Genomic DNA, 72,089 nt, shown 5'->3' with positions numbered 1-72,089 from the left:
ACTCTCTCTCTTTCTCTCTCTGTGTCTTTTAACCTCTTTTGCTCTTACTTCCTTTTTTCCTTTTCTCTCTTTTCTCTTTCTCTCTTTATACCCTTCGCGCTTTGTTTTCTCTATTCTCTCCTTCTGTCTTTCTATTTCTCTTTGAATTTCTTTCTCTCTCTCTCTCTCTCCCACACCTTTTCTCCCACTCTGTCTCTGTCTCTTTCACTCTCTGCGTCTCTCTTTTTCTCATCCTTTGTTGCCCTCTGTCTCCTCTCTGTGTCTTTTAACCTATTTTGCTCTTACTTCCTTTTTTCCTTTTCTCTCTTTCTCTCTTAATACCCTTCGCGCTTTGTTTTCTCTTTTCTCTCCTTCTGTCTTTCTATTTCTCTTTGGATTTCTTTCTTCCGCTCCCTTTCTTTCCCCCTCTCTCACAACTTTTTATCTTTTGTTTCTCACGCTCTTTCCCTCTTGTCTTTTTCTTTCTTTGTCCCGCCCTCTCTCTCCTTCTCCCTCCCTCTTTCTCTTATTTCTTTATCTCTCTTTTTCTTTCTCTTTAATCTACTTGTCCGGCCCCCGACAGAATGTTTGTTCTATCGTGTGGCCCCCGAGTTCAAATGAGTTTGACACCCCTGTGCTATAGAATAGAAGTGTGTTTTTAGCCTAGATTTAAGCAGTTCCACTGAGGTTGCAGATCGAATCTCAGGGGAAGAAAAGCTAAAAACATACTATGAAAGATGATGGTGAAGCTCTATTTTGTTATATAATTTGCCTACATGTCTACAAAACTAAGCTTACTGTTGGCATTCAAAAGTTTGTCAAAATGGCAACAATTTTCAGGCCCTCCCAATTTGTGAAAAACGTCTGTTACCGAATCAGTAAAACATATACAATAAAAAAATTACAAACTGTTGGATGAAAAGCTCTCATATAAATGACAGATCCCTAAAAATTGGGTGAAGACAAAATAAATACTATTGTTGCATTTTGGTTATTTTAAGAACCCCTTTCATCATTGGTTGAAATGTAACAAGCATGTTGGTACAATTAGCATGTTAATTACAAGAAAGGACTCGAAGACCACTCTATATGTTTCTCAAATGCAGAACAGTTACTGTATGAGGTGTTACCATGCACTTCCTAGTTTATCCACCGTATATTTCGGCATATAAGGCGCACTGGGTTATTCGGCACACAGCTCTTTGAGACTCCTTGTTATTAAGGGCTATACAAAACGTGACTTGACACCAGTGTTCCCTCTAAGCTGCGCGCGTGCGCAATTGCGCACTGCTCGCACATTCTCAGTGCACAAGAAAATCTAGCCAGCGCACAAAAATGAGGGCTCAAAATTACTAATTAAGAAGCGACTTAAGTCAAAGTTACAGTGCATGAAGGTAAAAAGACACGGGCTCCCCTGACGTTGTGTCCTAAATGCTGTATTCTGAAGTCGAGTCGAAGTAGAACGAAGTTGAGTAAAGTTAGTAGAGTTTGTCGAGAACCGGCTCCTTCGGCTCGGCTCACTAAAAGGAACCGGCTCTTTCAGGTCCTAAACGGCTCTTTAGGTTGTTTTTGCTTCTTTAATCCCTATATGACCAAATATTTTGTAAAATTATTCACAAAATGACTTAAAATAAGGGGAATAGAACAAAAAAGAAAAAAAATACCAAAATGAAAAAGTAGTGAAACGCTGAGAAAAAAAGAAAAAGGAAGAGAAAAAAAGGAACATTTCAGAAAATAAAAACAGAAACAAAGAAAAGAAAGAAACAAAGGAAAAAAGTAAATAGAGAACAAAAAGAAAAAAGTAACAGCTAGTAAAACATAATCACCATGAGATTTTTTTAAATGAATTAAGAAAAATAGAAACAAACAGGGAAAAAGAAGAAAAAGTTTGTGTTGCATTCACATAATTTCCAATGATATCAAGTGAATCTTGTTGCCAACATTGTACTTCCTCTAAAAAAATGTGATTAAGTACAGTTCTGTATCTTACAACCGACTAACTAAGCCCCCAAAAATGTTAATATTATGCGACAAAAGATACCAGGGATAAAAAAGAAATGGATATCTTGTGAAAGAATTGTAAGAACAAACGACGTTTGTATGCCGTGCAACCTTTGCAATAGTACATGAGTCAAATTATTCAAACGTGAAAATAATTTTGCATTGTTTTTAAGTGTGCCTTATAGTTCAGAAAATGCGGTATTTAGTGTTCCTTTGGTATTCACAGGAGTTCTACCCAGTAAAACTGAGGTACTGAATGACCCAGAAATGGACCAGGAATTGGACAAACTGTAAGTCATGCAAAATATTTATACTGCAATCTATCACTGTTTATGAATTCCTCCAATATTTATTCTCCCCGCTGTTGTTTTTGTTGCTCTCCGATTCGCCCCGCAGTATTGCCCAAATTTCAATCAGCCCTAGCAGCAACAGCAGTGGCGGTGCAGTGGGGATGCTGAAGGAGGTACAGAGGAAAGCCTCACCCAGACGGAACATCCACCACAGGAGGAAGATGGAGGTGGAGAGTGACGGCTCCACAGAGGAGACTGACTCTTCTGAAAACTGAAGCTTTTACCCCTGATTTAGTTCTCACGGTGCATTATACATTTTATCGTGTAGTAGTGGCATGACAATATTTGAATCTCTAAATTATGTATAAAAAGAAGATAACACCGTCTCATACTCTAATAGGCCCATGCTAATCTTCTCCGTCTTGTTCCAATGTAAGTGTATGCCAAGCCAAAGCAACGAAGTAATGCTATGTTCGATTTAGATTGTGAAGGGCAGTCTCAACCAATGTTCCCTCTAATTTTCCACGGGTGTGAGCGTTCACACAAAGTCGGTGAGCAACGCTTGAAACAACAGTGAGCAGCCATAATCCCAAGTGTGGCAACTAAGTCATTGGCCCAATCCCATTTCTCTCACTCGGCCCTGAGGACCCTCCAGTGAGGTCCCTCGAAGAGGAGTGCCCTCCGCGAGTGAAGTGCAAAGCGGAGATGGCTTGGACAAGACTTGCAAGGTTCCACCCCTGTCCAGGAGATGGCGGTAATATTAATTGGCTGTAGACCTCAGTGACGTATTGGTCTACGTCACATGTAAACAACTCGAGTCTCAACTTGTAGTGTGTCAGTTGGAGAGTTCGTGCAATGTTAAAAATGCCCGCTACTGCTGTGTTATTACCGATTGCCTGAAAGCTCATCATCTTTTCCGTGTCTCCAATAAACGGAGGAGAAATGTGCTATACTGAAGACAGCTTCGGCGCTATGTAGTGCTGATTCATCTTTACAAGGTACGTACACTCATTAAAAAAATGACCCGTTCGGTCAAATACAGTAAAAGTTAACATACAATGCACGTTCACATAATACCTTATGTTTGTGTAGACATAAATGGCAATCTACTTATTAGTATCTTAATGCCATTTTATGACATATAGTAGGGGTCTTTAGTGTGTGACATGATGAAAAGTAAACAAACACAAGAACAGTCCACCTGACCCTTAAGCTGACATAATATCGTCACCAAACTTCCCTGTACGACCCAAAAACCTTGGTTCATAAGGAATTTAATTCAAAAGAGTTGTCATTGGATATAAAAAAGCTCATTTCAACATGTTTTCATGATGCTTACATCATCTATGCCCACATTTATGTCTAAATTGTCTGTTATCTATTGTGTTCCAGAGTGGCTGTCCCATAAGCGTGGACAGGTTGGACAGGAATGTTCCCATCCTGTGCTTATGGTTCGATGTGAAGTCAAAACTCATTCAGGACTTAAGGTTGAGCAAGAAGGTCATGTGGGCCCTGCAGGAGCTGCTAAAGAGGGAACAGGGCCATGGCTGGAGGGCCTATACTGGCTGGCCCACGGTCTGTCCTACCGTGTGGTGTCACGGGTCTTCAGGGTTCCCAGGTCCACGATACACAGAATTGTCCACAGTTAATATGGAATAAATTGCCCAAAAGCCATGTTTTAGGCTTTGGAAGTCAGACCCACATTTGCATTCCGTGCTTTTCTGCATTACTATTCAATAAACATCTTTATTTTGAGTAACACCTTGGTGGTTTATTTCATAATGATGTGAGATACTGTGTGTGAACTATGTGACTGTTGGACAGAAAACAACTACAAATCACTCCAGTTTAAATAATAGTTTACTTTCAGAAAAACAAAATCACATTGGGCCGAAATACATAATAGTAAATAAATAATATGTCACAAATTGTAACAAAAATATACCAATACTTCCATAAAGCTGGAAAACACAAACTGGAACATCATTGAGTTCTTAATAAAATAAAATATTTTCCTTTTATAAAACAAAGGGAAACATTGCAGGGATGTCACTGTTCTGGAAATTTGTCCACGAGCTTCCCAAAAAGGACGGGAACCGCTCAGTTTTGGCCACAGTTTCCTCGAGCCTTTTCCTCACTCCGGCAGACTCCGCTTTCAAAAAGTCAAGGAGTGTATCGTGCTTCCTTTTTTTTCTGGGTGATTTGGGGTTTGGCGCCGGATTAGAAGATGCCAACGACGTGCCCGTCGGTGTGGATGGCGTGGTAGCTGTGATGGTGGCCAGCTCTTCCACGGGACGTTCTACATTGGCCTTTAGGTTGGGTGGAAAAAACAAGAATTACTTAATGCTTGTGTATTGCACAAAAACAACTGTGTATAGGATGCTCAACAAGTTGATGTGAGAAATTATAGGATGTGTTCTGGATAATTATTTGATAGTGAATAGATACACAAAATTGACATGTTATTCTTATGGCTGTAAGAGCCTTCTATTGGCCAGCATCACATATGCTTTAGAATTGTCTCCACATTTGGACAACATTTTGAAAAGGTAATTAGTTTACTTAATATGTGTTTACAGAGAAGGCAGTGGACTGTGTGATAGTAATTTGTTTCAACTGTATTTCCACGTGAAATTCGGAGACATTACTCATAATGCATGATGAAAACTAATGCATTCTGATCTCACATGAAATAATCATATTGTAAATGTAACGGGTGTGATAATAACTTTTATTTTATTGAAATTCCTGCTAAAATATGTGTATAGTTTTTGGTAAATGTCCTGCAATGCTGAGTCCAACAGTGCCATCTGCTGGTATGGGGTGGGGTTTGGTTTTGGCTTCTAACATGTGACCAGGAGGTGGGGTTTGTTGTCAGTTTTACCAGAGTACTACAAAGGTAAGACATATCTTTTGGTGCTCCACAAAATAAGTTAATTTTAAACTTTATAACCCCAGCTGACAAATCTCTCAACATGCATAGTAATGTGATTGATATTGTCAAGCTGTTTAGGTTTATTTTCGTTTTGTTTCTGTTTTACTAAATATTAATTCCCCTTGTAGAGATCAAAGAGATCTGACCCAGCAGAAAAAGCTAATGTTGTGACTCATCCATTTGCAGGTAAATTGTACCCATTTTTATACTCATTATTGTTTTTATTCCTATTTTTCATATACATTAAAAAAAGGATGATGTTGGTTAAAATTCAGAGTAAAGAAAAACATGTTGAATTCATTGTAAACGTTAAAAATCCACTATACGATCTCTTGTTAAAAGTATCTTGTTAAAATGCAAAGATTTATACATGTATTGTGATATTCTAAAATGTATTTTCTGTAAAGTGAAAAGAAAGCTCTTTGATATGCTTTGTTGTCAGTTTTACCAGAGTACTACAAAGAGATCAAAGAGATCTGACCCAGCAGAAAAAGCTAATGTTGTGACTCATCCATTTGCAGAAACTGTAATAATAAAAACCTCATCATCCAGTCCAGCGTGAATGTGGATCTTTGGTGGGACACGTACACCGCGGTTACATTGGTGCCGTGACCCGGATTGTTCGATGATATGAAGGAGCTTGTCTTTACACTGCAGCGAAACCTCACATGACTTCAGGTCAATGTCTTGCAGTCCCAGAGCTTCCAATGTACGCATCATGTCCTCTTCTGACCTGGGTCGGACCTCTTTGCTCTGTACACTCTGCACGTTGCACTTGACCTCCTCTGCATTGGGCAGGTCTTCCGCTGCGATACAAGGAGACACATCTGCAATTTTCCTGTTTCTCCTCAGCACAACAACTCTGTCCGTGGGATTAAAGACTTTAACAGGCACCCATCCATCTCCCCAGAGTGGAGTAACAACTCGTCCGACAAGGACTTGTCTGGGCCCGGCCTTTGATTGGGTTGGCTCAACGACCACTGTGCTGCCCGCAGACGTCCCGGCCAACTCAGGTAACTTGCCCCAAATGACGTACTCGGTCCGTGGATTCAGCGTCACGCAACTCTTGATTTTTACTGTCCCTACCTTGTCAGGAATGCAATCACCTCTCCATCTCTCTGTGTTGGAAAGCATTGACAGGAATTGACTGTGGTGATCGGACAGACCGTTGTCAGGAGTGGAAACTAATCTCCAATAGCCATCTGTACTTTTCAATTGAGTCAAAATATATTTGATGGCATTGCTGCCAAGGATCATCTGTTCTGTCTGGCCTGGCACCACCATTACTGGTATTATCATTTGGCACCCGTAAACTGTGACGTGAATGTCGTACATGTCTCTGGGAGATACTTGGTGTCCACCGCAGCCTACAATGACATAAGGAGTTGACGCTGGCGTCTGGGCGGGCCTCACACCTTTTTAAGATGCGGCAGCAGCGCTCCGACAAGTACACATTCGAGAATGTCCCCAGCGTATCCAAGCCACATCCTGACAACTCGACATTCTCGCCAGCGGATAAAGCCATTTTGGAGTGCGGCACTGTTGAGAAAGACTCTGTCATGGGCCGAGCGCGCCGGGCAGGAACCGCCGTGACTCCAGATCCGCACAGCATCGCACCTGGATACGGTGGCCCTTTGAAAGACGTCCCCCCGGAGAAGTTTAACAGCACGGCGATCCCCAAATCTTACCACTCGCCGTGGGACCGAACGCTTTTCAGGGAACAGCCTCAGGCCGTTGCCAACCTCCGACCGGAGCTGCCGGCGGAGATGCCAGACTACAAAAGCTTCAACAGGGTGGCCATCCCATTCGGTGGCTTCGGCGAGGCCACTGCGACCACGAAGGCAGAATCGGCCGTGCCGGACTTCCCCCAGCTGAAAGGCCGGCCCTCCTTCAACAGGGCCGCCAGGGGGTGGGGCTCCGATGAGGTCGTGATCCTGGATATGGCACTTGTGCCTGAGTCGGGTGACCTCTGAACCCAGTTCACAACCATAAGTCTCCATTCAGATTTAAACCAATAGGTTTGGAACGCTATCTCATATTCATCAACGGACATTAACGCAAATACTTTTTGACAATAACATTAAATTATGAGTATTATATTGAGGAGAATTTATTTTGTTGTGATTTTTGTCTATTTTGAAAATTATTTTGGTACAAGGAAAATGGCCCGATGTCGTTGGGCTGATAGAAGATTGTAGTTGGAGTGGTGAGTGATCGGGAGCTGAATAACCAATTAAGCCGCCAGAGGGGGTTAGAGAACCCACCAAAGCAGACCAGTGAATGTTTATCAATGCTGTTGGCATTTATTAAGGGTGCTGGACACAAAATATAACTAAATCCACTCGTGGACGTCTAAAGTACATCTGTGGAAATTTTCCGGAAAATCGGTTCAGGCGTATCGAAGCCTATAAGTCACATACAAACACACGCATAGGCATCTTTGTGTTACAATACCATAACTTCAGACGGTGCTCATGCAATAAATCCTGCTTTAGCCGACATACCCTTTAAAGATACAGACATGGCTGAGGGTGATGTTTTCAGTAGGTTCGAGGATCAAGATGTGAACGCTGAAGAGAGCCAAGATTTGGACTCTGTTACCTGTGACCAGCCATGCAATAACTCCTTTTTTCCAAAGTCTCCTCAAGGCCCTGTGCAGGAAATGTGTGCTGGAGCAGCGGCAGAAAACAGGGCACCCACGGTGTGCTCAAATGCTCAACAAGAAGCAGCACAGGGAAATGGACAAGAGGGTTGTGAAGATGACTACCAGGTTTACTACATGAGCCCCACTTCGGAAGAGGGAGCGGATCGACAACGGGTTTACAACCACGATGAAGAGTCAGACATCTTTGCAGGGATCAAACCATTAGAGCAAGAGGGACGTATGGAGGTGCTTTTTGCATGTGCCGAGGCTCTTTATGCTCATGGATACCATAATGAAGCATGTCGACTGGCTGTTGATCTAGCAAATGAACTAATGGCGAACCCTCCAGACCTAAAAGTGGAACAACCACAGACCAAGGGCAAGAAGAATAAAGTGTCAACAGGCCGTCAGACACAAATCGCCACAAATACGTTGTCAAAAGCTGCCTTCCTCATCACTGTCCTCAGCGATAGACCGGAGCTCCATAACTTGGCTTTCAACACTGGGATGTTCTCCCTGGAACTTCAGAGGCCACCTGCTTCTACAAAAGCTTTAGAGGTGAAACTGGCTTACCAAGAGTCAGATATCGTGGCTCTGTTGAAGAAACTTCCTATCGGTCATGCGGAAATGTCACTCATCAGAGAGAGGGCTGAGCAGCTCAGAGATGGAACCTACTGTGGTTACAGACCTGTCCTTCCTCTCATGTTAGCTAGCTTCATATTTGATGTCCTCTGTGCACCAGTTGTTTCTTCAACTGGTTCCAGCCCACCTACCCGCAAGCACAACAGTGAGAAGACTGGCGATGAAGACCTTGGCTTTGGTGCAGCTGTTTCAGCATTAGGAATGAAGACAACAGTAAGTGAAGCAGAGCATCCCTTGCATTCCGTGCTGATGAGGATGGAACCACTTGTGTAGATATCAACGAATGTGAAAACAGGACGATGTGTCCATCTGGCATTTGCACCAACATCCCCGGTGGTTACAACTGCGGCACGTGTTCCTCCGGGTTCTCGGCACGGGGAGGCCAGTGTGTAGATATCGACGAATGCCAGGATCAACGTGTCTGTACGAGAGGCCACTGCATGAACACTGACGGTTCTTTCGTTTGCAGTGAGTCGATAAAAAAAACTAGCGTGGCACTTTGAGAGAGAAGGAAGAACAATAACAGGTGGATAATATAAGAACAGGCAGCAACCCAACATTTTAGGCCTGACCCGGTCAGGCTCGGGCTTAAAGGGAAAGTGTACAAAAAAACTACTAGGCAACAATAAATGAACCATCATACATATGTTAAATCTTATTTAAGAAAATAGTTTGAGAAATTTGTATTTCTTTCACATAGTGGAATCCCCACTTAAGTCACCGCCATGTTTGTCTGGCATCCCGCTGCCACGCTGTGCTCCGCGACACAGGTTCTCAGTTCCATTAGACAATACATTTCCATCTTGTGGTCAAATATTACACACTGGGATTCGCAAACGAAAACCATTGCCACAGAGCACAGCGTAGCAGCAAGTTGCCAGACAAACATGGCGGCGACCTCCAGGCAGGGATTCCACCATGTAAGAGATACCATTTTTGGATGTATGATTTTAGATAAATTAACATTGGTATGGTGTTAGTGCAGCGAAAGGTCCTCGGTTCAAGACCGGTGGAAACATATGTTGGCCTGGAGAGGAATGGGTGCCACTCGACTGTCCTTGCCCAAGACACACCTCAGGAAATGGTACCCCTACAAACCTTGGGTTTTTCCTCCCACACGATCAAGTGTACTCGCACAGATGTCCGCATCCTGCGGGGCAATGCGGACTGCTCTGGAGCCACTTGATGACGTGCTCCAAGTGGCCGCCATGACTGCAACCCTGACACCACACGAACAGTCCTTTAACCACGTGGTGGCACACTGCGCACACGCTGGCGCACTGGTGACACCTGTCACAAATCCAGCCCTTGGTGTTCATGGGGCGTTTGCAGTTGCTGCAGTTGATGCGAAGCGTGGTGGATGTTTGGTTGAGGCAAGTGATGGCGCTGCACGTACTCAACTTGATCACCTCGTTGGACACGTTCCACAACTCGAAACGCTGCAGCAGGTCGATGTACGACGTGTACCAGTGCTCCTGGGTCAGATCATCAATCTCTTTCCGGATGCGCTCCCCCAAGACGATGAGGACGGACACGGCCATCTGCACGTCGCCCTTCTCGGCGTAGTAGCTGAGCATCTGCCACACGATGGGGCAGAAGAAGCTGGCGGGCAGGTCGGGCGTGAAGAGCGGCTGCGAGATGGAGATGAGCGAGAAGGATTCCATGGGCGTCAGGCAGGTGACCTCCGCCTCGTTGCCGCTGACGTGAGGTGAGTCCGCCTTGTCCTGCTGCAGGTGCTCGGGGGCCGACGGGTGGTCCAAGATGTCGTGGCGCAGCTGGAAGGCTTCTTGGGGGAGGGTGCACTCCTGCTCTTCGGTTGTTTGGTTGTCATGTGTTAGGACTGTATAATTATATTTATCCTACAGTTGACATTTAATATGTTATATGTGTTCTCAGCTATGTTTGAAGAGTTCTCAGCCTGCAAGGCCATGAGTTGTGTTTCGATGTACAGACTGTGTTTTGTTCTCACATACCAACGGATGTATGTTGACCTATGACCTCTTCATGCCATAACTCAAGATTGTTTTTAACCAAAAAGCGTGAGAAGAAGGAAAAGGAGGCTCTCCCAAAACAACAGGAAACCGTCCATCTTCAGCCAGATGACAAGCTTTCCAAAGAAGACTAATCAACTCTACGTAGCAAAGGCAAAAACTGAATATTAGAAGGGAGGTTTTTCGAGGAGATCCTCAGAGCCAGAGCCGAGCCGAGCCAGAGCGCAGCAAGCAGGGCAGAGCGAGCGAAAAGATGTCTAACAACGGAATGTCGGCGGCTTTCAATATGATGATTAATAAAGTAACTAATTATAAAGAACCGATTCTCTTTGTCCTATATTGCAGAGCGTTTTATTAAAAATGTTGGGGACATGAACCTAACATTTAATTGGTCCTTCGAAACCGGATTCCAAGATACCAGATGATTCCAGGACGCGAGAGGAAAATCCAGGAAAGACTGTGGCCACAGCATAAAGACCCTTTTTCCGGGACTGGACCTTCCCTCGCGGGCTGGGATCTGACGGTTGACGGAAAGCCAAGGACTTAGAGAATCGTGAGTAAAATTTATTCGTAACATTGTGTGCATGTAGATAACCGGTAAAAGAAATTGACTCGCGAGCGCGGGGGGTAGATTCTTAAGGTTTAAGAATCCTCCGTCGAAAAGATTAAGAATTCTCTGTAGAAAAGGAAAATCTTAACAGAGACAAAGTTTAAGAATCCTCCGTTAAAAAAAAAAAAAAAAGAAATTACGGGGGGCAGATTCTTAACAGAAAAACCCTGACAATTCTAGACTCTATCAGGTAAATAGTTTTCAGACAGTTAAAATTCCGCGGGAGGTGTGGACTCCCCTAACCCAGCGCTTTAAAGTTAGTTAAATTTCACAAGGATGTGCGGAGTCCTCTGTCAACTGAAAATAAGTGGAAAAAGAACAAGCGATGTAAGAACGTGATCACGATAAAAAACAAGACGTCTGTGTGATTGAGAAAGAGCGAATGAAATATAAAGTTGCCCCTGGGCAATTGTATTTATATAAAAAATAATAATAATAATAATAATAAATACTCGATGAACTCATAGGTGAAGAGTCATTTATAAGGAAGACCCGACCGCAATCGAGCCTCTGTGTTACTGGATAAAAGTGAGAAATTTGGGAAAAATATAAATGAGCTATTTAGATGCGTTAAATCAAAATAATGCCAGAATAATACCGAAAAAGATAAAATATTCCTGTTTTCAGTTCAAAAAATTGGTAAAAAAGGACTGGGAAGAATAGGAAAAATCTAATTGAGTGAATTGAAATACACTAATTTGAGATAAGGGCATTTTTATACCAAAAAATATTGAAAAAATTGTTTATAAATACTTTTTTTTTCTCTTTCAATTAAAATGGAAAAAATGGATTGAGTGAAATTCAAATGAGTAAGATAACTCATAAATAAATACATGCCATTTTCACATTAAATAGGTGAAGCTAAAATAGTAGATTGAATTGGTTTAAAGAAAAAAAAAAAAAAAAAGGGAGAGAGAAACATAAAGGGGAAAGTTAATTAAATATTAAGAGAGATAATTTGGTGAAAATTAAGTGAGACTAACCTTAATACAATAGATTGGAAAAAAAACCTTACTTTTTCAACATTGAACTGTTTTAAATCTAGAGTAAGTAAATGGGTAGAGTGGAGCACATTATAGAGTGCTTTTGAAGATCTTCATTGACTTGAAATGCGTTGTTTAGATGCAAACCATTTGCGATTTATGGCATTACCTTTGTGGAAATACCGTAATGTATCCTAAAAAGGAGGATAACGAATATACAGGGCCATATAGTGAACCGCGTCGATTAAAGGGAGGAAGAGCAGGCACACAGTAATACGCCTCGCTCCACGCCGCCCCCACAATATGCCAAATCATTCACATGCGCTAACACCCCCCAGGCCATTTACCCACTTCAGAGGAGAAGCCGTGAAGAGGGTAGGGTTTTACCGCCCGATTCTCAATGGCTAAAAGGCCAAGTGGACCCCCTTATTGACAGAGTAAAACATAGATATAGATAACGAGAAACTGACTAATCCTGAGTAGGTCAGATCATGGGTCATAGCACGGCCTTGGCAGTGATTAATTAAAAAGGGAGTTATTTTTCTGGGTTGAATAATGGTTTTAAATCTAGAAGGGGGTTTCACACGTGACACCGAGCAAGCTGTGAATAATTAAAAAAAAAAAAAAAAAAAAGAGGTGAATATGAGGACGCAGGAATTAAGTGGACACTAAATTGAGGAGAAGATAAAGTTATAGTGAAACAATATTTACACAGAAATATTTGCATGTAAGATGTTACATACAGTTGAGATTTGTGTAATATGCATTTGGTGAAAAATAGTCAAAACATGTGACAGTAATTTTATAGATAAGCTATAAAAATAAAAGAAAATTATATAAAGGATGAAAATCTATTTGAAGGCAAATGAACATAGACATAACATATTGTTTTGCTTTAGAACAAGAAATGAGAGAATTGCAAAGTATTACAATAATAAATTCGACTACAAAAATACTGTAGTGATACAAAAACTACACTATTTTGTTGCCATAATGAGAAATATTATAGACTAAAAAAAAAAATATATATATATATATATTAGTGAACTATCGTGAAAACACTGCAAAGGAAGGAAACGTTTGATTTTACAGCAAAAGTGTTGCTCTAACGATGTTTTTGAGTTTCAGAATTTTGGTTCTTGTCTCATTTGGACTCAAAAATCCGCTGAGGGGAAAATGGAGGAACGGTGAGGAAAAAAAAGTAGCATTACTAACGATGATGAAGATATTTGAATGGGATGAACGATGGTAAGTGAAAAACCAATTTTTATGATATTAAAGGAATATGTCAACAATAAAGGCGTTACAGGTGAGAACCAGAAAAGTTTTGTGTTCATATTCGGCCGGTATGAACCATAACTATGATAAGTAGATCTCATCTTGTTGGAATCCATCACAGCGATCATCGAGCAGCGATTGGAGGACACCCTGAACTGGTTGCAAGCCAATTGCAGGGCACACAAAGATAGACAATTCACTAACTCATTCACACATAGGGACAATTTGGACCAGTCAGTCCACTTGAAATGCATGTTTTTTGAAAGAGGAAAGTAAACCGTGACAATCAGAGCATGCAGGCTGGCTTGGAACACACACACCTGTTCCCAGGTCCTTAGTAATGCCGCACACGTGTTGGCCACTGCGCCACCGTGCTGCACACACATATATAATATATATCTCATCTCATCTCAGCAGCTGCACCGCTTATCCTCAGTAGGGTCGCGGGGGTGCTGGAGCCCATCCCAGCAATCATCAGGCAGTGGGCAGGGGACACCCTGATATATATGATTTTTTTTTTAAACTGAACTATCAATAATGATAATATGATAGGAATTTTGAATTCCGTGTACTAGCTTGCTAAAAGATTTATAGATCTTGGCAGAACCCCTGAAATTTAGTGATACAAAGATCGAACTTATAAATCGGTGACAAATATAGTAGATATCTGCGTATTCATTCAGTTTTGATCATCGAATTATTAATTTATTTTCTGCATTTGTTGATGGTGATTGCGAATAACGGGCTTGTCTTTTTCCATTTTTCTACTTTCTGTACTTCTTTCTTTAACATCTTAGTACAACATAATTCGTGATGTCAATCATCAAAGCAAATGAGCCGTAAAAGTAAGCTCTCTTTGATGAATTGAACAAGGAAAAAAGCCGTTTGTCTAATAAAAAGACTGACCTTCGCTCGACAAGAATTACCAACAACAATGACGTAATCTCGAAGCGACGAGATCTCATTAGCTAAGATCGGCGTGCAGGAAAATAAAACTCGTATATAACAAAACCAAATTAACGATTAGGATTGTAATGTGTTAAATCTTTGTTAAAGAGTAAACTAAATGATAATGAAAATTTAAAGGAAAAAAAAGGTTGCGTACCCAGCATAAATGATGCGTCTTGGACAGGTAAGCGGGAAAATGAAAACACTGAGTGTATAATACAAGATAATTATACAGAATAGTATAAAAAGAAAGAATATTTGAGTGAACAACTAATCATTTTTCGTTGAAAATGCGAATAGCAAAGGGTAATAACTTTAAGACGTGTAGTTTTGCTCTTAAGAAAGAAAGGACGATTAAAGCAATGAAGCTGACTAAAAATGGTCCATAATTTTAGTGTCAATCTTCTTGTTCGTAAATGAACAAATTCAAAAGAGGCGTAAGACGTAAAAAGATTATTTCCTTAGTTGTTCTCGTATTACAGAAAAGAAAATTCGAGACTAGAAATAATTAATAACGTAGCTGAAGCTATTTCAGTCAATGAATGAAATGATTCTTTTAAACAAAGGAAAAAAAGAAACGTATTAATAGTCGGACCAGATCATGTTGATCTGTATAGCCTTGATCACAAGGGATCTCGAAGGGCTGCATAGAACATAGACTAATGCGTAGAAGCAAAGATTGTTGCGCAGAATAAAAGATAATGAATAAACAAAATAAATACACTCAACAAGACATAAGTGACGAGTATGTATTGTTCTATATTGAATCAATAAAAGATTGATTATGGTTACAGATAGAAGAAAATACAATTAGAGAAGTTATGACATTAAGTTCGATTTGGCATTTTTTGAGAAATTTTTGTTGATCTTTTGAGATTTTTGATGTTTAGTGTGAGGGTTTGGAATTTTGACAAGTTTAGCCCAAAGGACAATTGGGAGGACAATTGATTACACACTGAATTTTTTTAGAATGAGTGTTACGATTGACAAGTGATAAACAAATGTGTAACAAATACTGACTTATGGTTTGGTTAAGTTAATAAGGGAACGGTTTCTATGGAAGAGCATTTTTAGAAGACAATGAGAAACTGATCAATCTTGAAGAGGGCCATAGGAAAAAACGGATTAGTTGATTTTGAGACATATCGGGCTAATTTAAGAATAATTGCATGGGAAATAAATGAATAGAAATTAATTAAACTAAGATAATGTCTACTAGTAGTTAAATTGAGAAAAATTTGAATAATCCGGTTAATTTACAAAAAATCCCACTACGTAAGCACAGTGGAATTAACGAGACTCTCAAGTGCCAGTGAATTCCGCAAAAAAGACTCTTTCTAAGTCTCCAAAGGACATATAAATCTGTCAAAAAGAGGCCATGGACTAATTTGCTGAAAGAGCCAAAGACAGTCATCCATTGTCTGCGCCGCTTATCAACAGCGAGGCCAAGGGAGTGATATGGAGCACATCCCAGCTACGCTCATAAACAACGAGCTCACGGGAGTGTGGGGGTAACACACACGGCGAGACGTGAAGTGTTGGGCCTGCGGTCGAAAGGTCACATGTCCTTTGAATGTGAAGAAGAAAGCTCTGCTGAGCATTACCAAACAGCGTGACTAGGCCAAGATGGTATTCAGACAAGGTCAAATAGATAGATAGATAGATAGATAGATAGATACTTTGTTCATCCCCGAAGGGAAATTCACATTTCCAGCAGCATCCCTGAGCTGAGAACAAACAATCGAGAACAATCGAAAATAACACGGGAGCTGCTGGAGTGGCTGCCATTCGTGACGGCGCCGGAAGAAACGATTCAATTTGAATCATGTACAAACAAACAAACAAAATATTATTGCATATGGTAGCAGTTCTTTTTTCGAGCAAAATATAGAGTGGTTTTCGAGTGCCCTCTTGGAAACAAATGAAAATCATGGAACTTCAATGGACGCTCAGATGCCAATTTTTGAACGCTCATTGCAAATCCTGTTGCGTTTTTGCTTTGGAAAATAATTGTTCATAAGTATGAAACTGATTGTGCTTACTTGAATAATGATTTGTGTTTATGGTAACTGTGTGTACAAAATAATGTATGCCATAGCAGCAGTATTCTTACCTGACCCACTCAAGTCACTGTTTAAACAGCATAACTGGCTTATGGATAGATGCGTACCGCATATCTCGTTGTGCAAAAAGAAGAGCATCGAATGGCAAGACTTGGAAAAATTAGTGTACAAAGGAGAAAGGCTCTTTTCTGGTCGGTGACAGTGCAGTCAGAAGTACACTTAATAGAAGAACAAGAATGACAAATCTTTTTAACCGGAGAGGAAGAGGAATTGTTGACCAGATTCCCGAGAAATTATGGTCTCAGGGGCCTACTGACGTGGGCCTTGTAAAAGGGGCATCCCCTGTAGTGGTCAGACCAAAAACAGAGCATCGCCCTAGAATAAAACAATATCCACTCAAGCCAGATGCTATGGCTGGGATACAACCAGTGATTGAAAATTTAATAGAAGCAGGGGTGTTAGTGGAATGTGCCGACTCCCCAGTAAACACGCCACAACATGCACTCTTGGTTAATATCGTGGACCTATAACAACTCTGTGACAGTGACTGTGCCACCAAATGCCACCATTGTGATGTCCATACCGATAACCTCTTTAAAAGGGTTCCAGTGAGGCAGTCTAGGGAGACAGCCAACACATATTACTGGGCAAGGGTGGGAGGAGTACTGGTGGTACGTGTTTGGACACGGAGCGTTCCAAGGGTGGGAGTATTTGGTTATAACGGAAGCAGGGGAGTACTGGACCCCAGGGGACAGCTCTGAGGCCCAGTATTTCAAAAAAAAATCGGGTTAAATTGCAGCATCAAGGAAGCAATTTACAACTGACTATAACCGTTACAAACCAGACAATTCGACCTCCGGGATCAGATTTTTTAACAGCACGTGCTGGGGTTTCACGTTATGGGCCTGGTCCTCGGGCATGGACCCCTTTTTTCCCGGTCGTAGTGTGTGTAAATGACAGTATGAAATCGACTGATCAGCCAAAATTAAGTAACTACTCTCTAACGACAAATATCACATCAGTAAGCATGTCAGTCAAAGACATTGATGGGTGGTTCAAAGTTACCACAGGAATTTCAAGGATAGATAACAACTGGTTGCTAATGGCTGAGCAGGCGGCACATGCTGTCATGACGGATTGTGTTGTGTGTATGGGTGCTCGCCCTCTTTTGAGAGTTGTACCATCCACTCTGAACTCAGAGTGCCTGATAAACGTAATGAATAATGCTGTACCAAACGGAAACTGCTCTTTCTGGGATCAAACCTACCCCATAACGACAGTTGAAAAACATAAGCCTGTGTTTTCTAAAAGAGTAGCTCAAAATAATTTTACCTGTATAAATAGAACCGGATTTGGTGACAATATAAGTAATCTGAATAGTACACAATGTCACCAAATGTTGACAGTCAATATAACATTTAAACCACTCTCCCGGAGTGACATCTGGTGGTGGTGTGGAGAAGACAAGTTGTATGATAGACTACCGTACAATACCACGGGATTGTGTGCATCTATGTCTCTTATTTTACCTGTGTCTATAACCGCCACCACAATCCCTGAATTGCTAACATCTGTGAAGAGCTTGTTACCACATGCATGGAAAAGTAAAGGTCTACCTATGCCTGGAGTGACAATGATCCTACATACATCGACAGTATCGGTGTTCCAAGAGGCGTACCAGATGAATACAAATTAGCAGATCAAGTAGCAGCGGGTTTTGAATCTTTGATTTGTTATTGGTGTACAATTAATAAAAATGTTGACAGAATAAACTATATCCATTTCAATGTGCAGAAGTTAGGAAACAAAACAGAACAAGGTTTCTCCGCCATACACGAGCAACTCTCTGCTACCTCCCTCATGGCTTTCCAGAACCGGATTGCTGTTGATATGCTACTGGCTGAAAAGGGAGGGGTCTGTTCTATCTTTGGTGAACAATGTTGCACGTTCATACCGAACAACACGGCAGCAGACGGAAGTCTGACAAAGGCCCTGGAAGGCCTCAGGTCACTTAACAACAAGATGAAAGACCACTCAGGAGTTGACACATCAATGTGGGATGGTTTTGGAGATACGTTTGGAAAATATAAAAAAATAATAATATCAGCCATGATGGCAATAGCCGTTTTTGCGGCAATTCTCACATTGTGTGGATGTTGTTGTATTCCGTGCATAAGAACATTGCTAACAAGACTAATTACAACAGCTCTTGCCCCAATGCAGGCAAAGATGGTACCTTTGTATGCTCTGTTGCCCTCGGATACCGATGCTGATGATGACTCTGGCAATTACCATAAAAATGACGATGGTGAAAATTGTAATGACACAAATGTTGATGATGATTGCCTGTCTCTGCATTTTCCTTATATTTACTCAGATCCTGGTCATTATGACGACAACCTCTAAGTGTAACAACTGTGTTGTATTCATGATTTCTCTGTTGAAAATCGTATTGCGAAATGACAGTTGAATGAAGTATTATATCAACTGTAGGATAAAGAGGAGGGAAATGTTAGGACTGTATAATTATATTTATCCTACAGTTGACATTTAATATGTTATATGTGTTCTCAGCTATGTTTGAAGAGTTCTCAGCCTGCAAGGCCATGAGTTGTGTTTCGATGTACAGACTGTGTTTTGTTCTCACATACCAACGGATGTATGTTGACCTATGACCTCTTCATGCCATAACTCAAGATTGTTTTTAACCAAAAAGCGTGAGAAGAAGGAAAAGGAGGCTCTCCCAAAACAACAGGAAACCGTCCATCTTCAGCCAGATGACAAGCTTTCCAAAGAAGACTAATCAACTCTACGTAGCAAAGGCAAAAACTGAATATTAGAAGGGAGGTTTTTCGAGGAGATCCTCAGAGCCAGAGCCGAGCCGAGCCAGAGCGCAGCAAGCAGGGCAGAGCGAGCGAAAAGATGTCTAACAACGGAATGTCGGCGGCTTTCAATATGATGATTAATAAAGTAACTAATTATAAAGAACCGATTCTCTTTGTCCTATATTGCAGAGCGTTTTATTAAAAATGTTGGGGACATGAACCTAACATCATGTTCCATGGAATAAAGATCGTCGTCATCCAGCTCGGCGTCGCCAAACATGTACTCGGCCTGGCCCTCGCTGCCTTCCGTCTCCTCGTTTTCTTCATTATTGTTGCTGATGTTTTCAGGTTCCAAGTGGATGTTGTCCTGTCTGGTGTCGCTTTTGTTGCGCTCCAGTCTGCTCTCATTACCCATGCCGGAGCCAATCTCTTTCAAAGTGAAGCTGTTCATTAGTGGTAAGGTGCCAAGTTTGCTGAGGTGGTTGGGACCAGGCCCAGAGATATTTGCTGGGTCAGAGAACATGATTCTCAGCATGGTCCATGTTGTGGAAACCTGAGGTCTTTTGAGCTCCCTCGCTACCTCGGCGTTGTGATCACACAGCTCAGCAAACGGTTTGCCACCAAGTAGGTAGAGTTGCGCCGTCCTCACGAACCATTCCATGCAGTTGCTGTCCAAGTCGGTCTCGAAGACGCTGAGCGCGCTGGACACGTGCGCAAACTGCTCGGTGGGGTCGGGTTTCTTGAAAAAGAAGATGGGGTAGCGGCGGTCGCCCCCCGGGTAAGGCTTCCTGTTTGCGTCACCGCTGATCAGACTCTCCTTGGCGGCGAAGGCCAGATCGCCGAAAAGACCGAAGCACAAGCCCTCAGGGTTGGCCTTGTCCACGGGCCGAGTGGCGTCCTTGAACATGTGCTGGTAGAGCGTGGAAGCACACCTTGTTGACCGTGCGCTTGTGCTCGGTAAACAGTTGGTCCTGCTTGTTACGCGAAGGCTTTCCCAGGTTCCAGGTCACCACGGCGCCGTTGGTGGCGGCCGTGGCCAGCAGGTTCTCCTCCACTTGGTGCCACATGACGTCGGCGCAACTCAGGTTGAGCGACGGCTTGCGGCCCACGCGCAGGTTCAGCTTTTCCGTAAACTGTTCCTCCTCCAGCGCGAAGATCTTGAAGATGCTGCGGCCGGCCACCACGACTTGCGTGGCATCGCGGCACACGCTGATGGCGTTGGCCGAGGCGTCCAGGTGGCAGAACATGGTTCCTCCGCTCACCGCGCCGCTTCCGAGCGCCGTGGAGACGCGGGACATCTTCTCCATGGTCCAAGTTGTTGAAGCAAGGCTGACGTCTTCAACTTTGGCTCCAAATTCACTTCATGCTCTCCCGCCAAAGGCCATTTGCTGGTGGCGCTTCATGTTTGAGCGTTGAGGTCCAGTGTCTGCTATGCATGGAAGTGATGTATGCCCTGATTTACCTGACGCGGTTGAAGACACTGATGTCCGTACAGTAAACTGGGTGATACAGGCAGGTGAAGAGCAAGTTCATCCAGAGGTAGAGGATAACTCACTAGACAGCAGATCTGATGCCCAGTCCGACTCTCGCAGTGTTGATACATCCAGACGAGGAAGTCAGCACATCCCCGAACAAGATGTTGACCATACTTCAAGTGACAATACGGAAAGCCCATCACAGTGCTCTGAAAACATGATCCCTTTGGGTATGGGTCTCCCAGACGAGACCCCATTGAACCCTGACCATCCGGACGCAGACTCCCCTGATACTGACTGTTTAGACTTGACTGTCCCAGACCTTCAAGCTCAGGTTAATTGTGCTCAACCTGACCGTTATGGTCTTAGGGTCCGCCAGTCCATCAGGCCTCCTAGTCGTCTAATTTGTCAGATGAATGACCAGTTGGTAGGTGACAATCCTCTGTCTGCAATATCTGCTAGTTCCTAATTTAAGTTCAGTAGAGATACACTTTCAGTTTAAGTAACAAAGCTTGAGTAAGAAACAAGAATTGTGCCTATGTGAGCACTTACAACTACAGGAACAATGTTTGATATTTCAGAGATGTAACAGGCATCTTTGAGTCTGTGCTTAGATAGGAGTTTGATCGCCTCCTTTCTTTTCACACTCCTTTTTTGGGAGAGTTTTAGAACTGACATGCACTTCAGTTTGTTCCTTGTAATACTGTACCAGTTTTCGTGTCTTTTTCATCAGTATTTGCCGTTTTGGCTGTGATTTTTTTTTCTGTTTAGTGTAGCACACCCATATTTAGCAGAATTTCAGGGGGGTGTATGTAACGGGTGTAATAATAACTTTTATTTTATTGAAATTCCTGCTAAAATATGTGTATAGTTTTTGGTAAATGTCCTGCAATGCTGAGTCCAACAGTGCCATCTGCTGGTATGGGGTGGGGTTTGGTTTTGGCTTCTAACATGTGACCAGGAGGCGGGGTTTTGTCAGTTTAACCAGAGTACTACAAAGGTAAGACATATCTTTTGGTGCTCCACAAAATAAGTTAATTTTAAACATTATAACCCCAGCTGACAAATCTCTCACCATGCATAGTAATGTGATTGATATTGTCAAGCTGTTTTGATTTATTTTCGTTTTGTTTCTGTTTTACTAAATATTAATTCCCCTTGTAGAGATCAAAGAGATCAAACCCAGCAGAAAAAGCTAATGTTGTGACTCATCCATTTGCAGGTAAATTGTACCCATTTTTATACTCATTATTGTTTTTATTCCTATTTTTTCATATACATTAAAAAAGGATGATGTTGGTTAAAATTCAGAGTAAAGAAAAACATGTTGAATTCATTGTAAACGTTAAAAATCCACTATACGATCTCTTGTTAAAAGTATCTTGTTAAAATGCAAAGATTTATAAATGTATTGTGATATTCTAAAATGTATTTTCTGTAAAGTGAAAAGACAGCTCTTTGATATGCTTTGTTGTCAGTTTAACCAGAGTACTACAAAGAGATCAAAGAGATCAAACCCAGCAGAAAAAGCTATGTACAGTAAGTGAGGACACAGCTAAGTACCTCCTGCAGCAATTCCCTGATATGAGGGCTATACGCCTAGTAACAGTCCGGCAAAGTAACAAAACAGAAGTTTTCGGGGTGGAGAAGGTCCGTTAATGGCCGTCTGGTGTTGTTTCGTTTCCGCTTACCCGATAACAAATAGGTAACAGATGGATGCGCTTCGCGTGCAGCCGACAAGGTGAAAGGTCACATCCAAGACTCCGAGTTCTTGTGTCACCATGTGACCTTTCAGAACTTTGACTGGAACGATGAGCGGGTTCTGCAGCAAATCGTTGTAAACGGTTCCGTGGCAGACGATGACAGAACCATCGTCCGATGCCGAGGCGAAAAGTGGGTAGGATCTGTGATAGGCCACGGCTCTCACAGCCTTCTTATGATGCCGCAGCATCCTGTAGGGTTTCGTAGACAGGTCCAGGTCGAACCAGCCCAAGCGGCAGTCATAACTTTCACATATGACATGATCGCCTCCAGGGTGTATGTCCATGCTGGAAATCCATTTGGAGTTGGCCTGCAGTTTCTTGCTCATTTCCTGCTTGATTAGATTGTAAATGCGGACATGCCGCTGCGTGGCCACCAGGAAGAAAGGCCTCGTGGGATGGAAACGAACGCACTGGACCAATCCTTTATTGCGCCGGAATGGGTTCTGGCTGCGCCGGCTGCTCAGTTGGTGGACCAGAACCTGCCGGTGGCTGGAGGGATCTGGCATCACCGAAGCAAAATAATCCCCTTTAGCGTGCCAGGACACCTGCTGGACAGCTTTTGGGTGTTGGATTTTCAGGCGAAGGCCCCGTTGGTGCTCCTCGCTTTCCGCCTCAATCCAGCTCACAAGCCCAGCACCCTCTGCAGGCTCTAACTTTTGCTCAGCGGCCAATAGACGTTCTGAGGACGAGATCACCTGACGCTCAGCTAGCCCCGGCAAAGCCACCAAAACCAGCGAATCCGTGGCTATGGCGAGGAGGCAGAAGGCGGCATTCGGGTTCCAGGAAACGCTCTTGACCGCTCCACCCACATGCAGAACTTTGACGCAGCGGGACGAGCTCACCTCCCAAAATCGGACCGAGCCATCATCGCTTCCCGATGCAAGCCATTGGCCTGCTGGGGAAACGCTGATGGAGCGCACCAGGCCACTGTGACCCCGATAAACCAGGGACTGCGTAGTGGGGAAGGGTATCAGGTCTTTGGGTTTGGGCAGCTTGGGGATTAGGTCTTCGGGGTCCACGTTGACCCTCATTTTCCTCTGTCGGGGGCAAAGGTAGAGGTCCAGGCATCGTTCAAATCTCTCGTGAATGAATCGAGGGAAAGCGGGCACTTGACGTAGACTGGCAAACTTGGCGGGCACGAAGGGCAACTTCCTGTCAGAGGGGTCCTGCTGCTCCCACACGGTCCGCTCATCTTCAGTGAAAAGGTACTCGGGGGGAGGGTTGTAGGACTCATGGTGCCCTGGTAAGGGGTTCTTAGGAGCGGGCAGGTGCATCCTGTGTTGGAAGATAGGTGAGGGGTCTTCGCTGCCCCATAGGTCGTAGAAGCACCCTTGGGTGGGGGGCCGTGCCCGCCTGGGCTTGATCCACCCCATCTTGATGGCGTGCACCAGCTTGGACACCTTCTCCTTTTCCACCAAGGACGGGATGAAGCTTCGTTTGTCAGCTGGACGGTTAGTGACAGGATGAAGCATCACATCTTTGCTGAAGAAATCCACCGACGGCTGGTATTCGTCAAAGTTAGCGTCTCCAAACTGTCCTTTCTGCAAGCGTTTAACCAGCGCCACCTGCTGGTCTGTCAGCACCACGTCCGTTGTCGTCTGCTTGTCGTGAACAGTCCTCCAGTAGTCAGGGTTCTCCATTTTGTCCAAAAAATGGTCTAGCTCATCCTTGTTTCTGATTGGCTTGAAAATCTTTTTCCCGTCTAGATTGTAGCCAATGTGAGGGTAATCGTTATACCACTCCATGGGAATGTTCCCCACAGTGTTCCTGATGTCTTCTTCATCCGACGAGTCGTGCTCGTACTCTTCTTGGCTGTGGCCGACGCCGCTGTCCAGCGCATCCTTCTGTTGAACGTCTTCGTCTTGTTCGTCATCCTCACCGTCGCTTGCTGAATCCTCCAGGCCGGAAAAAACGCTTTCCTCGCTCTCAGACTTGTCCTCATCTTCCTCTTCGTCGTCTTCCTTTTTGTCGCAAACTTTGATGCAGAAAATCTGGTCGGATTGGTTTTCTTCAAAAAGCCGTTTTGTTTTAGCTTTAGATTTCATCTTTTTATTTCTCTCTGGACAGTCTTCCACGTTTTGGCTCACCTCTGAGCCTATGGAGTTGGTCTGTATAGACTTTTGGACTGCTGAGCAAGAGAACAAGTCTGTAGATGTCCTGGTCGTAACTGATCATTTCTCCAAGATGGCGCACGCCTTCCCTTGCAGAAATCAAACCGCCAAACAAGTTGCTCGCCGTCTGTGGCAGGATTTCTTCCTTGTCTATGGTTTCCCACGGCGTATCCACTCTGATCAGGGAGCTAATTTTGAGAGCAAACTGATCAAAGAGCTTCTAGAGATGGCAGGGGTGCAAAAATCCCATACGACTCCGTACCACCCCATGGGAAATGGTATCGCAGAACGATTCAACCGAACCTTGGGAGATATGATCAGAACCCTTCCCCCTCAGCCCAAAGCAAAGTGGCCACAAATGCTGCAGCAGCTCACATTCTGCTATAACTGCACAGAGCATGAGACAACAGGGTTTGCACCGTTTTACCTAGTGTTTGGTAGGATCCCTCGTCTCCCTGTCGATGTCATGTTTCAACATGCTAATACCAATGATGCTGTTGTCAGCTACTCTGACTTTGTACGCCATCTGAAGAAAGATCTACATGAAGCTGCTCAGATTGTACAGAGGAATACTCTCAGAGAACAGACTCGTCATGCCAAGCTGTACAACCGTAGGGCCAAAGGATCACCCCTCGTCGTGGGAGACCGAGTGTTGATCGCCAACAGAGGTGTCCCGGGGAAACGCAAAGTTGCAGATAAGTGGGAGTCAACCCCGTATGAAGTCATATCAGTCAAGCCTGATCTCAATGTCTATAGAGTCAAGGATTGTCTGACGGGCAAAGAGAAGGTAGTTCACAGGAATTTGCTGCTCTCTGTTAGCTTCTTGCCCTGTGAGGATGATCTGGCCAGCGAATCTGAACACTCAGGGTGTGACGCTGCTATGCATGGAAGTGATGTATGCTCTGATTTACCTGACGCGGTTGAAGACAGTGATGCCCGTACAGTAAACTGGGTGATACAGGCAGGTGAAGAGCAAGTTCATCCAGAGGTAGAGGATAACTCACTAGACAGCAGATCTGATGCCCAGTCCGACTCTTGCAGTGTTGATACATCCAGTCGAGGAAGTCAGCACATCCCCGAACAAGATGTTGACCATACTTCAAGTGACAATACGGAAAGCCCATCACAGTGCTCTGAAAACATGATCTCTTTGGGTATGGGTCTCCCAGACGAGACCCCATTGAACACTGACCATCCGGACGCAGACTCCCCTGATACTGACTGTTTAGACTTGACCGTCCCAGACCTTCAAGCTCAGGTTAATTGTGCTCAACCTGACCGTTATGGTCTTAGGGTCCGCCAGTCCATCAGGCCTCCTAGTCGTCTAATTTGTCAGATGAATGACCAGTTGGTAGGTGACAATCCTCTGTCCGCAATATCTGCTAGTTCCTAGTTTAAGTTCAGTAGAGATGCACTTTCAGTTTGAGTAACAAAGCTTGAGTAAGAAACAAGAATTGTGCCTATGTGAGCACTTACAACTACAGGAACAATGTTTGATATTTCAGAGATGTAACAGGCATCTTTGAGTCTGTGCTTAGTTAGGAGTTTGATCGCCTCCTTTCTTTTCACACTCCTTTTTGGGAGAGTTTTAGAACTGACATGCACTTCAGTTTGTTCCTTGTAATACTGTACCAGTTTTCGGGTCCTCTTTTTCATCAGTATATGCCTTTTTGGCATGTGATTTTTTTTTATGTTTAGTGTAGCACTCCCATTTTTAGCAGAATTTCAGGGGGGTGTATGTAACGGGTGTGATAATAACTTTTATTTTATTGAAATTCCTGCTAAAATATGTGTATAGTTTTTGGTAAATGTCCTGCAATGCTGAGTCCAACAGTGCCATCTGCTGGTATGGGGTGGGGTTTGGTTTTGGCTTCTAACATGTGACCAGGAGGTGGGGTTTGTTGTCAGTTTTACCAGAGTACTACAAAGGTAAGACATATCTTTTGGTGCTCCACAAAATAAGTTAATTTTAAACTTTATAACCCCAGCTGACAAATCTCTCAACATGCATAGTAATGTGATTGATATTGTCAAGCTGTTTAGGTTTATTTTCGTTTTGTTTCTGTTTTACTAAATATTAATTCCCCTTGTAGAGATCAAAGAGATCTGACCCAGCAGAAAAAGCTAATGTTGTGACTCATCCATTTGCAGGTAAATTGTACCCATTTTTATACTCATTATTGTTTTTATTCCTATTTTTCATATACATTAAAAAAACGGATGATGTTGGTTAAAATTCAGAGTAAAGAAAAACATGTTGAATTCATTGTAAACGTTAAAAATCCACTATACGATCTCTTGTTAAAAGTATCTTGTTAAAATGCAAAGATTTATACATGTATTGTGATATTCTAAAATGTATTTTCTGTAAAGTGAAAAGAAAGCTCTTTGATATGCTTTGTTGTCAGTTTTACCAGAGTACTACAAAGAGATCAAAGAGATCTGACCCAGCAGAAAAAGCTAATGTTGTGACTCATCCATTTGCAGAAACTGTAATAATAAAAACCTCATCATCCAGTCCAGCGTGAATGTGGATCTTTGGTGGGACACGTACACCGCGGTTACATAAATAAAACACGACACCCGAAATTGTGTGCAGTAAACAAGCGCGTATGTCCAGAACGTTATTCTGACTATGCTCCTTTAGCGACTGGCCATGTACATGTAAAAGCACGACTCGTTTAAGATACAAACAGGGATGGGCTGAACCGTGATTTTCTGCAGTTATCCTACTTTAGAGTTTGTAGCGTGAAGATTATTTTTTGGCAGCTCCCTTGGTAGATTTGTGCACTTCGTAAAGTAGCGATTTTGCAATGTTCATGTTTTAACGCGAAAATACGATTTTCTATTGCATTTACGTCCAACTAAGATATCTCAATACATTTTGTTGCAAATACATGCGTGGTTGTGGAAAACTACTTACATTTGTGCGGTTCCTTTCCGGGCATGTTTGTTGATATTGAGAATTCGCAAAGCCTTCTGGGTAGTCACTTCGCCGCCAAGTGAGGTAGGGAGCCCCCTCGGTCTTGAAGTGGTTACGACATGGTTTGAGGTCACTTCTGCCTCGGACTTGAGAGTATCGGGACACACTCCATTTTCACGTGAACGCGCAAACCGAGTGACTAGGGCACATAGCGAGTGAAAGTGCGAAGAATGGGACTCGGCCATTATCAAGCATGTCCAAAACTTGACATCAGGTTACATTTTGCTGAATTTCCGGCAATGCAAAATTATTTTTCACTTTTGAATGAATTGACTCATGTATTATTGCAAAGGTTGTACGGCCTACAAACGTCATTTGTTTTTACAACAATTCTTTCACAAGATTTTCATTTCTTTTTTTTCCTGGTATCTTTTGTCGCATAATATTAACATTTTTGGGGGCTTATTGAGTCGGTTGTAAGATACAGAACCGTACTTAATCACATTTTTTAGTGGAAGTACAATGTTGGCAACAAGATTCACTTGATATAATTGGAAATTATTTGAATGCAACACAAATTTTTTCCTCTTTTTCTGTGTTTTTTTTCTACTTTTTAAAAAATTCCTTTAAAAAAAATCTCATTGTGTTTACTTTTTCTTTTTGTTCTCTATTTACTTTTTTCCTACATTTCTTTCTTTTCTAAAATTTTCCTTTTCTTTTCTCTTCCTTTTGTTTCTTTTTTTCTCAGCTTTTCACTACTTTTTAATTTTGGTATTTTTTTCTTTTTTGTCCTATTCCCCCCTTCCTTTAAGTCATTTTGTGCATAATTTTACATAATATTTCGTCATGTTGGGATTAAATAAGCAAAAACAACCCGAAGAGCCGTTTAGGACCCGAAAGAGCCGGTTCCTTTTAGTGAGCCGAGCCGTAGAAGCCGGTTCTTGACAAACTCTACTAACTTTACTCAATTTCGTTCTACTTCGACTTGACTTCAAAATACGGCATTTAGGACACAACGTCAGTGGAACCCGTGTATTTTTTACCTTCATGTAACTTTAACTTAAGTCGCTTCTTAATTAGTAATTTTGAGCCCTCATTTTTGTGCGCTGGCTAGATTTTCTTGTGCGCTGAGAATGTGCCGAGCAGTGCGCAATTGCGCACGCGCGCAGCTTAGAGGGAACACTGGTCTCAACTACAGTTTACATTTACTGTGTTTAAACCAACAGACCCTGATTTGGCTGTGCTTTTCTATCCTGCATATTGTTGGAATTTAATATGAAAATGTAGCGTTTACCAAATTGTTCGAACTAGTTATCTGACTCCATTGACCAAACACAACTTACATTCACCCAACAATTTATGCGCGCTCGTTTCTTGAGAGAAAAGAGGAACAGGAAGCTGACATTTCCACACGGCGGCAGATTTATTTTCCCTAACAATTTAAGTGTACTCCATCGAAAACGGCCGAATTACTGACGTTGGAGTCTCTGGGAAGCCTTTTTCTCAAGTCCTTTAGCTTTCTCCTATTGGCCATCTTCTCCCCGCATAATGGTGTGCCGACTCCTCCCATGGGCGCGCCAAGGAAGCCCCCTGGGCTTCACCATCTCGTACAAGAGCGTCCCGATGTCTGGGGTACTCAAAACAACACCGAGCGTTTCTACGTCATCAGGGCCCTTCTGCGTCAACGGCGTCTGGATGTGCTGATTATCTTATCACCCATACGTCCTGTTCCCGCCTGTAAACAACATTTTCCACCAGGTGCCCTGACCTCACACCACAGCCCAGTCAGTGAATATTTTTTGCATTAAATGTAATTTGCATTCAATCGTATAAAATCCCTTATAGTCAAATGTATAAAATCCTTCAATATGGAAGCTCATTAAACAATGTATGTTTACTATTGAGACTCTTTGTGATAAAAACCCACAGAACAAACCATAAACACCCGAAAAGGCCAACTAAGCACTAAGAGCAATTTGATTGGATGAGCGGTAGTGCTGCCTCAGTTCCTTCCTGGACCCGATAACAATCAAGGAGAAACGACTGGTATACACTCTTCTGACTTTCCTCAAAGTCCTATTTAATCGATCAATTTATTTTCAATGTAACAAAGTCCCATTGACTTGTGTGCCTGCCCTGCCCTTTGACTGACAGCATACACCACCCTATCGCATTTGCGCACACAGGTAGTCACGCCCACCCAATACACACACACACACACACAAGCATCCGGGCACCATGATAGCAATCACAATTCAATTCAAAATCCTCAACCAACCACCATTAAACTGGAAGAAGAAGAACATACTGTGTTGGGTCATTCTCACTTTTTTACAGTTCCGTGCTGCTGGCCACTTCAACGTAAAGTTTGATTTGGACAGTTTTATTGCCTTTTTGACAACGTCTTTGTTTGTTACTATGTTCCTGGTTCTTTGTTACTAAACATGACCCTTTTTTCGAGCACCCTAGCCTCTGTTCATGCTTCTCTGCAAACAAATATGCATTTTTTTCCTCATGGATTCTGCGTTGACTTTAAATTTGATGAGTAAATAAAGGTTGATGTTTTTTTTCATTATCCTTTTTGAGGGTATATCTGTAAGTATTATGTATCCTGTGTTTTTCAGGGTGTATCACAATGAGCCTTTCTTTCTTCAGATTCAGATTCAGATCTACTTTATTGTCATTCTAGTACACGTGTATACAGAACGAAATGTCGATGCATCTGACCCCCACAGTTTCCTTGAATGTACAGATATAAATAAAGTTGTATTGTATTTTGGCTACGTATAGTATTTTACCATAGTGCCGATAGTGCAAGAAGAGTAGCTAACCAGATGTGCAAAATGGGCAGTCAGGTTAACAAGTCAGGTACACAGTAACATTAACACTGTAACAATAACGCTGTAATTACAATAGTGCAGAGAGCAATGTGCAAGGAGTGGCAAGCTATAAAAAACTGCCAGTAGTGCAAAAAGTCAGATTAGCAGCCGTTTAGATTTAAGTTAACTATATGTTAGATTGACCATTTAACAGTCTAATGGCCAGGGGGACTAGACTATTGCGGAGCCTGGTGGTCCTGCACCGCACACTGCAGTACCTCTTCCCAGAGGCTAGCAGAGTGAACAGTCCATGATGGGGGTGAGAGGGGTCCCCGGTAATGTTCTTAGCATAGGATAGGCAGCGCTTCTGGCCAATGTCCTGAATGGAGGGAAGTGTAGTCCCGATTATTTTCTCTGCTGTCCTCGTTACCCTCCTCACACTACCCCAGTCGGTAGCGCTGCAGCCTCCACACCACACAGAGATACAGCCGGTCAGGATACTCTCTATGGTGCCCCTGTAGAATGTGATGAGGGAGGGTGGGGGCAGGTGGGCTCTCCTCATCCTCCGCAGGAAGTACAGGCGCTGCTGTGCCCTCTTAACCAGTGATGCAGTGTTCACGGACCAGGTGAGTTTGTTTGTAATGTGCACCCCTAGGAACCTGATACTGCTGACAACCTCCACAGCCTTGTTGTTGATGCAAAGTGGGGCATGGTTGGGCTGGTTTTTCCTAAAGTCGACAATGATCTCTTTAGTTTTGTCAACATTCAGGACCAGGCTGTTGTCCCTGCACCAGCCCACCAACTGCTCCACCTCCTCTCTGTAGGCCAGGTCGTTGTCATCCCTGATGAGGCCCACCACTGTTGTGTCGTCAGCATACTTCACGATGTGGTTTGTGGCGGACCTAGGGACGCAGTCGTGTGTCATCAAGGTGAACAGCAAGGGGCTTAGGACGCAGCCTTGGGGGGAGCCCGTGCTCATAAAAGCCCGTTCATAAAAATGCAAGGTTTATTTTTGTATTTTTTAATTTATTTATTTTGCACTCAAAAGGACATCTTCTTAATTGTCCTTTTTATGTGTTTTTCAGAGATTCTGAGTTTTTTTACTTTAAAGTTGCATTGCACATAAAAAAGTTGAAATTAGTTAAAAGTTTAATGTAGAATGGAAAACATAAATGCCATCATAATTTAGTTGAATAACATTTTTTTAAGATTATTAATTTATTCTTGCAGCACGGCGGCGCAGTGGTTAGCGCTTGTGCGGCACAGTTCATGTCATGGGAACCTGTCGTGGGTTCAAATCCAGCTCCAGACTTCCTGTGCGGAGTTTGTATGTTCTCCCCGTGCTTGCGTGGGTTTCCTCCGGGCACTCCGGTTTCCTCCCACATTCCAAAAACATGCATTTCAGGTGAATTGGCCGGTCCAAATTGTCCCTGGGTGTGAATGAGCGAATGAGTTGTCTGTCCCTGTGTGCCCTGCGATTGGCCGGCAACCAGTTCAGGGTGTCCCCTGCCCACTGCCCGGAGATGGCTGGGATGGGCTCCAGCCCCCCCGCGACCCTAATGAGGATAAGCGGTACGGTTAATGAGATGAGATGAATTTATTCTTTGCACAGTGTAAAAGAGTTATTGGTGTTATACCAATTAAAAGAACCCTCTTCCCCCTAAAACTGGTACTTTTTTGTTACTTTGTTTCTGCTTCCCTTAGTTCTTTACTTCTCTCTTTTTGATTTTTTTCCTTAGTTTTTATCTATTTTTCTTCTTTCTTTTATTGATTTTTTTCTCTTTTTATTTTCTTTGTTTTTTTGCTCACCAATATTTTTTTCTTTCTTTTTTTATCTTCTTTTCCTTTGGTTATTTCCCCAAGCTTTTTACTTTTTCTTGCTTTTTCTTCTTTTGTCATCAACCACAATGGAAGGAGAACCCAAATGCGTGATGTTTCTCACATAAGCTTTCATTTTAAGGGAAATGGGGCAGTCGTGCACGTTAACACAAAACGCCAGTGATTCGGCGATTGCTGGGCGAAAGAATAAAGACAGAAGTCTGGCGTGGAACAACAGAAAGCAAGAGACCAACGAGATCGATACCGGCTACACAAGCCGATACCAGACAGATGATGTCGATACCGGACAGAACTGGATTGAAAGGATTGATAACAAAACTGGATATCAAAATTAAACTGGACAAACTAGACGGGAACGAAATTGGAGACCGATATTAAACAGGACTAAATAGACGGGAACAATACCGGACAGAAAACACTAACAGGAAACTGGACAGAGTCAGAACCCACGTCTTGCTGGGCAGAGATTCGTTGACGGACTGAAGGTGAGTGTGAGCACTGAACTTAAATAGAAGGGAAGCCAATCTGTCAACAGGCCGCAGCTGGCGCCACACGGGCCGGGCCAATTGGGCGCCATGGCAACCGTGACATCTTTCTTTTTAATATATTTTTCATCCCCTGTTTTTTTATTTTGTCTTCTCTCTGTCTTTTAAATTACCCAACACAGTTCCCACCCCCCTTCTTTTTAAAGAAAGTGCCTACTTTTACAGAATAATTGGTCATATATGGATGGAAACAACAAAACAATAGAATGAGCCCCTTGGGAGCCGAAAGAATCAGTTCTTTTTAGTGGGCCGAGAGAGCCGGTTCTAAAAAAAATGCTGTATTTCCCATCCATCCATCCATTATCAGCACCGCTTATCCTCAGTAGGGTTGCGTGGGTGCTAGAGCCCATCCATTCCCATTTTTTATGCAGTAGTTTTCTTGTTATGTTTTCAATAGTAGTCAATTCTTAGTAATTCTGTAGTACTTTTTTGTAGTACGATTGTAGATTTCTAATTGTATGTCTGTGTTATTTTTGTAGTATGACAGTATTTTAATGAGTTCTGTGTTTTGTAAAAATATTATTTGTTCGTATTTTTGTACTATTTCTGTTGCATTTTGTAGTATTTCTATGGTAGAATTTTTGATGTACATCTGTAGTATTTCTTTTGTAAAGTGTTACTGTAGTTTTATTTTTATTAGTTTTATTTTTTGTCGTATATCCATAGTAGAATTTTTTAGTATTGCTCTAGTAGTATTTTTAATGTATTTCCAAAGCAGTATTTTAGTAATATTTTTATATTTTTTGAAGTGTTCACATAGTATTGTTTTTGTCATATTTCTTCAGTATTTTTTTATATGACTGTAGTTGTTTTTTTGTAGTTATTCTGGGGTAATATTTTTGTAGTATTTCTATTGTAGAATTTTTGATGTACATCTGTCGTATTTCTGTGGCAAAGTATTACTGTAGTTTTATTTTTGTAGTATTTTTGTCCTATTTCCATAGTAGAATTTTTGTAGTATCGCTCTAGTTGTATTTTAGCAGTATCCTGTTGTAATACTTCTATCGTAGTATTTCTGTTGTAATATTCTTCTTGTAGTGTTTTGTATTATAGTAGTATGAAGTGGTACTTTTTAAAAGTATTTTTGAATAAGTATTTTTAATGTATTTCCAAAGCAGTATTTTAGTAATGTTTTTTTTTAAGTGTTCACATAGTATTGTTTTTGTCATATTTCTTCAGTATTTTTCAATATTACTGTAGTTGTGTTTTAGTAGTCATTCTGTGGTAATATTTTTCTAGTATTTCTATTCTATTTTTCCTTTTCCAAATGAAAGAAAAATAATATATGAGGTCCCTGTTTTAAGCACTATATTTTGAGATTTAGTTTTGTTGTGCTTTGTAGTATTTCTGAAGTTTTTTTGTTGTAGACACACGAAAGTGACATTGGCGACAAGTCGGCTCCCAAAAGGTTAACCGCTCTCTGAGGACCTCTAGTGGTCGCGGGGCGCTAAGCATCCGCTTGGGTCGCTTATAAACTCTATTTTCACGCCCTCAAGGCGGTGCTCGGTTTGAGTTGAGCCGGTGATGTGTTCCCTCGCACTTCGCTGCAGTTCATTCCCAATCGTAGAAGTGCTTCTCATCAATGATTGTCTTTCGGATAAGGAATTTGCAGAAAAGAAAATGTGCGCTCATTTGTCTTTCTGTTGCTGTTGTCATCACCTACAGATACCTGGGGTAAGTTATCTTCTGACTAATTGAACTTGACGTTACTGGTTATGTCTACCAACTGTGTCCTTGGGCAAGACACTGAATCCCTAATGCCCCCAATAAGCAGGTTGGCGCCTTGCCTGGCTGCATGGCCGCTATTGGTGTGTGAGTGTGTGTGTGAATGGGTAAGTGTGAACCACATTGTAAAGCGCTTTGGGAGGTCTTCATTGACTTGAAAAGCGCTGTATAAAATGCAAACCATTTACCAACAAATTTTTAATAATATTTTTAAATACACCATGCCTGGAGAAAAAAAGAAAACATCTTGGGCAGTACCCACAATTAGAGAAAATAATTGGTTTGAAGCCCAGAGACAAAATGGATATGGAGTGTCTTGGCGAAGTGTTGGTTGGCAAATATGAAGGTTAAACTGCTTCCCCAGGTTGTTGTACACAATTGGCTATTTTAAATCATTTTAAGGGGGTTTGCTTCTAGGTGAGTATGTACGGTATTTTGATAGATAGATAGATAGATAGATAGATAGATAGATAGATAGATAGATAGATAGATAGATAGATAGATAGATAGATAGATAGATACTTTATTCATCCCCGTAGGGAAATTCACACTTCCAGCAGTATCCTTGTGTTGAAAATAAAACAATAATAAAGGAAAAGGAATATAATACATACATACCCAATGTAATGTGTTGATATAGAGTATTTAAATAGTGCTACATAAAATACACACTGTAATAAAAACAGGGTAATATGCAATGTGGGGGTGTGGTTTAATGTGGGGTTTTACTCCCCCGGGTGGAGTTAAAGAGCCTCATGGCATGAGGAAGAAATGATCTCCTCAATCTGTCCGTGGAACTTGACTGTGACAGCAGTCTGCCGCTGAAGCTGCTCTTCTGTTTGGAGATGAAAAAAATGATAACTACAGTGTTCTCGTTTGCCCGCGTCCCTGCGTCCTAGACGCATTATTTTTGCTGGGAAAGCATCGTGTCAAATCAACGTGCGTCCCCGGGACGTAACTTTTTTGACACGAAATTGTCATTATCATTTTTTAACAAAGATTTACCGCACTCCAAACTTTTCGTCAGGCTGACCCGCCATTGTTGTTTTGGTCTCGCGGTTCGAGTTTTCGTCTGCACGCCGATCTCCAGTTCGAGTTGTGCAGTGAAAGTCCGTTTCTTTTTAGAGAACCGGCTCTTTCGGCTCAACTCATTAAAGAGAGCCGGCTCTCAAACGGCTCACTTGCTTTGATGCATTATATTACGAATGATTATGTTGTATAAAGAAGTTAAGAAAAAAAGGAAGTATAAGAGGAGAAAATGAAAAAAGACAGGTTTGTGGTTATCCCTGTAATCAGTATATTACCAACAATAATTGAATGCAGAAAATGAATTCATAATTTGAATAAGAAAATGTATTTAATCATATTTGCATCTATTTTTTCCTTCTACAAGCTACTTCATTTTGAACTTTTTTTAATAATAAACCTCATTCATGTCGAGCAACTCAGTGTCTCACAACAAAATGTTCATTAACAATATATATGATATAACGAAACACATGTACAATATAACATGTTAAACTACATAAATAAACATGTTTTTGTATTTTGTAAGGGAAAATACGACAGTTTGTAAGGGCATGGAGCACACTAAATTTGGGACCCATAGATTTTTGAGCATGCGAGTCCCCGGGACCCATCACTTTTCACAGGTAAAATGAACACTGTAACTACATATTTGCTTTCAGAGTATTAATCTAGCTGATAAATGAGTAACGTTTTAAATAAGGTAAGTAGTAACTGTAACCATTTATCGTTTTTCAGTGCCCGATACTGTTCACTGTGCAGGGAGCCCGCCTGCATGTTCTCATCATCTCATTACTATTGAAGCACAATGCACAATTGTGTGCCTACTTAAACGAAGTATGCGATTCTTCTTCAGCATGCCGAGAGGACAGAGAATAACACGAAAAGTGGGACTGAGCGCCAACTCTTCCCAATTGACTTTGGACGGCGAGCCATTCCGTATGCTTGGAGGTTCCATCCACTATTTCCGGGTGCCCAGGGCTTATTGGAGGGACCGTCTCATGAAAATGAAAGCTTGTGGGATGAACACCCTCACCACGTAAGAATGTTTATTTACCCATGGTTTCAGAGTCACAGATTAAAGTTGAGCAGGGCTTTTTGTGCCCATATAGATACGTACCATGGAGTCTGCATCAGCCCCAGAGAACGGTCTTCAACTTTCGCACACAGCTGGATTTAGTGTAAGATTTGGATGACTTAATCCTTTAATTACCGTTAAATAGACTCCCTGAAATGATCGTAAGCACCAATTGTGTATGTATTGTTTCTACATATATTTTTAACATTTTAAATTTGTCACAGTTGCCATGGCGCCCAATTGGTCCCAGCCGTGTGGCGCCAGGTTCTGTCACGGTTGCCACGGCGCCCAATTGGCCTTGCCCATGGACACCGGCTGAAACGCGTTGACAGATTGCTCCTTGGGAGTACTTGTCCTTTGAGCCGGTAGTTGTCAGAGCGTCTTCAAGACTCCTGTTAAACTCTGTGTAAAATGCCCAGTTCTGTGAATTTGCCTGTGTTTGATCCTATTCTAAGGGGCAGCACGGCGGCACAGTGGTTAGCGCGTGTGCGGCACAGTTCTGAGGTCGTGGGAACCTCCTATGTGGGTTCAAATCCAGCTCCCGGCCTTACTGTGCGGAGTTTGTATGTTCTCCCCGTGCTTGCGTGGGTTTCCTCCGGGCACTCCGGTTTCCTCCCACATTCCAAAAACATGCATTTCAGGTGAATTGGCCGGTCCAAATTGTCCCTAGGTGTGAATGAGCGAATGAGTTGTCTGTCCCCGTGTGCCCTGCGATTGGCTGGCAACCAGTCTAGGGTGTCCCCTGCCCACTGCCTGATGATTGCTGGGATGGGCTCCAGCATCCCCGCGACCCTACTGAGGATAAGCGGTGCAGCTGATGAGATGATCCTATTTTATTTTTGGCCTGATCTGTTTGATTTTGACAACTCTTTTGTTCGGATTTCAATCCACTTCCGCGACCATCGATCCCTGGATCGAGTGTGCGCGCATTCCTCCTCTCCCTCATAAACTGTGAGTATGTTATGCGATTGGGTTCTCCATCCCTGTTTCCTGTCCGGGTAAGTGACAAATTAGCAGTCTGGATGAAAATGCACTATAGGACGTATGTGGCCCGCGAGCCCTAGTTTTCCCACCTGTGGCCCTCATGCATACACGGTGCGTTGAGACGCTTAGAATGTCCATCATCGCGATCCAATACCAAATATGCTAATAAAAGACAAAAGAAACTAAATATGAATAAAATGACTAAATTTTGTGCAGGCTTGGGGAGTAACGGAATACATCGAACGGCAAAAATGATTTATTTTCATTTTGTTTCTGTCGCATTTTATGTTCGTTTTGCCGGAGATCAAAGCCAGGAGAGAAAGCTTACCGCGTGTTGTGAGTCATCATTGTATTCATATTTAGTTTCTTTTGTCTTTTTCTAGCATATTTGGTATCGGAGTAATTCAAAAGTAAATGAAAGTAATCCAGTTAAAGTAACCCTACCCAACCCTGTGTATATCATGTTTATGGTTTATACTGGCTGAATAAATAAATACAAAAAAATAAAAAAATAAATTAAAAACTTGCCCTGCGATTGGCTGGCAACCAGATCAGGGTGTCCCCTGCCCACTGCCCGGAGATGGCTGGGATGGGCTCCAGCCCCCCCGCGACCCTAATGAGGATAAGCGGTACGGCTAATGAGATGAGATGAGATTAAAAACTCCCTCTGTCAGCATTAATGAAGAAGGCAGAGCAGAACTTTGTTCAATACGCGCAAAAAATAAATACCCGAGACAATATTAGTGATTTACCCAAAAAAAAACAAGAAAATGAGTTTTTTTAAATGTTCTTTTCCAGTTCAAAAATGGTTATATGCCGTACACAATATGTCATAATCAAAAAACGTATGAAATAAAGTTAGAACTTAATCACAGGTATGAGTTTAGTCAATGAAATTCAAGCTCATCATAGCACCATTTTTACGACATGCACGATGGGAATACTCAGGTTCCCTTACCTAAACCCAAGTGGGTTGTGGCACCTGACATGGCAACCAAAAGCATTTCCACAACAACAGCATCTCCCCAAGCCATTGGGAAACACAGCAGTGGCACAGAAAATGGAGGATGTCACAGCACCGCCTGATCCTGTTGTTACCCTATTCACAAATACCAAACGTCAGTTGTTGCGGCGATACAGTATTTGCATTCTGTTTTGCACATTCATTGTATTTTCTTCTTTTCCAGAGCATATATAAATCTTGCCGCCGACCTGGGCTTGTGGGTGATTTTACGTCCAGGGCCTTACGTTTCCTCAGAGCTGGACCTTGGGGGGCTGCCAAGGTCAAACACTTTTGAATAATATTTACATATGTAACCGCGGTGTACTTGTCCCACCAAAGATCCACATTCACGCTGGACTGGATGATGAGGTTTTTATTACAGTTACTGCAAATGAATGAGTCACAACATTAGCTTTTCTGCTGGCTTTGATCTCTTTGATCTCAGTAGCAGTTCTCTCTGAAGACTGTCCAACAAAGCATATCAAAGAGCTTTCTTTTCAATTTACATAAAATAGATTTTAGAATATCACAATACATTTTTACATCCATTTTAACAAGATACTTTTAACAAGAGATCGTATAGTGGATTTTTAACGTTTACAATGAATTCAACATATTTTTCTTTAGTCTGAATTTGAACCAACATCATCCTTTTTAATGTATATGAGAAAATAGAAATATAAACAATAATGAGTATAAAAACGGGTACAATTTACCTGCAAATGAATGAGTCACAACATTAGCTTTTCTGCTGGCTTTGATCTCTTTGATCTCTACAAGGGGAATTACATTTTAGTAAAACAGAAACAAAACGAAAATAAATCTAAACAGCTTGACAATATCAATCACATTACTGTGCATGTTGAGAGATTTGTCAGCTGGGGTTATAATGTTTAAAATTAACTTCTTTTATGGAGCACCAAAAGATGTGTCTTACCAGTAGCAGTTCCCTCTGAAGAGTGCCAACAAACCCCGCCACCCGGTCACATGTCAGAAGCCAAAACCAAACCCCACCCCATACCAGCAGATGGCACTGTTGGAATCATCATTGCAGGACACTTACCAAAAACTATACACATATTTCAGCAGGAATTTCAATAAAACAAAAGTTATTATTACACCCGTTACACATATAAATGGATGGAAAGAAATTTGTTTTTATATTATATATACTGCACATAAATACTGTATTTTTACATATTTTGCTTAAAAGACATTAAAAAACACTTTCTGTTCAAAATCCACCTAAATAGGGTAAGTTACATATATAGCAGTTAAAGTTCAAGGTGTCCAATTTGTGAAAACAAAATGAAAGTTCATTTAATGTTCGATAAATAATGTGCTAAAAATGTATTTCAGTCAAACGAAAGATTTTATACATTTGACTATAAAGGATTTTATGCGATCGATTACAAATTACATTTAATGGAAAAGATATTCACTACCTGGGCTGTGGTGCGAGGTCAGGGCACCTTAGTAGAAAATGTTGTTTACAGGAACGGCGGGAACGGGACGAAGGGCTGATAAGATAATCAGCACATCCAGACGCACATCCCTGATGACGTAGAAACGCTCTGTGTTGTTTTGAGTATTCCATACATCGCGACGCTCTTCGACGAGATGGTGAAGCCCAGGGGGGGCTTCCTTGGCACGCCCATGGGAGGAGTCGCCACGCCATTATCAAAAGACATCCCACCCTTCTCTGATTTGCTATGTGTGTCTGCAACCAGCTTTAACTTTCTTCTCATTGGCCATCTTCTCCCCGCACAATGGCGCGCCGGCCCCGCCCATGGGGGGGGGGCAGAGACTCCCCACGTGGGCTCCACCTCTCCTCTTTGTATGGACCCCGAGCGTTCCTGCGTCACGGCGGCTCCTCTTGCGTCGGGGAAGCGCTGATTACCATGTCAGCCCTTGTCCCAGTTCCTGCTGTTTTTCCTGCAAACAACATGATCCTGTCAGGCGGAAGGAAGACGGAGATCACTTGCACTCGTTTCTTGGTTTTTATTGGAAGGAAGGAATGACAAGGCGTGATTCTTCGATCCGTTGTTTGACGGATTGACGAAGCTTAACAGGCGGGTGGGGGCTTGGCGGGAATGGTCGTGGACAGGCGTAATCGTCGTGTTGTTGGTCGGGGCTGGAGAAGAAGGGCGTTGTCGTGTTCCGAAGAGAGATCAGGAGTCAAACGGGCAGGGCAGGTCGTAGGCAAATTGGGAAACGGGTCGGCAACAGAGATCAAGTAGAAGAAAACAGGAGGCAGGCAAAGAGTCGGAAGTACGAGCTTTCTGAGCAGACGGCAACAGGTCGCGTAGTACAATCAGACAGCTTGTTTCTGGAAGCTGAGGATTTATATGGACAGGGTGCGCCAATCAGCTGTCCTGGCTGTTGGCGCCAAATCCTGAGCAAAGGTGTTCCCGATCCGGGTGATTGTGACAGATCTTTGTCTAGGTCGCATTGACCTGCCCCACAGCCCAGCCAGTGAATATCTTTTGCATTAAATATAATTTTTTATTGGATCGAACAAAATCCCTTATAATCAAATGTAAAAATCCTTGATGTTGACTTGGCCCATTGACTTGGCATTTGCCCCTTTGGTTTTCTTTCACGTTTCTGTCGAGTAGATTTGTCCAAAATGGTGGAGTTGCTATGACCTTGCTGTTTTTATATTCATGTTTTTTTTTTTGCTTTTTCTCTGTTTTTCCGTAGTTGGCTTCTTCAAGATGACAACATGAGAGTGAGAAGCACATACCCCGGATTCACCGAGGCTGTCAACGTATTTTTTGACAAACTTGTACCAAAAATTGTTCCATTGCAGGTGGCCTTATATTATTGAGTGTTTTCAGATCTGATTCATTTCTGTTACCTTCATCCGATGTTTTTGATTTTTACAGTTTAAGAAAGGTGGTCCAATCATTGCTGTCCAGGTTGAGAACGAGTACGGCTCCTTTGCTAAGGATGATACTTACATGCTTTTTGTCAAAGAGGTAATAAAACACTCAAGCTGTTTTTTGGGGCAGGGGTTTGATCCCACACTTGAAAAAAGTAGTACTGGTTCCATGGTTACAAGTAGCAGGAGGAACCTCCTTATCCAACTCAAATACAGCACCTTCATCATCTGGTCGCCGTTGTTTTTCGGTGTACAGCGTCATCACGCTCTTCGGAGATGAGCCGGACCTCGGCAATGACGGGCAGTGGTGTTTGTGTGACAATACAGAGAAACCTCACACTCGCTGGTTCACTGCTTTTGTGTTCAGCATTCTGATTGGCTAATCAAAGGAAGATGCTTTTTATCGCCAACAAAATTGGACCTCTCCACCTGCTTAACTTGCTCAGAAGTCACATTGGGGTCTTAAGCGATCCTTAGTGGCTCCCTGGTTCTTTTTAAAAAAATATTTGATATCTGTTCGACAGAACAGGCAGATACTGTAAATGCATTTGTGCATACTGCATACTTATGAAATATGAAGGTAAAATTATTCTCATTGTGTAAACAATAGAGCGTGGATATAAAACAATGTGCAGCACGGCATAGCCCTTAATCATAAAATGTCTCAAAGGTTACATTTACACCATTCACTGGAAAAACAGAAAGAAAGAATGAAAGAAAGAAAGAAAGAAAAAAAAAAGCTGAGGAAAAAAAAAACAGAAAGAGAGCTTGAAGCAGATTAAAGAGGAAGAGAAAGCAGCAAAAATGAGAGCGAGAGAGCAAGAGAGAGAAAAATGAAAAACAAAATGAGAGAGAGAAAGAGCAAGAAAGAAAGAGTGAGTGAAAGAAAGCGTGTGAAAGGAAGAGAAAGAAAGAAAGCGAAAAAGTGAAAGAAAGGACGGGGATAAGGAGGAAGACAAAGAGAGAGAGAGGGAGAGAGAAAGAGAATGAGAGAAAAAGAAAAGAGAAAGAAAAAGACAGAGAAGAATGAGGGAAAAGGGGAGAAAAATAGAGAAGAAGAACAGAAAAAGACTTGGAGGGATCGAGAAATAATAATGATTAGCACAGTAGTCTCACCAAGATGTTTCCAAAGGCTTGCAAAAAGTTGCTTTAATTTTCCTCTCAGAGCAACACCTATCGGTCAAATAGATCGCAGGTTCGATTCCCGTCTCCTCCGTGTTATATGTCGAAGTCTCCTTGGGCAAGACACTGAATCCCCGATAAGCAGGTCGGCGCCATGCATGGCTGCATGGCCGCTATTGGTGTGTGAGTGTGTGTGTGAATGGGTAAGTGTGAAGCACATTGTAAAGCGCTTTGGGGGGTCTTCATTGACTTGAAAAGTGCTATGTAGATGCACACGCACACGTTGTCGTCTGCTACCAGTGACCAAGACGATCTGGAATAGCGCCAAAATGGGAAAAACGAGATCAAGTTAAAAAAAAAAAAATTCCCCTCCAACAAGGGTCTCCAACCTGGTTCCCTATAAGAACCGTTAAGGTGCCCACGTATCTTTTCTGCAATTTGCTCACCCGCATATTAAACCCTATTTTTAAACATTAACATGGTAATAACATAGTAAAAACATAGTAATAACATGTTATTTTAGAAATTTTAATAAATTAATGTTAGTTCATGGGCTTCATGGACAAAAAATGTATTCGAGTATTGATCATTATTTCTAAGCAATTGGTTAAGATAGTAGAATTGGAATTTATTTGTGTATTAAACAAATTATTTTTTAATTTTTATTTTATGAATTTGTTTTACAGGAAATACAACAAACTAAATTCCAATTTATGGGTTTTCTGAAGCAATGAGCAAAAAAGGTGCATTTGTTTTTGTTAGCTATCTGGCTAGCTTTTTAGTTTCGTAGCTAGCTATCTTCCAACCATTCTAGCTGTATAGCTAGCTATCTAGCTAGCTTCTTGCATTTTTTTTTCACGCTTTCTAGCTAATATTGGACCTTTTTTTGCAGTTATCAAGCTAAAGTTTTGCCTCTTTTTTAGCTAGCTATCTCGCTTTGTTTTAAAGTTTCCATTTGACTATTTAGATGGATAGCCATTTAGCTCCCTTTTAGTTTTTTATCTGTTGACCTATCTAGCTAACTATCAAGCTACCTTTTTAGCTGTTTAGCAAACCATCTAGATAAGTTGCTATTTTAGAATTTTATATCAAACTAGGTGCCCTTTGTGCTAATTAGGAACAAAGTTCGACGCCTGAAAAAGGTTGGAGACCCCTGCCGTACATGATTTGAAATGATCCAAAAAAAACGTATAAAATACTTGGACAATGTATAAGTTTACTGTTACGTGAACGTATTTTGGTTGAGATTGATTTCACACCGCGCTGAGTCACCTGGACCACCGGGGGAGCTACGTCAGAATGCTCTTTCTGGACCTCAGCTCAGCCTTCAATACCATTATCCCGGAGATCTTGTTGGAGAAACTCTCTCACCTAGGACTCTCTTCCTCCATCTGCCACTGGATAATGGACTTCGTTTCAAACTGCCCACAGTCTGTGAAACTCTGCAACCACATCTCTCCCACCCTAACACTGAGCACTGGCTCCACCCAAGGATGTGTACTTAGCCCCCTGCTTTTCACCCTCTACACCTCCGACTGCTCACCTCACAAACACAATTGTTAAGTACGCCGACGATACCAGTTTGGTCGGCCTCATCTCTGAAGGGGACGAGGTGGCGTACAGGGATGAGGTGGAGACACTGACAACGTGGTGTCCGAAAAACCACCTTATACTGAACACCCCAAAAACAAAAGAACTCATACTGGACTTCAGGAGGAGAGGCATGAACCCAGCACCACTCATTATAAACAGAGACTGTGTAGAGCAGACCTGGGCACTCCGGTCCTGGAGGGCCGTATGTTCTGCATGATTTTTGAGGTTTCTCTGATCCAAAACAGGTGATTCCAATCACCAGTATCGTTAACGAGCACTTGCTAGCTTGCTAACGAGGTTATAATTTGTATCACCTGAGTTAAAGAAGAGCAAACTTCAAAATCTGGCAGGACGTATGGCCCTCCAGGACCGGAGTGCCCAGGTCTGGTGTAGAGAGAGTCCACTCTTTCAAATTCCTTGGTGTGCACATCTCCGATTATCTCTCCTGGTCTGCTAACACCAGAGCGGTGGTAGGGAAGGCCCAGCAGCGACTCAACTTCCTGAGAGTGCTCAGGAAAAATCATCCAAAACTACAGAGCCACAGTGGAGAGCATTCTGATATACTGCATGTGTGGCATGCTGGGTGCACGGCAGCAGACAGGAAAACACTTCAGAGGGTCATCAACACAGCCCAGAGAATCATTGGTTGCTCTCTACCCAGTCTGGAGGACATTGGCTGTTCTCGCTACCTCAGCAGAGCAAAAAACATCATCAAGGACTCTTCTCGCCCCGGCCACCACCTCTTTGACCTTCTGCCTTCCGGCATACGCTGCAGGTCACACAAAACAAAAACAAACAGACTCAGAGACAGTTTCTTCCCCAGAGCCATCACCACCCTTAACACACACTGCACAAAAAACTGAAACTCTTGCAAACACACTACCTCATACAGATGTAAAATTATCTTTTATCTTTTTTTTTCTTCTCTCTCAGTAAAATGTGAAACTGGAGTGCCACGTCCAATTTCGTTGTCACAATATGTTCAACCCATTTTGCAACAATGATAATGAAGGTCTATTCTATTCTATTCTATTCTATATCCCTACAGGCTCTACAGTCCAGAGGCATCAATGAGCTCCTACTGACGTCGGACAATCGCAACACACTAAAGGCAGGCGGTGTCGATGGAGGTACATACACTATTGTGTTTTACGCGCAACGCAACCTCTTACAAAAACTCTTCATTTCTTTATTTTGGCTTTCTGCAGTCCTGAGATCACTGAAGTTGCAGAAACTGAATCAGAGAGATATTCAAGATCTGAACATTATTCAGGTGGTTCGCTTTTGTTTCCGCGTGGTTTGTAGCAGTCTCTTCATTTATTCGTTTTCTTTTCTCATTTTCAGCCAAATCGACCAATCGTGGTTATGGATTATTGGACAGGCTGCTATGACGTATGGGGCGACCTCCATCATGTCCTCCCACCAGAGGGTATATTAGGGCATTTTTTCATACACACTCTAAAGCTTGAAAAATAGTTTCTGGACTATAAGGCGCACCCGAAAAAACAAACTAGAAATGAACATGCGCCTTATAATACAGTGCACCTTCTATACAGATACAGGTCAATTACCATATTTGTGTGATTATCGATCAGTCAATTTTTATGGCTGCCCGCAATTGCATAACAACGGATAGTGACGGTAAGAATGCCGAATCCTAACCACCAGGATACTTGGAATTTAGACGGATTACGCATTATCAGAATATTTTTAGTCACAGTACCAGATACCAATGTTAGTGAAATCATAAATTGATTATCTTATTCAATGCCAAACGTTTTTCTTAAATAGGAAGCCAGCCAATATTTGCCATTTTGACTCATTTTCAAGGCTTACGGGAAACTTGGCTCTATAGCTATATAGGCATTTGTGATACCTACAAAGTCCAAATAATGCCTTCCATAAAACCCAAGGGTACTTTGCCTGCAAAACAAACATTTTATTGCCAGAACACTGAACTGATGTGTGAACTTAAGGTTACCATGGCAACTGTGTTTCATCGAGTGACCGCGTTTCTGCAGATGTGCACGAAACGTCATCCCTCTTTGAGATGACGATGATGGGACTTCTTCATCTTTTTTGGGAAGGAATTAGCTCTGTTATTACTATTTGTCCATATTTCGTGACTATTTCCACAATGCTTTACCCAGCATGTATACGTCGTATGTGGTGGCCTGCACACACTCATTCGCCAGAAAAAGGACGCAACAGACAAGGACGTGGGGGCTTCCTTGATGTGTGGACAAAGATCTGATCAAAGCCACTCCTTGTCATGAACCAGAACGGACTCTCGGATCCAATAGCGTTAGTTTCAAAAGAGTTTTTATTTGAAAGAGTTGTAGGAGCTGGCTTGGGACGTCGGCGCTTGTTGGTCGTCAGCCTCTTCGGGCGGAATGGCAGCTCTGTGACGGGTAGACGGAAGGCACAGCTTAGCGGGTAAGTCGATGTCCGGGGCGGGAGAGTAGGTCGCAAAACGTGGAACGGAAACAGGTCAAAACCGGACGATCATCTGATCATGGATGCAAGTCCTTTCCTCCTTCTAAATAAAGCTGAGTAAAACGAACGCAATTGGGTCCCGTCTCCGTTCCTGGTCCGTGACATTTTAATTTTTTAAAGGAGGGATAGAGTGTTTTAAAACAGTCGTGCAGACGGGCATGTACTTCAAAGTTTCCAACGCAGGGGGTCAGTACAAGCTGTTCTGAAAGACTCAAATTTTAATGTGCACCTTGGGAAATCAGTCCCCTGGCACACTGGTTGTCTGTTCTTAGAACAGGGTTCATCACATACAAGCAGTGAAGCAACAGTATCCAGAACACCAGAGGCAAACAAACGTTACCAAACAGACAGGCGAAAGGTTCAGGGATGAGGGAATCCAAGCAGCGAAGTCGACATTCCAAGCTTCCATCCAGCGGTGGGAGGCGCTATGACAGGGATGCTTGAAACGTGACGAGAAAGGCACAAAGTAGCAAGGAACCAAGGGGTTGGAGTACTGATAAAGGAAAGAGGGAGTGTCGTAATAGGAGGAAAATCAAGAGAAGTGACAACTGATGTGAGGAGGGAAACTAAACTAGGAACAAATAAGGTAAGGTTGAGCAATAGAGAGTGAACTTACAGAGAAACAGAACTCATAGTACAGGATAGTGTTAATTTCCAACTGTGTGAGATGTTGCTACATTCTCTAATACTGCGATGCCTGAATTTTGAGTAATGACAAAATACATTGATGAATGGAATGGCCTCTATTGATATTCCAAATTCTTTCTTAGATATGGTGTCCACGGTGAGAGAGATTCTGAGACGTGGGATGTCTGTAAACCTCTACATGTTCCACGGGGGCTCCAATTTTGGTTTCATTAGCGGAGGCCTGGCTGAACCCTCCTACAAAGCATTGGTCCCCAGCTATGGTATGCTTCCTGAATGAAAAAAGCACTTTGAGATACAAAGTTATCGTATTTTACACGTGTTTACATGTCCTGTTTTCTGAAGAAAAAATGGTACGAAATTTTGTTTCAATTTTTCTCAATTTAATCAAAAATGTTGAGTACATGAATACATGCAGCCATGATGAAAATCATTCATTGCCAATCTAAACTATGAACACAATGCCGCCAAAACGATTTTATTGCTTTAATGTCCTTTTAAATCGGATTCAAAGTTTTTCCCCCCATCTTTGTTTCTATCTTTCAAGATGACTTTTTTTTTTCTCCATTTTCTAACGTTCGTCTCTAAAACCATGAATAGAAAGAGTGATAATTAACATAAAATTGAATGCCTTTTTCTATGTTATCTATATCACTGGTGGTCTAGTGCAGTGTTAACCGATTGGTGGGTCCGTACCCAAAGTTGGTTGCGGACCAGTTTTCGGTGGGTTCTAGGCCTTTGCCATGGTAAAATAATGCTAAGGAGAAGAAAAATCGAAGGGTCGATTAAACTCCTTATCAGTAGATGGCGATAATGCTCTGCTCGATCTCTTCTTCCTGTTTAGTCAATCAGCGCATTTGAGAGGGAACATATCTCATTTCGTCTGGATTTTGTTGGTTTAATTTCCCCTTTCTTATGTTAGGAATTTATTATAAAAAATATAGCGTTTACCAAATTGTTCTAATTAGTTATCTGACTCCATTAACACAAACACAACTTACATTCACCTAGCAATGCATGCTCGTTTCTTTATGGAAAAATAAACAAGAGACCAGCATTTCCACACTGGGGCAGATTTATTTTCTCAAAGTATTTAACGAAGTGAACTCCATCAAATGAGCCGATTTAGCCGAATTAGTGTCTCTCTCGTTCTCCCTCGATCTCCGATCTTCTTCTGCCCACGTCTTTTCACAAGCCGGCGTGAAGGCTCCTCCCATGGGCGTGCTGGCACCTGCCATGGGCGTGCCGACTCCTCCCATGGGCCCGCCAGGGGCCAGCTTCACCACCTCCCTGCCGAAGGGCGTCGCGATGTCTAAAATACTCATATCAGCAGAGCGCTTATAAAAACAATGTCTGACGTCCTTCGTCAGCATCCTGTTATCAAAATTCCCCAACCAAAATACTCCGCACTTGGTACGGCGCGACCTGTCATTGAACTTCTTCTCTGTGAAAAATCTTCATTGCATTCAATAAATGTAACTTGTATAAAATCCTTTATAGTAAAATGTATAAAATATAAAATCCTTCACTTAGCATAATAATGAGTCCTGAGAAAATTAGTGATAAGGGGAAGGAAAAGTGGAAGATAGTGAAAACTGCGATCAAGTTGAAGAAGGATTGCAAGATACCAAAATAATGTACAAGTGTCTCCCATTGAAGCGCTGCTCGAAGGTTTTTGCTGTACCTGGACACAGCGCGTTTTAATGTCTCCGCCTAGAATTCATGTTCATGTTTCGCCTCGTCATGACGTTTATAACACTTGATGCGCGAGGTACAACGCTCTCGAGGCATAATGCACAAAACAGCATGGTCATTTTTTTTTAAATTTAGCGAGTGTTTATTAACAACATAATAAATAATTATTGACGTTTAGGTACACACTTTCTTAATATTTGGAATTTCTTTTAGTATGCAGCTATTTTGAAGCAGTTTTAGGGGGTCCCTTACTGTATATGTAGTAGGCTCATATGTGAGTATATATAATAAAAAATAAAAAAATAAAAAATAAATAAATACATAAATAAATAAATAAATAAATAAATAAATATAGAAGAGCAAAAACGTGGTCGGAAACGGGTCGCAAGCCAGGACGGGAGAGCAGACATGGTCGAGATCAAAAACGGGTCGTAAGTCGGGACGGAAGAGCAGACGTGGTCGGGATCAAAATGGCTCGTAGCCGTAGACACGGGAGCAAAAATGGTACAGGCGGAAGTCAGGGTCTAAAAAAGGCTTGCCTTGTAAAAACAGGTTCACAGACAGCCCGGCAACCGGGGACCGACAGGTCCGAGTTCAAATAGTGACAGAAAACCAATCAGAACCCGCGGCGGGTGGCGCCAAATGAGTGGGCACAGCTGAGTCACATCAGCAATCATGACAGAGCTAGGAGCTAGGCCTGAATACAAATAAATACATTTAAATTGTAATAATTTATTCCATAGAACATAAAATAACATAATGACATCTGGTTTCACCTTTAAAATGTATTTTGGCACCAAACAAATAACAAGTTAACCACAAGAGGGCTTTCGAAGAACTTTATAAGTTTCCCAAAGGCAGAACAGTTACCATATGCGATATCATATACTTGAAACCATGCATTTCCAGTTTTATCCACCGTATTTTCCAAATACGTGCAATTTGAACTATACACGGGTTGGGATATCGAGAACATACTCATCTTTTATTCCTGCAGTCCAAATGATTAAAATTAGATGATTTAGTAAAAAGTTTCACGGCACAACTGCTATTTAAGGTCAACAAAAACATAGTACCAGAAAACATCCGTAAATTATTCATTCGGAAAGAGGGAAATTATAACTTAAGGGGCTGTAGTGAATTCATGATTCCAAAGGTGAGAACCAACAGGAAAAGTATGTGTGTCTCTGTGTGTGGAGTCAAACTTTGGAACAATTTACAAGACGAGATAACTTTGTGTTATTGTTGCTATTCTTATATCAAAACTGTTGTTATAAATAGTATTACAATTGTTGTTATATAATTGGTGTGTTTAATAGGGAAGATGAAGGGTTAGGTAATATAAGCATTTGCTTCTTACTACCCCTTTTCGAACATATTATGTAACGTTATTTTGTTATTATTGTTTTCGTTCTGTTTTTTATTTTGATATTCGAATAAAGTTTTCATTCATTCATTCATTCATTTTCTGGTACAGGAGGCGCACTTTCAGATTTCTCGACAATTTGGGGTTTTCGGGTCCAGAAAATAGGGTGATTGATGTTACTGTTAGTCATTTGACATTGGTGCAGGTAAAGTGATTATCGAATTATTGCCAAAACGAGAAATTATTCACTAAATTGGAATTGCTCGTCTTTGTAATTTAAATCTGCAATAATTTGAGTGGGATGAATCCACACCTTACTCGGTTGCAGTGTTGTCATTTCTCTCAAAGAATCTTGCGTCTTGGCATGTGGATGCACAAAACAATGTTCTCATCTCATCTCATCTCATTAGCTGCAGCGCTTATTCTCAGTAGGGTCGCGGGGGTGCTGGAGCCCATCCCAGCAATCATTGGGCAGTGGGCAGAGGAACCCTGAACTGGTTGCCAGCCAATCGCAGGGCACACAGGGACAGACAACTCACTCGCTCAGTCACACTTAGGGACAATTTGGTCCGTCCAATCCACCTGAAATTCATGTCTTTGGAATTTGGGAGGAAACCCACGCAAGCACGGGGAGAACATACAAACTCTGCACAGGAAGTCTGGAGCTGGATTTGAACCCACGCATGACTTCAACTGTGCCGCACATGCGCTAACCACTGCGGCGCGGTGCTGCCCAAAACAATGTTATTGGAAACAATAAATAAATAAATCATATATAAAACCAAGGGCTGTAACTTGATATATTTGTTATTCTTACAGATTTTGACGCCCCCCTGACAGAAGCTGGCGATTACACACAGAAGTACCATCTCCTCAGAGATCTATTCTCTCAATTCAACAGTGAGTTAAAAAAGAGAATAGACGCTTGATGGGAATGGGGCATAGGATAGTGGCTTGATGTTACTCTCTGGGATAGGGGGTGTCAAACTTACTTTAGCTGCGGGCCACATGCCAGAAAAAAAAAATCACACCGGGGGCCAATCTAGTAGATTTGAGAGAAAGAAAGTGAAAGAAGGGGAGAGAGAGAGGAAAGGTAGAGAGGGAAAAGGGGAAATAGAAAGAAAGTGAGAAAAGAGAAAAAGTGTGAAAAAGGAGCGATATTATAAAGAGAGGGTGAGAAAGAAGAGTAAAATGAGAGAAAAACAGAGATAAATAAAGAAAACGAATGAGAAAAGATAAAAAGAAAGATAGAGTCCAAAAGAGACAGGACAGAAAAAAGTGAGTGTGAAAAAAAAAAGAGAGAGAGAGAGAGAGAGAGAGAGAAAGAGAGAGAGAGAAAGAGAGAGGGGGGGAGAGAGAGAGAGAAAGAGAGAGAGAGAGAGAGAGCGAGAGGGAGAGAAAGAAATACCAGTACAGTGTCTTTGTTCGAGGCACCTGGCTTTGGCAACATCTCATCATCTCATCAGCTGTACCGCTTATCCTCATTAGGGTCGCGGGGGGGCTGGAGCCCATCCCAGCCATCTCCGGGCAGTGGGCAGGGGACACCCTGAACTGGTTGCCAGCCAATCGCACATCAAGTTGACATATTTCAACCTGCAGCTTGTTTTTCTCTTGCGCTTCTCTGAGTGTTTTCTCGCGGGCCGGATTCAATCCCTTAGCGGGCCTGATCTGGCCCGCGGGCCGCCTGTTTGACACCTGTGCTCGAGGGCACGTTGGTCAAAGTTATTTCAGAAATGCATATCAAACTCGGTGAGTAACACCAGTAGCTCTCATTCTGGAAAATGGCAAAGACCGCTGCTTTAGGGTCAGTTCAAGTCGGGTCAATAAGGACTTCAATGGGCTCAACTGACCTATGGATAAGCTCCACCCCTTTATTCATTGAGACCAGGGGTCGGCCACCTATGACACACGAGCGCAATAATGATTTTTTCTTTTTTTAAAGCGCATTTACCGTATTTTCCGCACTATAGGGCGCACCTGGTTATAGGGCTCACCCCCAAAAAATAGTTTTTGGTCCTATTTTTGACATACATAAGGCGCACCGGATTATAAGGCGCTACAATGGGAACGTCGACAAAACAGTCAGATAGTTCAGTCCAACTTATTACCCCCTTAACATTCCCAAAGCTTGCAAAGAAGCAAATACGTGTCGTAGACACGTGCCGATGCGGTGTCCGTACGATGTCACTCAAATGCATCGTTCCAAATATCATTCGGAAGGTTAAAGTCTTGGGATTCAAGAAATGCCAACCATTCCTTAGTTTCTATTTTCTTTTTCGCTCGCAACTTTACTGTGCATATGACAATAAACACTTGGAATTGAGTTTAATTTAAAAAAGACCCATCACAGAAACATCGATATCACTCTGAAACAAGATACTGGGAAAATGTATAGCCGGAGTAGCTCACCTAAGTCGTTGCGTTCAATAATAATGTGCAACCATGGTCCTCTTATATCCGTGAGTGTAGTAAATCCAGGAGAGTAAAATATTTACAAATACAGAATAGTAAAACACGTTTTATCTATGCCGTAGACAACCAAACTTGCTATTCACATTCATCTTTTTCGGCCAATTGCAGGCTTTGTTTCGCCCCTTTAGCCTATGCGAGCCTGTAAATGATAAAAAGGATCCGCCTCCTTTACCTCCGAATAACTTTAGCCAATAGTGACTGATTCAAATGATGATTGACACATTGGTTAGCCAATGAAACGCCGGTATATAAATCCTAGCATACACCGCGGACGACTTCGCCTTTGGGGGAAAATCTATTCGGCGGCTGCTTGCCTTAGTTGCTAGACTTTGCGACTTAATATTGATCCATATATAAGGCGCACTGTATTATAAGGCGCATGGTCAGTTTTTGAAAAAAATAAAGGCTTTTAGGTGCGCCTTATAGTGCCGAAAATACGGTACCTTAAATTTAGACAGCTTCAGTTGCGCGCCATGTTATGTAAATGATTTACAATAGGCTTTACGTGGGTTCAGTGTGAGTTTGCCCGGCGCCTCGCAGAGAGAGAGAGAGAGAGAGAAAGAGGGAGCGAGAGAGAGAGAGAGAGAGAGAGAGAGAGAGAGAGAGACCCAGCCAACGAAACACACGCACGCGATTAATGAACGAATCATGACGGCTCCACTAGCGAAAAGATCGCGCTCTCTCCAGCCAGCGTGGTGACTGGGGCTTTGTGCAAAAAATGACCGTGCTGTTTTGTGCATTATGCCCCGAGAGCGTTGTACCTCGCGCATCAAGTGTTAAACGTCATGATGAAGCGAAACATGAACATGAATTCTAGGCGGAGACATTAAAACGCGCTGTGTCCAGGTACAGCAAACAAACACAGACCCTGAAAACCTTTGTCGCACCCCTTTTTTTCCCACTCTCTGTCTCTGTCTCTTTCACTCTCTGTGTCTCTATGTTTCTCTTCCTTTGTTGCTCTTTGTCTCTTTCTCTCAGTGTCTTTTTAACTTCTTTTGCTCTAACTTCCTTTTTTCCTTTTCTCTCTTTTCTCTTTCTCTCTTCCTACCCTTCACGCTTTCTTTTCTCTTTTCTTTCATCTGTCTTTCTATTTCTCTTTGGATTTCTTTCTTCCTCTCCCTTTCTTTTCCCCCTCTTACACGACTTTTATCATTTGTTTCTCACGCTCTCTCCCTCTCTCCCTTTTTTTCTTTCTTTGTCCCGCCCTCTCTCCTTTTCCCTCCCTCTTTCTCTTATTTCTTTATCCCTCTTTTTCTTTCTCTTTAATCTACTAGCCCGGCCCCCGACAGAATGTTTGCTCTATCGTGTGGCCCCCGGGTTAAAATGAGTTTGACACCTCTGCTCTAGGAGGTGAAATGCTCCCGGACCTTCCTTTGCTTCAACATAGGGAATCGTACGAAGCGGCCATCATGTACCAGCACTTGTCTTTATGGGACGCTTTGAGCTTCGCTGAGGGAGTATGTCCTGAAACCTAAGATTCGCAGGCAATGGTTTCAGAAGCAGTTGCATTTCTCTCTTCTTCGTTTTCCCGGCAGCCTTTCGAGTCGAAGACGCCGCTCAACATGGAGAAACTGCCCGTCAACAACCAGGACGGACAATCGGGCGGATACACGCTCTATGAGACGCAAATCACCAGCGGAGGTTTGTTGACGTCGGGAGACAACGTGAAAGACCGAGCCCTCGTGAGTTCTTCCTACTCGCCAACTTTTCCTAGTTGGTGATACACTTTTGTATCTTTTTTTGTGTCCGTTCGCCCAAGAAAATGGAGGAGTTTAGATATGACCACCATCTTTTGCAGAGGTAGTCAGCTAGGTTACCTGCTCAAATGAAAACAGACTTTTCCAGAAAGACATTGAATATCAACACCATCTTTGCAGGGAGTCAAGTAAGTTAGCCTATATGTGAAAAATGCCCCAAAAAGCTGACTCACCAGTTTTGGTTCTGATGACTCAGCATTGTTTCACTGAAAGACACTCCACTCTCTGAATGCATAAACATATTGAATATCAACATTATCTTTTACAGGGAGTCAGGTATGTTAGTCTCGAAATGAAAATGCCCCAGAAAGCAGATTCAGCACTTTTGATTCTGATGAATCAGCATTATTTCCCAGAAAGACATTCCACTCTCAGAGAACATAAACATATTAAAAATCAACATAATCCTCTTACAGGCAGTCAGGTGGGTTACCCCAAACATGAAAACTGCTAAAATAAAAACAGACTTTTCCAGAAAGACATTGAATATCAACACCATCTTTGCAGGGAGTCAAGTAGGTTAGCCTATATGCGGAAAATGCCCCAAAAAGCTGACACAGCACTTTTGGTTCTGATGACTCAGCATTGTTTCACAGAAAGACACTCGACTCTCTGAATACAGAAACATGTTGAATATCAACATCATCTTTTACAGGGAGTCAGGTATGTTAGTCTATAAGTGAAAAATACCCCCAAAAGCAGATTCAGCACTTTTGATTCTGATGAATCAGCATTATTTCTCAGAAAGACATTCCACTCTCAGAGAACATAAACATATTAAATATCAACATAATCCTCTTACAGGCAGTCAGGTAGGTTACCCCAAACATGAAAACTGCTAAAATAAAAACAGACTTTTCCAGAAAGACATTGAATATCAACACCATCTTTGCAGGGAGTCAAGTAGGTTAGCCTATATGCGGAAAATGCCCCAAAAAGCTGACACAGCACTTTTGGTTCTGATGACTCAGCATTGTTTCACAGAAAGACACTCGACTCTCTGAATACAGAAACATGTTGAATATCAACATCATCTTTTACAGGGAGTCAGGTATGTTAGTCTATAAGTGAAAAATACCCCCAAAAGCAGATTCAGCACTTTTGATTCTGATGAATCAGCATTATTTCCCAGAAAGACATTCCACTCTCAGAGAACATAAACATATTAAAAATCAACATAATCCTCTTACAGGCAGTCAGGTGGGTTACCCCAAACATGAAAACTGCTAAAATAAAAACAGACTTTTCCAGAAAGACATTGAATATCAACACCATCTTTGCAGGGAGTCAAGTAGGTTAGCCTATATGCGGAAAATGCCCCAAAAAGCTGACACAGCACTTTTGGTTCTGATGACTCAGCATTGTTTCACAGAAAGACACTCGACTCTCTGAATACAGAAACATGTTGAATATCAACATCATCTTTTACAGGGAGTCAGGTATGTTAGTCTATAAGTGAAAAATACCCCCAAAAGCAGATTCAGCACTTTTGATTCTGATGAATCAGCATTATTTCCCAGAAAGACATTCCACTCTCAGAGAACATAAACATATTAAAAATCAACATAATCCTCTTACAGGCAGTCAGGTGGGTTACCCCAAACATGAAAACTGCTAAAATAAAAACAGACTTTTCCAGAAAGACATTGAATATCAACACCATCTTTGCAGGGAGTCAAGTAGGTTAGCCTATATGCGGAAAATGCCCCAAAAAGCTGACACAGCACTTTTGGTTCTGATGACTCAGCATTGTTTCACAGAAAGACACTCGACTCTCTGAATACAGAAACATGTTGAATATCAACATCATCTTTTACAGGGAGTCAGGTATGTTAGTCTATAAGTGAAAAATACCCCCAAAAGCAGATTCAGCACTTTTGATTCTGATGAATCAGCATTATTTCTCAGAAAGACATTCCACTCTCAGAGAACATAAACATATTAAATATCAACATAATCCTCTTACAGGCAGTCAGGTAGGTTACCCCAAACATGAAAACTGCTAAAATAAAAACAGACTTTTCCAGAAAGACATTGAATATCAACACCATCTTTGCAGGGAGTCAAGTAGGTTAGCCTATGTGTGAAAATGCCCCGAAAAGCTAACACAGCACTTTTGGTTCTGATGACTCAGCATTGTTTCACAGAAAGACACTCGACTCTCTGAATACAGAAACATGTTGAATACCAACATCATCTTTTACAGGGAGTCAGGTATGTTAGTCTCTAAATGAAAAATGCCCCAGAAAGCAGATTCAGCACTTTTGATTCTGATGAATCAGCAATATTTCCCAGAAAGACATTCCACTCTCAGAGAACATAAACATATTAAATATCAACATAATCCTCTTACAGGCAGTCAGGTAGGTTAGCCCAAACATGAAAACTGCTAAAATAAAAACAGACTTTTCCAGAGAGACATTGAATATCAATACCAGCTTTACAGGCGGTGAGGTATGTTAGCCTATAAGTGAAAAATTCCCCTATAAGCTGACACAGCACTTTTGGTTCTGATGACTCAGCATTGTTTCACAGACACTCCACTCTCTGAATACATAAACATATTGAATATCAACATCATCTTTTTATAGAAAGTCAGGTCGGTTATCTGTGATGTGAACAATGACCTAAAAAAATGACTAAACACTTTTGTTTTTTTTGACTCAGCATTATTTACCAGTAAGACATTCCACTGTCTGAGAACATAAACATATTGAATATCATCTTTTACAGGGAGTCAGGTATGTTAGTCTATTGGTGAAAAATGCCTGATTCAGCAGTTTTGATTTTGATGAATCAGCATTATTTCCCAGAAAGACATTTTACTCTCAGAGAACATAAACATATTGAATATCAACATAATCCTCTTTCAGGCAGTCAGGTAGGTCACCCCAGATATGAAAACTGCTAAAATAAAATCAGTCTCAGCATTTTCCCAGAAAGACAGTGAATATCAACACCATCTTTACAGGCAGTCAGCTAGGTTAGCCTATATGTGGAAAACGCCCCAAAAAGCTGACTCAGCACTCCTGGGTCTGATGACTCAGCGTTAGTTCCCAGAAAGACATTCCACTCTCTGAATACAAAAACATATTTAATATCAACATCCTCTTTTCAGGCAGTCAGTTCGGTTGGTTACCCTTGATGTGAACAACGTCCTAAATAAGTTGACTCATCACTTTCACTTTTTTGGAGTCAGCATTTTTTACCCTCCTAGTTCAGAATGACATTGACTATCAACATCATCTTTTACAGTTCGTCAAGTAGGTTACCTTAGATGTGAAAAATGCTAACAAAACTGACTAATCGATTATGGTTTTTTTAACCGACCATTTTTTTCAGAAAGACATTCCACTCTCCCAGGGTAGAATTACATTATATATCGACACAAAAACTATGGCCTGTTATATTTTCACCTATAATGCTAAAAAGCTTCAAAGTGTTAGCAAATAAATATATTTTTTGTTAGCCTTGAGAAAAAAAATCTAATTTGAATTTTTGGGTGTTTTTGACAGGTTTTTGTAAACAAAACTTTCATTGGACTTTTGAAGCGCCAGATTTTGGAGCTAGCCGTTCCAGATGGAAAGGTATGCAATTAACATGGGCCTTCTGTCATGCTTTTACTTTGAAATTTTAATGATAAAACCCAATAGGAGTCACTTAAAATAAAATCATAACCAAGGTAGAGTTTGGATGCTTCTAACCTGTATTTATTTGTGTATAACGCATACAAATTCCAATGGTAAAGATTCAGTGCTCTTGCTGTCACCACCCGGGTTCTATTCCCGTTGCATCCAATGTTTTGCTGTTGTGGTGAGCGATATTTTTTGATCCATCAACTTCCATAAAATACTGTATGTAATACGTGCCCACACATTCAATTTTTTTTACGTCGAAAAATACAAATGCGTCATTCACAAATAAATACGGTAGGTTCTAATGTGAAGGTCACCAGTGGCCTTTTATAGTGTTTGACGTACTGATTTCAACAAAAAAAACCCTAAATGTCAAATAAAACTGTCAGAACAAAGAGGGTGTGAAGCATGTGTGGCGGCAACCAGGTAAGGAGTACAAACATGTACTTGTCGTGCCCAAAGTCAAGTCAAGTCAAGTCATTTTTATTTGTATAGCCCTAAATCACGAAGAGTCTCAAAGGGCTTCACAGATTGTTACACTATATTACACAAACTATTTTCAACCGACAAGAGGAGTAGGTTATTCGTATGCAATGGAGTAGAAGTGAGTTTTAAGTTTAGATTTAAACATTTCCACTGAGGTTGCAGATCGAATCTCAGGGGGAAGAGCACAGCACAGTGTTGGGAATGTCATGGTTTGGGGCTGTATGAGTGCAACTGGAATTGGGGAGTGGCATTTTATTAAGTTAAACACAAACTCAAGGGTGTACTGTGAAAAGTGGAGCAGAGAATGAACCTCTCCCTCCAGAAACTGGGTTGCAGGGTAATGTTCCAGCCTGACAATGACCCAAAATACACATCTAAAAAGAACAAGGCTTTTCTAAAGGGGCTACGGGTAAAGGGGATGGACTGGCCAAGCATGTCTCCAGATCTAAACCCAATAGAACATCTTGGGGCATCCTCAAGTGGAAGGTGGAGAAGCATAAGATCTTGAAACTCCCCCAGCTCTCTCATGTTATCATTGAGGGGTGGAAGATCATTTGAGTGGTGAAATGGTGAAATCAATGCCAAGGAGAATTAAGGTGGTTCTGCAAAACCATGGTGGCCACACAAAAGATTGTACTTGAGGAACTTTAACTTAAGGGTGTACTCACCTTTGTTACCAGGGTTTAGCTACTAATGGCCATATTTTGAGTTTTTTGAGGAGAAAAATACATTTAAACTGCTATATAAGCTTTACACAGACTACCTTTCATTGCGTCAAAGCGATGTTTGTTCAGTGTTGTTCAATTAAACATGACGATGAAATCTCTGCAGAAATGTGAGGGGTGTACTCACTTTTGGGACAAACTGGAGAGAGAGAGAGAGAGAGAGAGAGAGAGAGAGAGAGAGAGAGAGAGAGAGAGAGAGAGAGAGAGAGAGAGAACGAGAAACAGAGAGAGAGAGAGCGAAGAGAGAGCGGAGAGAGATAGATTGATAGATAGAGAGTGAGAGAGGGATAAAGAGAGAACGAGAGAGAGTTAAAGAGAGAAAGAGAGAGAGAGAAAGAGAGAAAGAGAGAGAGTTAAAGAGAGAGAGAGAAAAAGAGAAAGAGAGCAAGAGAGAGAGAGATAAGAGAGCAAGAGAGATAGATAGATAGATAGATAGATAGATAGATAGATAGATAGATAGATAGATAGATAGATAGATAGATGGATAGATAGATAGATAGATAGATAGATAGATAGATAGATAGATAGATAGATAGATAGATAGATAGATAGATAGATAGATAGATAGATAGATAGATAGATAGATAGATAGATAGATAGATAGATAGATAGATAGATAGATAGATAGATAGATAGATAGATAGATAGATAGATAGATAGATAGATAGATAGATAGATAGATAGATAGATAGATGGATGGATGGATGGATGGATGGATGGATGGATGGATGGATGGATGGATGGATGGATGGATGGATGGATGGATGGATGGATGGATGGATGGATAGATAGATAGATAGATAGATAGATAGATAGATAGATAGATAGATAGATAGATAGATAGATAGATAGATAGATAGATAGATAGATAGATAGATAGATAGATAGATAGATAGATAGATAGATAGATAGATAGATAGATAGATAGATAGATAGATAAAATCTCCCTAATTTCACCAAATGAATGTTGATTACTTTTCTTAGTTTTATGAGCTCCGTTTTAAGACATTAACTTCCATTTGAATATTAATAGAAGTGTTTCTAAAAATAGGGACAGCGGACTTTGAGTTTATTGGTGGAGAACTGCGGACGAGTTCACCAGGGAAGAGATCTCGACAAACAACGCAAAGGTCAACCAAAATCTCACTTTAAAAGTTCAGAGTTTGTAAAACTTGAAACTGAATACGCATTTGAGGATTAAAGTAATACGTTGAAAAAATACGTTGATTCGTAACCACTTACTGTACACTTAAAATAGAAGTTACTGTAACTTTAAATGAACGTACACACAAAACTTTTTGAAGCACTTTTTTTTGCTGTAGTAGTTTACATGAGCAAACTGGACGAGCTGATGCTGACAGTAAGCAGTCATGAGCAGTGAGCGGTCTCTAGTGGTAGCCTCAGGGACTGCTCGTGAACTGGATTTTACTCAGTCTAGCGAGCAAGATTATTGTTCCAAAAAAAAGCCCAATATCGAAATTCTCGTGCTCGTAAAAAGAGATACCACTGTACTTGCTCGCGTATCATAAACAGAAGGCTGCAATAATGACAAAGGCCAAAAGAGGGCGGGAGCGAGTCAAAAAGTTTCTGACAAATCCGCAAATTACATAAAAAAAACTCGTATATCGAAATTCTTGTGCTCGTATAAAGAGATACTGTACTTGCACATGTATCATAAACGCTCTGACAGAAGGCTGCAATAATGACAAAGGCCAAGAGAGGGCAGGAGCGAGTAAAATCAGCAAATTGCATCCAAAAAAACTCGTATATCGAAATTCTCGCCCGTTTGGCTCCACCTGCTGCTCGTTTCCTGATTGGCTTCCCTCCTATTTAAACTCAGTGCTCTCATTCACTCCTTGTCAGTCCGTCAACGAACTTCTGCACTTGCAAGACGTGTATTTTCACTCTGTCCGGTATCCTGCTTGTGTATCCAGTATCTGTTATCGATCCCGTCTGTCCCGTCCTTTCCGGTATCTTGCTCCAGTCTCCAGTATCTGTTATCAATCCTGTCCGTCTCATCCTGTCCGGTATCTTGCTCCAGTCTCCAGTATCCGGTATCAATCCCGTCTGTCTCGTCCTGTCCAGTATCTTGCTCCAGTCTCCAGTGTCCGGTATCAATCCCGTCTGTCTCGTCCTGTCCATGTTTCTTTCTCCAGTCTCCAGTCTCCAGTATCAGGTATCAGGTATCGATCACGTCACGTCCTTTCCAGTATCCTGCTCCAGTCTCCAGTATCCGATATTGATCCTGTCTGTCCTTCCCCGTCCGGTATCTTACTCCAGTCTCTAGTAGCCAGTATCAGTCCCTTCTGTCACGTCCTGTCCGGTATCTTGCTCCAGTCTCCAGTATCTGTTATCGATCCCGTCTGTCTCGTCCTCTCCGGTATCTTGCTCCAGTCTCCAGTATCCGGTATCAATCCCGTCTGTCTCGTCCTGTCCAGTATCTTGCTCCAGTCTCCAGTATCCGGTATCGATCCCAACTGTCTTGTGCTTTCCAGTATCTTGCTCCAGTCTCCGGTATCCGGTATTGATCCCGTCTGTCTCGTCCTGTCCCGTATCTTGCTCCAGTCTCCAGTATCTGTTATCGATCCCGTCTGTCCTTCCCTGTCCGGTATCTTGCTCCAGTCTCTAGTATCCGGTATCAATTCTGTCTGTCCCCGTCCTGTTCGGTATCTCCCTGCTATATACAGTATCGATCCCGTCTGTCCTGACCGGTTTCGCTCTCGTCTGCCTCTCTGCCTTTCTGTTTTCCCGTGCCTGACTTCTCTGTCTCACTACTTCCGCCCAGCGATTGCCGAATCACTGGCGTTTATGTTCAGCGCCAATCCCGTAAAATAAAGCTGGTGTGAAAACGTTACGCGTCTGGGTCCACCGTCTCTTCGGGTTCTGACAGGCTCGTGTCTCATAAACGCTCTGACAGAAGGCTGCAATAATGACACGAGCCAAGAGAGGGCGGAAGCGAGTAAAAAGTTTCAAAAAAAATCAGCAAATTACATTTGATTTGGCCTTAAATGAAATGTTTATTCGTGACTTATATTTTGAATTCAGGACTTTATTTTTCTAAATTACTGATCACCAAAGCCATTTTCAGTTTCAAGTCGTTACCTCTCCTGACTATTCTCCATTTTAATTTCAATGTTTGTGTTTGCAGGTCTTGTAGGAGACATTTTGTTCAACAATATTCCGTTACGGCATTTCACAATGTACAGCCTGGAAATGAAACCCAGCTTTATTTATAGGTTGGTGAAGTATGAAAGACATAGGAATTCTGTGACCAGGCAGGGGTATCAAACTCATTTTAGCTCAGGGGCCACATGGCAGAATATACATCTCACAGGGGCCGGACAAGTAAATGAATGGCATTTTTTCATGCCATTTAGCTGGAGGGCTGGGGATCTTTTTGGAGGCTCAAAATGAATTAATGAAGCTTTGATGTAAGATTTGATTATGAAATGATTATTTAGGTTTCTTTTCCCCTCAATCGTTCTTTTCTTTGACTAAGTTATGAGTCAGCAATTTGTGGCACTAGAGCCACATGCGGCTCTTTAGTGACGCCCTAGTGCAGGGGTCAGGAACCTTTTTGACCCAAAGAGCCATAAAAGCAAAAAAAATGTTTTAAAAAGAAATTAAGCGAGCCACATCATATATTTTCAGACAAAATCGAAAAAACTGCCAAACACGTTCTCTAGACAAAAGCTAATTCTTCAGCACATTTTATTTCACTGTTTGTCATTTGATGATTTCATCAAATGTATGAAATGATAATAATGCCAAATCCTGTGTCCCAAATCAATGTAAATATGCCATTTACAATTTGTCTTCCACCTTCAGTTAAGAGTGTTGAGGCAATTTTTTTTTTCCATGAAATTTGTCCTTAATAACGGTTTTAAAACAATGTGCATGCAAAGTTCTTTTGTAAAAATGTCACAAATTACTGCAAATGATAAGCATATCGTCATATTCACTTTCGGTGTAGACTGGAGAGAGAGAGAGAGAGAGCAAGAGAGAGAGAGAATAAGAGAGAGAGCCAGTTCTCCCCGTGCTTGCGTGGGTTTCCTCCGGGCACTCCAGTTTCCTCCCACATTCCAAAAACATGCATTTCAGGTGAATTGGCCGGTCCAAATTGTCCCTAGGTGTAAATGAGCGAATCAGTTGTCTGTCCCTGTGTGCCCTGCGATTGGCTGGCAACCAGTTCAGGGTTTCCCCTGCCCACTGCCTGGAGATGGCTGGGATGGGCTCCAGCCCCCCGCGACCCTAATGAGGATAAGCGGTACGGCTGATGAGAGATGAGAGAACATAAGGATTAGTTTCTGTAAGAGAAATAATGTGCCTTTCATACTATTTACCCAATATATAATTTTATTTTATCTATTATAACTTAAGGGTCTGTAGTGAATTCATGATCCCAAAGGTGAGAACCACCAGGAAAAGTATGTGTGTGTCTGTGTGTGGAGTCAAACTTTGGAACAATTTACAAGACGAGATCAAACAATGTCCAACTATTCACTTGTTTAAATTTATATACAAAAAAAAACATTCCTGGCCGAATAAAGAGATGAAGAAAATCGGGTATGAGTGATACGAGAGATTGGGAGGGGGGGGGATTTTTTAAGGGTTATTGTTCTATCTTCTTTATTCATTATCCGTTATCGGTCAAATCATAATACGCTACAAAGCCAAGGGGCCGAGACACTTGCTCTCAGCCAAGAGGCCGAGTCAAGGTCCTGGCCATAGAGCCATGCAGCGATCAGTGCGAATGCACCGTTCCCGGAGGTACTGCAATACCGGGCCGATGCGTGGAGTGGACGGAGCAAGCTCTTATTCCATCTCCGGATTGCAAAAATCAATGATCATGGCTGCGAAACTGAGCATTCAGTTCTCAGTTCATCGACCATAGCCAAAAACTATAGAAATGATCCCGTCTAGAATTATGATTAACTTTGTGTTATTGTTGCTGTTGTTATACTGTATAATAACTATTATTATAATAGTACCGTATTTTCCGCACTATAAGGCGCACCTAAAAGTCTTAATTTTTTTTCAAAAGCTGACCATGCGCCTTATAATACAGTGAGCCTTGTATATATGGATCAATATTAACTCGCAAAGTCTTGCAACTAGGGCAAGCAGCCGCCGACTAGATTTCCCCCGAAGGCGAAGTAGTCCGCGGTGTATGCTGGGATTTATATACCGGCGTTTCTTTGGCTAACCAATGTGTCAATCATCATTTGAATCGATCGCTATTGGCTGAAGTTATTCGGAGCCAATTGGCCGAAAAAAATTACTGTGAATAGCAAGCTTGCTAAAGTACGCCATAAAGAAACATGTTTCATTAGTCTGTATTTGTAAACATTTTACTCTCCTGGATTTACTTCACTCACGGTTGTAAGACCATGATTGCGTATCATTATTGAACGTGAGAACTTAGGTGAGCTATGCGGCTATATATTTTCCCGGTATCTTGTTTTAGAACGATCTTGATGTTGCTGTGATGAGTTGAGTGAATTAAACTCAATTCCAAGTGTTTATTGTCATATGCACAGTAAAGTTGCGAGCGAAAAAGAAAATAGAAACTAAGGAATGGTTGGCATTTCTTGAATCCCAAGACTTTAACCTTCCGAATGATATTTGAAACGATGCATTTGAGTGACATCGTACGGACACCGCATCCGCACGTGTCTACGACACGTATTTGCTTCTTTGCAAGCTTTGGGAATGTTAAGGGGGTAATCAGTTTGACTGAATCATCTGACTGTTTTGTCGACGTTCCCATTGTAGCGCCTTATAATCCGGTGCGCCTTATGTATGGAAAATATAGGACCAAAAACTATTTTTTGGGGGTGCGCCCTATAACCCGGTGCGCCCTATAGTGCGGAAAATACGGTATTACAATTGTTGTTATATAATTGGTGTGTTTAATAGGGAAGTTGAAGGGTTAGGGATTATGAGCATTTTCGAACATATTATGTCATATTATTTTTTTTGTTTTTGTTCTGTTTTTATTTTAATGTACGAATAAAGTTTTCATTCATTCATTCTCTTATATCCTTATATATTTATATTGTGCTCAATAAGTGTGTGGTTTTACGATTTCGCAAACACCTCCAAGGTCAGGAAAATAAGTTCTCAGGCACAAGGGATGTGCCTCGGATTAAAAAGCTACAACTTGAAAGCCACTATGAGGCCTGCTAGCTACCTCATCAAGATGACCTTGACAATTTCCTCAATGTTCTCTGGTTGATTAATGGTAGTTAATAAATACTGCTACAGTGGGTGCTTTGCGAGTGGTGCCTGGTTCTGGTGACTTCCAGTGTATTTCTTTAAAACAGCAGGTCATTGTTTGCTCTTTTTTCTCTTGTGCTTCTCTCCGCATTGTCTCGCTTGTTTTGCTTCTAGGTTGGATCAGGCTGCTTGGAAAACTCTGCCCGAAGCTCCTACTTTCCCATCTTTTTTCCTGGGCCAGCTTTTTGTCTACGGGTACCCGAGTGATACGTTTGTTAAATTGCCGGTGAGTGCTCACTTGTTGACGACATTTTGTTTTATAAAACGTACGCATTGTTTTGGAATGATCCATTTTTTTGCCGGCAGGGTTGGGAAAAAGGCGTTGTGTTTATCAACGGGATCAACTTGGGACGCTATTGGTCAATCGGACCCCAGCAAACTCTTTATCTCCCTGCTCCGTTTCTCAACAGGGGAATCAATCAGGTTTGTGGGAGCAGTGAAGCGTTATTATTTGGCATAGTGATGGAAATTATGGCTTTTTTTTAGAGAAATGGCTCTTTCGGCTCTTTTGCTTTAATCCGAATATTACCAATAATTATGTAACATTAATCACGGAATGACTTAAAAAAATTGGGAAAATGAAGGAAAAAGAGACAGAAGAGAAAAAAGAAACAAAAGAAGAAAAAGACAAAAGGAAAAAAGGAGTAAAAAAGCAAGGGAAAAGGAAAAAGCTGGAAATAAGGTAACAAAATAAAAGGAAAAAGAAAAAGGGAAAGAAAGAAGAACTACAAAACTAGGAGAAAGTATAAAAGAAGATAAAAGAGAGGGAAAAAAGAAGAAAGAAGTAAAATGCAAGGTGGAAAAAATAATTAAAAAAGAAAAGGGGGGAAAGGGGCATAGGAAGAAAAAAACAAGAAAAAAGTGATAAAGTTGGGAAAAAAGAAAAAAGAAAAAAAAGAAAAAGAAAAAGAAATATATGGAAATAAAGATAAAAACAAAAGAAGAATCAAGAAAAAAGAAGAAGGAAAAAGTTTAGAAAAAGGAAATAGAAGAAGAAAAAAAATAAAAGGAAAAGAAAGAAACATGTAAAATGTCAGGTAGAAAAAATAAAGAAGAAGAGAAAACAAAAATAGGAAAAAAGAGAAACAAAGAAGAAAAAGACAAAAAAGTAAAAAAGAAAAGAGAGGTAAAAAAAAAGAAGAAGAAAGAAGTAAAATGCAAGGGAAAAAAAATCTATAAAAGGAGAACAGGGGAAAAGGGCATAGGGAGAAAAAAAGCAAGAAAAAAACGTGTTAAGTTGGGGAAACAAAGAATAAATATAAGGAAATAAAGAGGAAAAATAAGAGAAAAGTCAAGAAAAAAAGGAAAAAGTTTAGGAAAAGGAAACAAGAGAAAAAAATAAAAGAAAAATAAAGAAAAAAGTAAAATGTTTGGTAGAAAAAAATAAAAAAGAGAAAACAAACAAAAGTAGGAAAAAAGAGAAACAAAGAAGAAAAAGCAAAAAAAACCTAAAAGTTACAAAAACCTAGGAAAAAAAAGACCAATAATGATATAACATGCACATAACAAATAAACAATTATAAAAAATTATTCTACTAAATTACACCAGCATTTTTTTTCTTTTTAACTCATTTAAACTTTGACCCTTTAAATAATAAGCAACTTCAAAGTCAAGCAACTCAGAATCTCTGAAAAATACAACAAAATGTTAATTAAAGACCACGATTTTGACATGAAAAATTCAACTTTACATTTTTGGTGGTAAAAAAAAGCTAATCGTGAACACATTATCTCTGAAAAACATAAATACCAAAATACATTAAATACGCAATTTCAATGTTTATACACTCAACAAATTTAAAGTTAACAACACGGAATCCCTGGAGAAAATGCGTATCGACCAATCACAAGAGGGGGAAAAAAGCATCTCGAAGAGAACCGGCTCCTGATTGGTGGAGAGCCGGCTCCCGTTGTTCACTTCCACGAGCCAGCTCATCCAGCTGTTCGGTTCGCCGACCACACATCACTAATTTGAAACTCTTATTTTTGGACTGTGTTTTCCAGATAATTGTGTTTGAAGAGCAGGAAGGTGACTTCAAGGTCAACTTTGAGGACACTGCAGATCTTGGCATGGCAGTTGACATTATTTGACACTCGTTATATAACATATTCGTGTTACTTTCTATGTTCACTTGTATGCAAAGACATTTTAGGGGACAAATACTCAAAGTGAAGAAAAAGTATTCCTCGGTACTGGTTCACTGATTTAAGGATTATGAATTGAATTGTCTTTATTGTCATTGATATCAACATATTGTGCATTGTGTTGTGCAGCAGACAGCACACAGCAAATGCTATCACAGGGGCTGGTTAGGGAGGGCTTTGTGCGTCAAGTGGGCGTGTCTGACTGTGATAGGCTGTCAGTCAAACAGCAGGGCGGGTCGTCCAAGTCAACGTGGCCCCCAAAATAAACTGCGAAACATGGCGACAGCTAGCTTTAAGAGGCTCGTTACATTGATAAGAAATGTATTCAATAAATCCGGCTATGTGGAAAATCAGAAGAGCGCAAAGAACTGTTGATCACTAGTTGGTGCTCCGTGGATTATTATCGGGTCCGGGAAGGGACTGTGGCGGCATCGGGAGGGAAAGGGCTGCAGGTCCAACCTACTGTGACTACTCTACATAACAACTCTCACAAGCCAACCCTGTGGAGCCAGATCCAAAACCATAAAATGGATGACCTGGAACTACAACTTGTGGGACACCGCTACATCTGGGACAATTGTATTTTAATCATCGCGGGGTTCAACTCGATACTCGATGCTAGCGTGTAGCTTGCTAGCCACTCTCTACATCGCTTTCTAACACTAAAAGGAGAAGCCCTCCTATTTCCTTGTACTTTTGAATATTGACAATAAAAAAACATTAATTCAACTGCAATTATGTGTTCTATGTTTTTATTTGTAGATCAATGATTGTTATTTTGTCACAGTAGTATATTCTCAGTCGGTAAGGACGTCATCTCGAGGTAAGTTTGGCCCTTGGGGGCTTTTATGAAGGTGCAAAACTACTTAGCAAATATTCACCGCTCTCGAATCTGCAAATTTCTTCTTGGCTCTTGGAACATAGGTCGAAATTACATCAGAAAGATATGAGGGGGCTAGCAAAAATAATAATATAATAATACAATTTGTCTAGAAGATTTTTGTTTATGGTAATGTTTTGTACAAATGTACATATTCTTGTTTGAGTTATTAGCATATTAGCTTAGTTTGTAATGTGTCTGTATAGTTAGCAAGCTAAAGGGATTTTTTTATCAGCCACTAGCAAAGTTTCTAGTTGGGATCCAAGTATAGTATCAATTTGTTTGTTTGTTTGTCTGTGTGTCTGTCCACTCAATAAAAGGGGGAAGGTGTTTAGATATGACCACCATATTTTACAGGCAGTCAGGTAGCTTACTGTAAATGTCTAAAATTCCAGAAAAGCTGACTCAACACTTTTGTTTTTGTTGACTCAGCATTTCTTGCCAGACAGGCATTCCACTCTCCCAGGCAAGAACGATATTGAATATCACGCCATCTTTTACAGGCTGTCAGGTAGGTTACCGTAGACGTGAAAAATGCCCAAAAAGCTGACTCAGCACTTTCGATTTTGTTGACCCAGCATTTCTTTCCATGCAGGCATTCCACTCTCCCAGGCAAGAACGATATTGAATATCACGCCATCTTTTACAGGCTGTCAGGTAGGTTACGTAGACGTGAAAAATGCCCAAAAAGCTGACTCAGCACTTTGGATTTTGTTGACTCAGCGTTTCTTTCCAGGCTGGTATTGCACTCTCCCAGGCACGAACGATATTGAATATCATGCCATCTTTTACACGCAGTCATGTAGGTTACTATTGATGTGAAAAATGGCCAAAAAGTTTACTCAGCATCTTTTGTTGACACAGCATTTCTTCCCAGGCAGGCATTCCACTCTCCCAGGCAAATACAATATTGAATAACACCATCTTTTACAGGCTGTTAGGTAGGTTACTGTAAATGTGAATAATGCAAAAAAGCTGACTCAGCACTCTCGATTTTGTTGACTCAGCATTTCTTCAGGCGGGCAGTCCACTCTCCCAGGCAAGAACGATATTAAATATCAACACCATCTTTTACAGGCAGTCAAGTTGGTTACCGTAGATGTGAAAAATGCCCAAAAAGCTTACTCACCACTTTTATTTTTGGTGACTCAGCGTTTCTTCCCAGGCAGGCATTCCACTCTCCCAGGCAAGAATGATATTGAATATCAACACTATCTTTTACAGGCAGTCAAGTTGGTTACATTAGATGTGAAAAATGCCCCAAAAAAGCTTACTCAGCACTTTTGTTTTGTTGACTCAGCATTTCTTCCCAGGCAGGCATTACACTCTCCCAGGCAATAATGATATTAAATATCAACACTATCTTTTCCAGGCAGTCCAGTAGGTTACCGTAGATGTGAAAAATGCCCAGAAAGCTTACTCAGCACTTTTGTTTTGTCGACTCATCATTTCTTCCCAGGCAAACATCCCACTCTCCCCGGCAAGAACAATATTGAATATCAACACCGGCTTTTACAGGCAGTGAGGTAGGTTACCATAGACATGAAAAATGCCCAAAAAGCTGACTCAGCACTTTTGTTTTTGTTGACTCGTCATATTTTCCCAGAAAAACATGCCACTTTCCCAGGGCCAGAAAGACCCCTAATGATGCATGTTGGACAAATGAAGCACTCGTTTCTGATGTTGTGATTGTGTTTTATTGACAAGATAATGCATCATCTGCACTACTCTGTGCAAAATTCAATTTCTATATCATGCATTTTTTTCCCATGTTTCAGTCAAACATCCGGTACAGGACAATGGCTTCTATACAAACATAGAGTTTTGATGTTTATTCATATTTGTACACAGTTGATAGCTATGGAGAGATGGAACCATACAGAACAACCTTCACTTCAGTCGGACTATCTGACATGGGGATGTTTAAAGGTTTCTTTGTGAAATGTTGGCATTTGTTCACGCTTTAACTTTATGTTTCTCTGTTTTAAGAACTCCATTGTACTTCAGGTGGGGGCAAACTTTTGAAATCATCAATTTACCGTATTTTCCGCACTATAAGGCGCACCGGGTTATAGGGCGCACCCCCAAAAAATAGTTTTTGGTCCTATATTTTCCATACATAAGGCGCACCGGATTATAAGGCGCTACAATGGGAACGTGGACAAAACAGTCAGATAGTTCGGTCCAACTTATTACCCCCATAACATTCCGAAAGCTTGCAAAGAAGCAAATACGTGTCTCAGACATGTACGGAAAAAGTGTCTGTACGATGTCACCAAACAAACATTTCTTAGTTTCCATTTTTTTTTTTGCTGGCAACTGTGTGGACAGCAAAGTAAGAATTTTATTGTGCAGGGAAACGGGGTTCTTTACTCTGCATATGACAATAAACACTTTGAATTGACTTTAGTTTAAAAATAGACTCATCACAGAAACATCAAGATCGTTCTAAAACAAGATACCGGGAAAATATAAATCCGCATAGCTCACCTAAGTTCTCTTGCAGCCATCACTTTCATTAATGATACGTAACCATGGTCTTCTTACAACCGTGAGTGTAGTAAATCCAGGAGAGTAAAATATTTACAAATACAGAATATTAAAAAATGTTTTCCCTATGCCGTAGTGCAACCCAACCAACGTGTGATTCACATTCATCTTTTTCAGCCAATTGCAGGCTTTGTTTCGCCCCTTTAGCCTATGCGAGCCTGAAAGTGATAAAAAGGATCCGCCCCCTTTACCTCCAAATAACTTTAGCCAATAGTGACTGATTCAAATGATGATTGACACATTGGTTAGGAAATGAAACCCCGGTATATAAATCCCAGCATACACCGCGGACGACTTTGCCTTTGGAGAAAAATCTAGTCGGCGGCTGCTTGCCTTAGTTGCAAGACTTTGCGACTTAATATTGATCCATATATAAGGCGCACTGTATTAAAAGGCGCACGGTCAGCTTTTGAAAAAAATAAAGGCTTTTAGGCGCGCCTTATAGTGCGAAAAATACGGTACTTGACGGGTCGAATTTCAACACCTGAGGGGCCATGTGTGGCCCCCTGGGTTGTAGTTTGCCCACCGCTGTGCTAAAACCTGAGGACAGCTGAGTTCATTATTGTGTTTTTTCCATCTAAAAATAGCAATGTTTGCCGAAATAGTGAGCCAAGTGATATCATACTGTGCGAATATGGTACTCATCTGATGAAAACAGTTCAGACAGAAAATAATCATGAAAAAAAATAAATAGGCACCCTTTATTGCATAAAAAAACACTTGACATTCATTTCCTGCTTAAATCTGCCATTCAGCAGATGACGTTGTCTAGCAAGGGGTATGATCAAGCTTTGGATTTGGTGGGTGTGAAGGCCACATGATTTTCAACTCAAAATACAGTGTTGCAAAAGTATTGCCCCCCCAACCCCCCACCCCCCC

General features: G+C 41.5%; 3 protein-coding genes and 4 pseudogenes across 3 annotated transcripts in view; 4 read left to right on the top strand and 3 right to left on the bottom strand.

Annotated features, from left to right (window-relative positions):
* The window catches only part of cstpp1 (centriolar satellite-associated tubulin polyglutamylase complex regulator 1), an 18,977-nt gene extending 16,101 nt beyond the window's left edge, over window positions 1–2,876 (top strand). Inside the window, exons 8-9 of the mRNA XM_088339235.1 lie at window positions 2,207–2,270; window positions 2,377–2,876. Coding sequence (XP_088195361.1) covers window positions 2,207–2,270; window positions 2,377–2,545 — 233 coding nt within the window. The 3' untranslated portion in view covers window positions 2,546–2,876. The remainder of the gene's footprint in view (window positions 1–2,206; window positions 2,271–2,376) is intronic.
* A 2,586-nt stretch (window positions 2,877–5,462) lies between these two features.
* On the top strand, window positions 5,463–7,642 carry LOC148362350 (myozenin-2 pseudogene; annotated as a pseudogene).
* Window positions 7,643–8,962: 1,320 nt separating this feature from the next.
* On the bottom strand, window positions 8,963–20,612 carry LOC148362348 (GATOR2 complex protein WDR24-like; annotated as a pseudogene).
* Window positions 15,967–18,187, top strand: LOC148362349 (uncharacterized). Its single transcript, XM_088339756.1, has one exon. It carries the CDS (start codon window positions 17,326–17,328, stop codon window positions 18,058–18,060), a length of 735 nt encoding a protein of 244 aa, XP_088195882.1. The 5' UTR covers window positions 15,967–17,325; the 3' UTR covers window positions 18,061–18,187.
* A 1,739-nt stretch (window positions 20,613–22,351) lies between the features above and the next one.
* LOC148362347 (ribosome biogenesis protein bop1 pseudogene) lies at window positions 22,352–24,506 on the bottom strand (annotated as a pseudogene).
* A 9,740-nt stretch (window positions 24,507–34,246) lies between these two features.
* Window positions 34,247–67,784, top strand: LOC148362345 (beta-galactosidase-1-like protein 2). Its single transcript, XM_088339233.1, has 19 exons — window positions 34,247–34,338; window positions 36,272–36,454; window positions 36,528–36,596; window positions 38,665–38,760; window positions 41,184–41,292; window positions 41,369–41,461; window positions 45,128–45,209; window positions 45,288–45,352; window positions 45,424–45,508; window positions 47,346–47,483; window positions 51,101–51,181; window positions 54,101–54,210; window positions 54,289–54,435; window positions 58,026–58,097; window positions 60,408–60,486; window positions 62,505–62,592; window positions 65,750–65,861; window positions 65,942–66,058; window positions 67,640–67,784. Exons 1-19 carry the CDS (start codon window positions 34,247–34,249, stop codon window positions 67,724–67,726), a joined length of 1,905 nt encoding a protein of 634 aa, XP_088195359.1. The 3' UTR covers window positions 67,727–67,784.
* LOC148362346 (U2 spliceosomal RNA) lies at window positions 64,105–64,270 on the bottom strand (annotated as a pseudogene).
* Window positions 67,785–72,089: the final 4,305 nt, after the last annotated feature.

The sequence above is a fragment of the Urocampus carinirostris genome, chromosome 7, assembly GCF_059441175.1.
Source record: "Urocampus carinirostris isolate Australia breed hairy pipefish chromosome 7, RoL_Ucar_1.0, whole genome shotgun sequence".
NCBI classification, from domain to species: Eukaryota; Metazoa; Chordata; class Actinopteri; order Syngnathiformes; family Syngnathidae; genus Urocampus; species Urocampus carinirostris.
Note: the sequence above shows the minus strand (reverse complement) of the source record. Positions and strands in the feature narration are given on the sequence as shown.

Excerpts from the sequence above, each read along its gene's own strand:
- LOC148362349 (XM_088339756.1), top strand. The coding sequence starts at position 17,326 with ATGAAATCGACTGATCAGCCAAAATTAAGTAACTACTCTCTAACGACA.
- LOC148362345 (XM_088339233.1), top strand. The coding sequence starts at position 34,247 with ATGATTGTCTTTCGGATAAGGAATTTGCAGAAAAGAAAATGTGCGCTC. Across the intron at positions 54,436-58,025 it reads ACGTGAAAGACCGAGCCCTC|GTTTTTGTAAACAAAACTTT; the intron begins GTGAGTTCTTCC and ends TGTTTTTGACAG. Across the intron at positions 58,098-60,407 it reads TAGCCGTTCCAGATGGAAAG|GGACAGCGGACTTTGAGTTT; the intron begins GTATGCAATTAA and ends TTCTAAAAATAG.